The 60948-nt window shown below is 33.1% G+C and overlaps 2 protein-coding genes across 2 annotated transcripts; one reads left to right on the top strand and one right to left on the bottom strand.

Annotated features, from left to right (window-relative positions):
• Window positions 1–584: 584 nt before the first annotated feature.
• LOC124365832 (A-kinase anchor protein 17A) lies at window positions 585–32298 on the bottom strand. Its single transcript, XM_046821883.1, is given in 9 exon segments — window positions 585–1061; window positions 1064–1479; window positions 6042–6140; window positions 8916–9000; window positions 11988–12071; window positions 19822–20029; window positions 21063–21211; window positions 27613–28523; window positions 31966–32298. Coding segments are annotated over 8 exon segments (2157 nt in total). The 5' UTR covers window positions 28378–28523; window positions 31966–32298; the 3' UTR covers window positions 585–710.
• A 3220-nt stretch (window positions 32299–35518) lies between these two features.
• On the top strand, window positions 35519–56504 carry LOC124365831 (bystin). The gene is made up of 8 exons (XM_046821882.1): window positions 35519–35774; window positions 43445–43630; window positions 46454–46595; window positions 51234–51383; window positions 53571–53797; window positions 54436–54644; window positions 55935–56000; window positions 56305–56504. Exons 1-8 carry the CDS (start codon window positions 35640–35642, stop codon window positions 56459–56461), a joined length of 1272 nt encoding a protein of 423 aa, XP_046677838.1. The 5' UTR covers window positions 35519–35639; the 3' UTR covers window positions 56462–56504.
• The last annotated feature ends 4444 nt before the right edge of the window (window positions 56505–60948 follow it).

Below are 60948 nucleotides of genomic sequence, written 5' to 3'. Positions count from 1 at the left end.
AGTTTAAACCAGAACTCAGAACAAATAAGCCCCATTTTTAGCTTGTAGAACTAATCTCTTCATTACTAGTAATTCCCAAGCCTCCACCTCTGCAGTTTGTTTGAAGCACTGCTTAAATTGCTACAATTAAATCACTTGAACAACAAACAAATGCAGGTTCTAAAACTATTGGGATGGAATTGAGAACTATATTCATGTAAAAATGTTTATTGTTATAAATCAAATAAATATATTATTTCTATACAATCACATACTATGTCATTTTAATGGAAAGAGTTTTAGATCAAACAAAGAGAAACATTGGAATGATAAGTTTATTTCTTTGAAGATGATTGTAGTAATAACTGGTTTAACACATTTAACACATTTTATGGGTGTAATAAAGCCAAATTTCATATCTACCCCTAGTTTTTTTAAATAAAAAATCTATCCTAAAATACTATTTGTAGTGAAAATTTTTAAGTATGTCATTTTCCTATAATTATATACATAAAATATTAAGAACTAAAAGTGTACAAAATATAAAATTCTTAAAATTGTTGGTGACATAAAAAATGGTACTTGAATGAACGGTACCTCATTTATACTCTGTAAGAATTCCTATTTTAATATATTTGATGCCCAACCGAGCTATGTTTACAGTACAATAGATTACACAAAGGAGTATATTAACATTATACACCCATGAACAGTGACTAGAAAAATACAAATCATTCAACATCTTTCTTTTTCTTCTTCTTCCTCTCTTTTTTCTCCTTTTTCTTCTTCTCTTTCTTGTGTTTGTGGTGAGGTTTTGTGGATGAAGATGGCTCATCTTTCCGTTTCTCCCATGACAGAGACCTTGACCTGGAAGGAGATCGTGACCATGTGTGCACAGAAGGTGCTTTCTCCTCACCTTTATCTGCACCTGCTGTTTCCTCAATAACTCTTTCTTCTGCCTTATTTTCTTTTTTTTCACTCCTACTTGAATGTCTGGAAGAGCGAGATCTGTGTCCTCTCCGAGATCTACTTCTGCGCTGTGACCTCGACCTGCTCCTGGACTGTCGTTTACTTCGACTGCGCGCGAACGTGATCGACGATGTCTGGATCGGCTTCTTGACCTCGATTTTGTTCTGCTCCTCGTGTATGACCTCGAATACGATCTGGAATAAGATCTTGATCGGGATCGAGACCGGGAGGAGGACTTGTTATCACCCATTGTGATCTTGTGGAAGTATTTGTAGTACTGGTCATTTAAGGTGGATTCAAAGTAGTATGGATCGACAAAAGGTGGTGGAATGAAAGTGTGATCCATTCCTCCTCTACCTCTAGGTGTGAACTTTGACCAGCGAGAATAACCTCTATGCGCATAGAAGCCCCTGTTGAAAGGAAGTGGAGGAAATGAATGATGCCTGAATGGTCCATTGCCATTTCTCCTTCCTCTACGAGGAAACCAGCCTCTTCCACCCCTTTGACCTCCACGCTGCCAACCTCTGTTTTCTGAAATAAGGACAAATATAGAGGTTTATTGTCTTTAATTGATCACTATATTTAATCTAGACAACAGTGGCTCCTGAAGAATTGTAGTCCTTTATCACTAAACACTGCAACCCTACCATCTACTCGTGTCGAGTCATCATCAACTGGTAGCATGGCCTACAGAAATTACTTTTCTTCATTTTAATGTTTAATACAATATTTTTATGAAATATGGGTATAAGTGTGAAATGTTAAAGAAGGTGAATGCGATCTTAATACAGTCCTATACACTTGAAAGCTAGGTTTAATGCCCGAGAAGTAACCAATATACAGTTTTATTTTTACTGCAGTGTTTATGATATATCCCTTGTCTTAGGATATTTGAACTTAACAAGTTCACTGTGTTGTGTAAAATTTGATAATCTTACTTGATACTGAGTCTGCTGACATAAAGATGCATTATTTTAGTGCGATATGGTGCACTGGTCACATGTCGATGGCGGACTTTGGCATCTGATTAATGAAGGTCAGCGCTAGAGTGCTCTAGTTTAAATTGACAGAACTACCATATAGCTAATGTTCTGCTAGGGAGCGTCCACCATGTTTAGTGTGATTATTTTTTAACTGTCACTAGTCACATGGATCAGCTGCACACTATTTATATTCAACTAGACCAATATTAAATTATTGAACAAAGCTCCAAAATAAGACATTTACCAACTATACATTGGAAACTGATATAATAATGTAGGAAACAGGGAAAGCAGCTGAAATCAGCACAAGGAATACAACTACAACTGGGCATGTCCGAGTCACCGGTGACTCATGCCGCATACTAGAAATAACTGTGTAGGAAAAAATGTCATGTGTAGCATGACACATACGCTATAAAATACTCTTTATTGTAATAATTGAAGGGGTAAGTGGATAAAGGTGTTAAGTAACATTTTTACACTTCTGAGATAATTGAGCTTAAAGTTTTTTATCTGGAGGTTTTTTGCCTTTTGAGTTATGTTAACAATTTTTTTGTACTGAAACTAGTAGTTAACACAAATTTAAGCCATAAACATTAAATATCGGTCAAAGTTGTCATAATCTTATTATTTACCTTTTAATGCACTTAACTCTTTTAATCCATTAAAAATTAGGTTTTATGTAAATGGATAAAGGTAATAAGTGATTGAGAATATACACATTTAGTCTTATTTTTGGAAATGTAGAGTGGTTATAATGATAAAAGACATATTCCAAAAACAAGTGTTTATTAGTATTATACAGTAGTTAAAAGACAAAACTATTTCACACAAATAAAACCATATTGTTCCAGGTAAAAAAGGTAAATTAACCGTTATCAGTTTAAGGTAGCTTTCATTAGGGTACAGCTTTTCCCTATATCACTTAATTTTTTTCTTGTAGAAGGCTTTGTCTTCTTCCTTACGTTTTCTCCTTGCTGTATGAAAACTTGTTCATAGAACCATCGAAACTGTTCTTTGACAAACAACATTTGCTCTTGAAGATTATTTATTTTATTTTCTGTTAGGCTACCTCTTGGATTGACATAGCGAGGTACTGTTATATTATCAGGTTGTCATGCCTCAGCAAGTTAACTTTTCTGAAGGGCATTTTAGGATCGTAAGATTCTATAAAATAGTAACATCCAAACTCTTCGACTCTAATCTATTTTATTCCATCTCGTAAACGTACATTTTCCTTTAAGTAAATCTGTTTTCCTCTTGTAGAGTCCTAGACTATTTTCAAATTTTTCAAAATTTCGGAAATGTGCAGTCATATCAACAACAGTATTCTTTTTCCTAGCTCTGGCGATTATATCTCGGTATTGCTCAGGTAGATAGATATTTTCTTCTTTTCTCAACATTTTTTCTATTTTTCCAAAATTTCTGTCGGAGTCAAGATAACTGTGTCACACCTCAGGGAATTTATGGTCTATTGTCTTAAATACTCCTTTCAGTATTAGATACTAATACATCAAAACAATCAAGAAATTTTTATTTTGTCCAGCGCAGGAATCAGACCAAATAACAAAATGATTTTTGCTTTGGACAAGGAAATCAAGTTCAGTAAGAGACAACAGGCAGCTGCCTATTTCAGAGCTACCTCGTCCCGCAAGATATTCAGTCCATGTAAAAAAAGTCGCTTTTTCTGTACTGTCAGTGATTATATGGACACCTAGGTTATAAAACCACATTTGTCTAAGATAGAACGCTTTTGACGTAGTTAGTCTGGGGAGTGGCATTGTCTGCTGTAAGTCAAGTGTAATATAGCAAACATGTTTGTTTGCACGAGCTTCCTCTCTGTCCAACTTTTGCATTTCAAAAGAAAATTTGTAGTTTTCTTCATGTTCAATATTGCTATTACCTGCATCACATGTGCTACAAGTGTCACTTTTAGGATGTCCAAAGCTGAGATTAAATTCATTTTCAAAAATATTACAATAGTTACATAGCTTTACTTTAAAATATTGTGGTATTTCTTCAATATCACATTGCAATAAGTACAATTCGTACATTTTGGACAAACTTAATTGCGGAGACAAGTATTTTTTATGTGGATTTACATTGCGGGAATAGTGAGATGATTCAGCAGGGAAAGACTGGATGTGTTCCATTATTTTATTGTTCACTTCTAGTTTCAACTTGTGAGGCCTATTTCCATGATGGCCTCTTCTATCAAGAGGAGGTGAACTTGCTCCACTGTTGACTTTTTTAATCATTAAATCAACCTTTTTATTCCAACTCGGAACAAAGAGCATAAACCCTTTTCACTAACCCTAACAGACTTCCCATTGCATGTAATATAAAATTTGCAAGAGGAAGACCTATGTTTTGTAGCACTTGCCTTCACCCTGTGTACAGTAGAAGGTACAATGCTTTTAAAAAGTAAAACATTTTTAGAATTTTCATCAAGTTTGTAATAACTAGACATAATTTCTTCCCTTTGTACTAAAGAAAAGTTGGTATTAAATTTATACCTACAATTTTAATTACAAAGATTACCATCAGTTTTCCTCTGGACTCCATAGCTTTTACTTTTACAATGGTTACAACCTTTTCTTATGAAAAAGAACTTCCACAGAAAATAGTTTTAAATCTACATTGTAAACATTATGAACGCAGGTGACAGAATGGGAAATTTAACAGATATCCTATGGATAAAGGTGTTATGTGTTATAAAACTGTATCACTCCTGGTGGATAAAGGGGTTAAGTGCACTAACCACCTTCATCCATATAGAAATTTGTTTTTATTGTACTTACACCCTACTGAATGAAAAAAATCTCAGCTGTTACTCTACATAGAGGAATAAAAACCAGTGTGCCAGATAGAGCATCACTTATTACTTTTATCCTCTCAATAATCCCAAAATTTACAAAAATGTTACTTAACACCTTTATCCACTTACCCCTTCAATTATAAAATGTACTTCTAACCACTTCAGTCTTCAATTAAATCAGTATAAAATTGTTAAAAATATGTCTGGTAAATAGATGGGTAAATAAAGAAGGTTTGGTGATGTCCAGTACGATTCTAAAAAAAAATGTACTATGAGCAACTGATAGACCATGCTGCAGTTAATCACACCTTTAAATTATTTAAATTACCATTAGTGTATCTTAGCAAAGAAAGCTTTAGGAAACTATTGCTTAGTTAGTATGTGGTACATCTTCTAAAAATCATGTACACTGAACGATACAAAGGATAAACACAAAAACTAATTACACGAAATAACACCCATAAATACTTAATCCACAGATCAATTCCAAATTTCTGGCTCTGTTTCTTATAAAGGTTCACCATGTAATTTTATTTAACAGTTAATTCAATTTTGTTTTTAGTTCTTTATCAGAGTTTACAGCGGCTGAATAAACTTCCCAGTTAATCATTTTCCAAATGTAAAAATCTGGAGGAGAAAGGTCAGGAGACTGAGCCGGCCAAGGCATGGCTCCTGAACAATCTATCTACTATACATTGGATAGTTTTCCATTAATCAGTATGGCACATTATTGTTAATAAAATAATGAGAAGTACTTTCTTATCAGAAAATTATCTTGTTCCCTTTTATTATGGTCCATATCTATATGATGTGAAACAGTAGTAGTAGTAGTATTTTAAAATTGTGTTGAATATTAACACAATTATATTTTATACTGTATATATAATAATTGTGTGACACTACCCTGTACATTGTACATTATAATAAAAAATATTTTGATTGACTGATATCAAGTCCATCCAGAAGACAGCCTCCACTGGCAAACTATATTATGTAACATACCGAAAATTATGAAACCGATTTTAACCAAATTTGACGCATGGACATCTCTTGAGATTTTAGAAATATTGGCGTATTTTTTGAAGAGTAATCAATAATCCTATGTTAGCCATTAAGGTGTACAATGTTTCATATTATTAGCATTAAACATTGAAGCTGTTAAGTAGAATGGAGGTGTATCATTGGGTTACTTTTTGTGTGGTGGTCTTTAACTAAGGGTTTAAAATTTCTAGTAACTGATTTAGTGATAATTTTGGCCAAAGAAGGAAATCCAAGTGTAAGTAAGATTTTACCATCGTAGTTTTCATCAAAGGCTTGATGTTCGGAGTCTAAAGGTTGCTTCTCATGGTCAAGTTTGCGGTCCAACACACCTCGACTGCCCCTGGCTTGGTCTAAAACAATCAAAATATAAAAACTGTATTATTGTCACATAATGTCTGGTGAAAGGTGAAGAAAAAATATAATTCTTAATTACAACATATGTATTACTTTTAGCTGTAACAGTCTTGCTGGTAAGTCAGGTCAATTGATGCCTCACAGCAGCTGCAAACTGAGCAATGTCTTCTTAACCCATTCAAGACATTGGACGGGCAGTTTCCGTCCTTCACTTCGCGCGGCCCAAAGCCTAAGGACGGGCCGTGCCCGTCCGCTAGACACGACATCGACGTAGTTGAATATTTGGCCGATAGATCGCAGAGGCATTCACATTTGCTGCATATTTTGTTCTCAATATTGTAGTCTATGTTTTTCTTTTTCTTCGTTGCTGAAAATCATCTGATATTGCCTCAAATCATCTTGGCAAAACAGCTTTCTTTCGTTTGTAAACAGTCAAGATGGCATCTCGCAACCGGAATGATCTGTTCGTAAATTTGGAAGATTTTGCGGCTTACGTTGCTAATGTTTTAGATGAAAGTGGTGATGAGGAAAGTGACAGTAAACAAGATGACATGATACATGAAAATAATGAAATGTCTGATGGTACAAACGTTGACAGCAGTGATAATGAAAGTGACGATAACCCACCGGCTAGGCTTTGTGATTTTGCGTGAAGTGTTGGACCAAATACTGTTAGTACAACGCGTTTTAACCGGCAATCATGGAATAAATCCTATCATTTGGAGGCAGTTAAGAGAAAACTGCACTGAATCAGATGTGTTCAATCATTTCTGTGACGAAACCTGTTGGGCTCAGGTAACCCTTTGGTAGACCTCCCGCTTGTGAAGAATCACCACTGCGCCTTCAAGGAAAGTTTTTGGGGCATTTTATTGAAAAGATACCTCCAACCACCAAAGCCAGGCCCTCAAGAAAATGTCAAGTTTGTGCCTCACAGGGGAAAAGAAGTGAAACAGTGTACCAATGTAAAAAGTGTCATGTTCCACTTCATCTGGAAACATGTTTTGAGGTGTTTCACACCCAATCCAACTTGTAAAGAAGTATAATAAAATTTTGTAAATAGTGTAAATATATTTATATTTTAAAGAATTAACATTTTGTGTTCATACAATAACAAGGAATGACTAGAATAAATTTATAATATTCATAGCATGTTATACAGTAAGTGTTATGCAAAGTGCACCTGTTCTTACACGAAAGCATGGAAAATATCCAGTTCTGTAGTCCAAAAATTATAGTAATTTATTCAGTCACGAATGGGTTAAACTAAAACCACTTCACAGTAGCGCTGTTTAATTACTAGCACTCTAGTGACTAATTATGAAACTTCAACCAAACCACATGGTGAGTTTTCATAGTGTTATCAACACAGAATGCTCACCGTGTGTTTTAAGAGTTTCGATAACCGTGTTTTGTTTTCATTTATTATTTGGTGTGTAGAAATACTTCAATTTTGTTTCAAATTTGTTTGAATCCATCTAGATTCCCGATCTACCAACACAGAGAAGGTGGTAGGATTGCATTCAATCGTTATAACCAATCAGCTGATATTAAGTTAGTTAGTGGATTAAGAATAACAACCTAACAAAATTTAATTTTAGAACTTTGGAATCTTGTGGACAGAGCCCTATAATTGGGTGCATTTCAATTCCTCAAAAAGCGAATCCTGAGTGTAAGTGCTCTTGTTGAAAACAAATAAGAATATAAAATAAGTTTTGGGTCATTAAAATTGAAATTTCTTTAATATTTCTTAATTTTTAGATGATCATTAAATTAATAAAATGAGATAACACGCTTTTATATTCATATCCAAAACAAAAGCAACTAAGTTTTAGAAATTGAGATTCCTGCACTTTGAGCTGCTCTGGTGACAAATTGTATAACTTTGGAAAATTCCACACTTACTTACTTGTTGTAATTAATTTGGAATTGCACTTAAATGGTTAAAATAAGCATTATCACATTAAACAATAATAGTGTATATCAACTACCAAAAATGTGGACAATCCTCCAAGACCACATTTCCCCGAGTTGAACAATTGCTGTAGGTCACATTGAAAACCAAGTAGAAAATCTTGTACAACTTGCATTATGTGACCATTCTCTGTGTAGTAAAACCCTGTTATAATCTTTTCTCTCCACGAGTTGTAGCATTTATTCACAAACAGCTGATCAGCTGAACATAAATTACCAATAGCTAAAACATGTTATTGTCAAACTTTGTGTATAAAAGAAGCATAGACATAAAGCAAAACTAACGAATAATTATAGTTTTTAGTTTGGTAGTAAAAACTTGAATTTCGTATTTTCTATATTTATATTTGTATATTGCCACTTGTGTCTGTTGCTTTTATGTGCAAATTCAGTTGCCAGGTGGCGATCATACAATTTTATCATTGTTAATTTTGTTTCCCTAATTTAATGTAGTTGTATTAATTCCTCTATAAAATATACAAATATAAGTATGCTGCTACAGCAACCCTAGTATTCAATAAACCCAACAAAAAAACCGTGATTGGCTGAGACCAAAAATCATTATAAGCAATCCAAATGTACTGAAATACACACTGTACAAGTAGAAAACTTTAAATGTGGGACTTTTGCACTAAGCAGGCTATTTTTGATGAAACGAAAGCAGGAAAAATATACGTGAGGGACTTTATAGTGGGGTTTTACTGTATTACTAAACTAAAGAACATGATATCTTTGGAAATACATTATTGAACATAATCTACACTGATTGAGTAGGACATTTTACAACAATCTTTACTCACCATTTTGTTCGTTGCTCTTGAACTTCTTGACCAATTTTTCTCTCAGTTCTTTTTCTTTCACTTCTAATTTTTCTTTTAGTTTATCCTACAAAAGCAACAATAAATTAAGAATGCATTCTTAAAATAAAATAACTTGTAGTTTTGTAGTTGAATTCTGTAAGAAATATGTAATTAAATACGTTAAGAAAATTAAATTTGAAAGGGGCATAAACTTAATGAACATTACATAAAACATTACAAAATCGTTTAAATTGTACTATTTAATTAAAGAAATGTAAAACTTTAATTATTGGTTTTATTTATATATATATATATATATATATATATATATATATATATATATATATATATACTCTCTCCCCCTCCCTCCCCCTATCCATCTCTCTCCCTCCGTCTTCCCTCTCCGTCTGAACTGAATTTTGCAGTCAGCTGTGTCATTCAATGTTTATATATATATATAAATATATATATATATATATACAGGGTGTATATTATGTCTGGAAACACCCAAATATATCCTTTAATAAATTTAAATATAAATTTGAAACCTCTTACAATCGTGATAGAGGATTGGGCATCTACTTTTTTGGAACAATGTTTTGTTATTGTCACACCAACGGGGGACGTCCTGCCGAGGTATCGTGAATATTCTTAATGGAAGCCTATACCTTGTGATACATAATTTTAAAGGTAATAGCTTTACTGAATTGAATGCCACAAAAACCGCATCTCAAGGGAATTATTCTATCAGAAAATAGAGCATTTTTAGTAATGAAAATTTACTGGATGTTTCAACAATGTAATTTTAACATGGTTCTTGCCACAAAATGTGTTACACTAATTTTTTAGCATTTTTTTACATGTTCAATTAAATAATACAAAAATTTCATTTTAAGCTGGTTCTATTAGCACAAATTTGCCAGTTTTTATTACAGTACAATTATGGAAATACTTATGTTATTGATTTCTTATTACAAAATAAAAAATAATGTAATGCTGTTAGAAAAGTCACTTACAACAAACGTTTTTACCTGCATTTGGTGTCAAAGCAATTGTTCGAACTGTGTTCCTTCTACGGTTTTTGACAATGAGCCCAATCTTGTGTAAAATGATTCGACAGAGTTGCCTAACATTTCTTCAGTTATCAAAGCAATCTCCTCTATAATCCTGTTTTCTTAGGTCTTCTATCCAAATTATGAGGCTTTCTTCTATAAACATTGGATTTTAAATGACCCCATAGGAAATAATCGATTGGGTGACAAATCCGGAGATCTTGGAGGCCATTCGATTTCTCCTCTTCGCCAATCCATTTATGAGGAAACCTATAAATCCAAAATACTCTCTTACCTGTCCTCCCATAATGGGGTGGAGCACCATCCTGCTGAAACCATACATTATCAAAGTATTCTCCATGATGCAATTTGAATAGCTGGGATTATTTCATTTTGGAGCATATTGTAGTAAAAGTTCGGCATTTAAATTTCCATTGATGAAAAAGGGTCCAACAATTTTGTTACCTAAAATTCCACAAACCATACGTTCAGTTTATTGTGGTTGCTGTGAATGGGACTCAGTAATCCAATGTGGGTTTTCACTAGCCCCAGTAACCGCAATTGTGCCTGTTAAAACATTGCCATTTAGGAAAAAAAGTTTGCCTCATCAGGAAAATAGTATGTTGGTCAGAAAATCTCTATTGTCATCACATTTGCCGCATCACAAGTTCACAAAACTCAACTCTTCTGTCGTAATCCATCCTCACTTAACTGTTGGACTAAATGAACTTTAATGGTTTGTATTTATTAATTTCAAAATCTTACTCACAGACATAGGTGCATATCATGTTGCTGTGCAGCTTTTCTGAGCGATGTATGTGGGTCTTCAATAAATGTTTGCAAAACATCTAGTGCATGTTCCTTTTCTTCATCTGTTGCAGATTGTATCCTACCGTGGTCGACTTTGGCCGATTTACGTACACTCCCTGTCATTTCAAAAACGCTCAATAGTTTTTGATATTGTTGAAACACTTATGGGATTCCTTTCTGGGAAAGTGTCAATTAAACAAATTACAAACTTCCCGATAAGATCTTTGACGATCGCCATATCCTCGCATCATCAACAGAGTAATTCGTTCTCTTTCAGGACAATTCCATTAAAATGCCAAATAAAAACTGAACTACTGTAATTAGATAACTTGTTGACATGACAGCAATGCTTCAGAGACACTGATTAACTCGACAGGAATGATATGACCTTTGTCCCATTGTAATTCCCAAGCTTAGACCTGTCTAGTGAAAGCTCCATGCTCAACAAACTGAAACCTGTAGACCAATGATTAATAACACAAATAATGTTTCTCATAGGCTAGTGACCTTTGGTCTCTTTTAAACCTTCCTGCTGACTGGAAAACACCAAGTACAGATTCATAAGTAATCAGAGAAAGTGACTCATAAGTTTTATTCATTGTAATAAAAACTGGTAAATTTGTACTAAAGAAACCAGCTTAAAAATAAATTGTTTATTTTATTTTAATTGAACATTAATAAATGCTAAAAAAATTAGTGTAACACATTTTCTGTGGCATGAACCATGTTAAAATTACATTGTTGAACATCAGTAAATTTTCAATACTAAAAATGCACTATTTTCTGATTAGAATAAAATTCCTTTGAGATGCGGTTTTGTGGCATTCAATTCAGTAAGCTATTACCTTTAAAATTATGTATCACAAGGTATATTGGTTCTTCCATTAAGAATATTCTACGATACCCTCGGCCAGGACGTCCCCCGTTGGTGTGACATAACAAAACATTGTTCCAAAAAGTAGAAGCCCAATCTCTATCACGATCTGTAAGAGGTTTCAAATTTATATTAAATTATTAAAGGATATATTTGGGTGTTTCCCAGACATAATATACACCCTGTATATTAGTTACATATTTAATTATCATAGAAAATAGTTGGCAACAGGGTCATAAGAAGCCCAATTGCAATATAATTCAAATATACAGCTATTTTATATAAGAATTTCAAAACAAAACCAAATTCTTTAAACCTACTCTTTTATTAACTTACTGGTGCTTTATTCTTATGGCGATCTCGATAGTTCCTATAAGAGCTCTCATTCTTGTATTTATCTCGCTCTTTTTCTTTGCTAATCTGTAACAAACATTTAATTAAAAATCACACTTTGCACAATTACATAAGTATTAACATATAAGGGTAAGGGCTGATGATGCTTTAACCCATTGGGGAACTTGCCCGAGCAGTACTCGTACTCTTTCTAGACACTAAAGATTACATATTTGTTTGTTTTTCCAATAGATCACGGTTTTTTACTCTCCTGCATCCTTATGGGCAGTCATTCAGTTTCAATTTGTTATGTTTGCACACTAATAGCTTGTTTTGTTATTGTTTAAATTTTGCCATATGCTCAATTTTCGTCACTTGTCACTTCAATGTTCTGCTTACATTCTATGTATCGTGTTCTCAATGTTTAGTCGTTTATAGTTGTTGAATGAGTTTTTAGTTCTTCAGCTACCTCATTGAACAAGACAATTTGCATACTACAGAAGTAGACAGATACTTGGACAGTGATATTAAGATATCAAAGATACTCAAAGACTGTCACAAAAGTGAATTATAAAAAGCAAATAAATGATCATTGTATATAATTTAAATAGTTTGTTTTAATTATCATTTTAATAATAACAATTGAATGTAACAAACAGTTATATCTCATCTCACAGACAACTAATTCAGGAGCTTGTCATAAAATCATCAAAAAGTTAAAAAATGTAAGTGAGTTTTGATTGTTTTGTTATTATGCTTTATAATTAAGTAATCCCATAACAACTGGTTTTCCATGTAAAAAACATAGTGCTGTTTAGAATAAACAATTATTGAAACAGATAAACAAAAAAGTACAGTATTAGAACATTTACAGTTGCTTTTGATTTTTTTGTTTTTCTTACTAAAAAATTTTAAATGTATAATAAAAAAATTAAATAAAAATTATTTGAAGAAAGCAACAAACACTATTGTAAAGCAACCAAATAGACTAAAATGTCTTGCAAAATTGACTAATTTGTCTGTAATCAAACTCATTCTATTAATATTTTAGTACATGCATAAATTTTTTCCAAAATCAATTAAAAAATTCAGTCCTAGAGAGGCTAGGTTAATTCCTTCCTCAATGGGTTAAGTGCCATAAATGTGTATATGTAAAAAAATATTGTTTGCTTGTTTTTGTGATGGTACTTCTGAGTTAGTCCGTTAGAGTGTGTGGAAAGTATGTTTCAGTAGTTTAGAGATGTGCTGTGTACCATGTGACCTTTCTTTGATTATCAATAAATGATAAACCGGTTTTGTCTGACGGCAGCAGTTTGGTAGTATCGCTCAACGCCCCAAGAATAATTAATAAGCACTAATCCAAAGCAACCATATGGCATTTTAAGAAATAAAGAAAACTAATTTCTTGGTTTGTCATACTCTTCATATACAATTTTACAACAAATAAGTGTGCTGTATCTACAATTAATTTTTTACTGTCTGTAATAACCCTATTCTATTTTGAAAATAGTTAAAAGTTGTAAGTTTTGCTCATTTAAAAAAAAATTAAAAATTTGGATACTGTTAAGGAATACAAAGTTTTACATTAAGCCTTTCATCTTCATTAAAACTAACAGGTCTCCCTCTTTTTCTCGGATTTTTTGTTCTTACGAAAATATTTTTTTATAAATCTTTTTCTCTACTGCAGCTGGCGTACTCCTCTCATCCCAGGAGGCCTGTTGCTGTTGTATAATATAAAGGCATTGACAACACCCACTTCCAACAACCAAAAGAAAATGTTCAACTCTGTTTGTAACTGTTCGAGTCACTTAGAGACTACTCATCATAACAACTTCCCTTTTCTCTTTCCACTGTAAGATACTAATCCTATCATCTTTTCTGTAAGCAGTGGTGGCTTCTTTTACAATTTTATTCTCCTGTACTTCTACAGGTAAACCCTTCCTGTTCCTAACAATAGCTTCTGCTAGATGCCCCTTTTTGTTTAATTATCTCTGTGGCAAGTTCAACACTAGAATAACACCTATCACAAAACACGTGAAATCCTTCCACACAAATTTTTGAGGCTTTCTAACAATGTTAGAGTGACTGTTGTCATTATCAGCAAATCAGGCTTATTGACAAGAAGGTTAGTTGTAGATTCCCCCACTAAAGTTGAAGAGCGCAAATGTAACCATTTGCAGAATCAGTAAGGACCAACACTTTTGATTCCCTACTTTTGGGGCTTGTCCTTGTTATATACTTTAAAAATTATCTTTCCTTTAAGCCTACTTTGCTTCCATTGATACTAACTTTATATCCAGGACAGTAATACTCTCTATACTTGTTTAGCAAATATAAAAGATATATTTATTTAGATATATTTAAGATTACTCCTAGGAATGCTTTAAAACTCTGATATCTTTCCAAGACTGCTCACTGAATTTTTTGGAATAGGTCTTAATTTTTTATTTTGTCTTTTGAAAATCTTTGGTTACATTCAATGACAATTTGTTCTAAAAGATAATCTTAAAAATAATAAGCTAAAATAAGCCATTTCATAATATCCATCATAATCTTGTGGTGGACAAGTTCCACTTTTGTTTTCATAAGAAAACTCATCAAAACTTATGTCATTGCCTCTCCACTCACGCCGCTCATCTCTTCTAATGGGATGATCTGGCTGAGCTGTTTTTTGTGGATTTTCTTCACTCACTATTGTCAGAATCTTCTAAGCCTATGTTAAGTTCAGGTACCAAGGTATCATCTAAGCTAACATCACTTTCGTGGTTACTACGAAGAAGTGGCCAACGTTCATCTCTTGCTCTCCATTTTGCTCGGCATCACTATTGTCAGATTCGAGGGATTAAATAATTTGTCTTATTCCCTCAGAACATAGGTCACTACGATCAAAAGCCTGTGTTTAACAGTCTTCAGAACGAAACTAAAGTGAATTACTCATTTACATAATTGCAACATTTCTCAATAAAAAGCAGCAGTTTTCAAGCCTATAGGGCCAGGAATTTATATTCCTTCTCTTATATTCTTCACACAAATTGGATACATGATAGTTTTCTTCCCATTTTGTTTTTAAAACAAATAGCTTAGTGTAAATTTTAAGTAAAATTGTATGGTACTTCTAATGTTTTTTTTCCCAGTATTTTAGTTTTGCAATTTTTAAAATATTTTCTAGCAGTTATTCAACATAATGATGAGGTTTTTTCAAAGAAGACTAACAAGTAAAGTAAAATCACAAATAATAATAAAAGCAAGTGTCAGCGAATTGCCTTTTCATAACCTCTTGTACCCAGAAAGTGGATTTGACCTCTTGCATTTCAAACAACTGCCCTGACATTCTATAGAGAAGTATAATATAATAATAAGATCTACAAAAAAAATCCTTTTAGAAAGGGGAAAAACAAAAAATAAATATGCCATCATTGACCTATCTACTGGAGAACATCTAACAAACCAAGTAGCAAAAAAAGAGTATCAATTTGGCTTTGATGGAGCCCGATTGATTGAACTTAAAGTAGATGAAAATGGTAAATACACACTGGCCCCAAATAATATCACTATCAATTCCAACATACTTGTATCAGATGACACTCAACTGCTAAATGACTTGCGTCTCCTCAACAGTGTTAAAAACATAAAAATCGATAGCGTTGGCAAAATTAATCTAAACCTCGTCCAAGGTGTACCAGGGTGTGGAAAAACAACCTACATTCTTAACAATTACAAGCAAGGTGACCTCATTCTCTTTCCAACTAGAGACTCTGTTCAAGATTTTAGAAGAAGATTTAGAAACACATACTCAAACATCAACAACACTAAAATTAATGACACATTCCGAACGGTTCACTCATTTATAATAAACTTGACACAACATTTAAAACAGGGACAAAAATATGAAAGGCTTATAGTAGATGAAGCCCTAATGCTGCATGCAGGTGAAATAATATATGCAGCTGTGCTTGCAGGAGCAAAAGAAACTATGCTCGTTGGGGACTTAAATCAAATCCCGTATATCAATAGAACAGAATCCCTCGAAGTTAAGTTCCATAACATCGCTGAAATAGCAACAATATCTGACACACTGAGTACAACCCATAGATGCACATTAAGCACGGCAGCAGTACTTTCAAAATTTTATCCTCAAGGAATTAACACAACAAACAAAGTCTCAAACGAACTAACGCTGCAGTCTTTTGATGGACCAGAAAGTCTTGAAAAAAACCCAGCAAATCCTCCACATACCTACCTTGTCTTCAAACAATCAGAAAAACACTACCTCATCAGTATAGGCTACAAAAACACTTCCACCATTCATGAATTTCAAGGAAGACAAGCAGAAAACGTCATCGTGATTCGTACCTCAAACAAACAGGAAGACATCTACAACTCACAAGCGCACTGCATTGTTGCTATTTCAAGACACACCAAATCTTTTCTTTACATCACTGCATGTCAAAATGACACAATAAGCAAATGGATCAAGCATGCCAACATCCTGAGTAAAGAAGAGCTCCTCAAATACACAAAGAACTCATGCACTGAAAATGCACAGCAACAAACAACCTCAGCTGCAACCACGGACAAAGACAAAACACAAACAAACCTACATCCTGAGCCGCAAATACTGGAACACCATTTTTTAGTTCAAAGTCCTGGTCCCAAAGAGAGACACAAGCCGAAAATAAAACACAAAACCTGGACCCTCTGGAACTCGGCCCTCAGGAAAATCAAACACATAGCAACCATAACATCATAAAAATAATACATCAAAATATAAACTGGCTAAGTAATAAAGTAGATAGACTCGCCCATCTCTTAAACAGCGAAAAACCAGACTTGTTAATAGTAACTGAACACGGACTATCACAAGAAAACTCTGCTACAACCTGCCTTGAGGGCTACTCACTTGCTGGAGGTTTCGCAAGGAAAGATCACATTAAGGGAGGAGTAGCTGGATACGTGAAAAAAGGACAGGAGAAGGAAATAACGCTCATTGAAACAAGCGGACCTGAATCAGAACTTGTATGTGAAACTGAAATAAAGAAAAAAAAGATAAATATACAAGTACTAGGCGTCTACAGACCTCCAAGGGCAAAACTAGACAGTTCAATTGAAGTCCTAACCGAACAACTAAATAGAATCATGAGCTCAAGCAAACAAACGATACTCATGGGAGATATTAATGTGGACAATCTCACGGAAAATAATGACAACACAAAACTTCAAGAACTTCTTGCTACATATGACATTGTGAGAATGAATCTCCCTCCTACGCGAATCACAAGTGAAACTAAAAAATCAATAGACTGGATCTGCACTAACATAGACCCTGAGAGCATAAAAACATCCATCATCCTGACAGGCTTATCTGACCATACAGCACAAACATTTTCCCTTAAAACATCAAAAATAATCAAAAAAACCGTTAAGGAAAGAAAAAGACTATTTACCAATAGAGAACTAACACGGTTCAAGGAAAAACTACAAACACAAACCTGGGACCAGATCTTAATGGAAGAAGATGTCAACCATGCCTATAACTCCTTTCACAGTGCACTACAACTTATATTAAATGAAACCTGCCCTCTGAAATTAGTCAAAGGAAGACAAAATAAAAAAAGACAGGTCTGGGATGACGAATGCAACCAACTGAAAAATGCGTACATCAGTGCTTTAGAAATAGAACAGCGTACAGGCCTAGCAAAACATAAAGCACAAACAGTGGAGAGGAAAAGAGAATATGACTTGAGACTGAAACACCTAAGGCGAGAACAAACTACAGCACACATTAACCAAGCAGAAAATAAATCAAAAGCGCTGTGGCAGGCAATAAATAATGAAAGAAAAGCAACTACTAACACAAATTATGATCAGCTAAGTCTTCAGCTAAATGGAAAAATAACAAAGGACCCACACGAAATAGCAAACTCCCTTAATGTATATTTTGCAACAATAGCAGAAAACACACTCCAAACAAACAGTAGCAACATTAATCCTGCAAACCCTGACCCAGCTCCAGTCACAAATGAGAAATTACAGTTCTACTTAACAACAAGCGAAGAAGTAAAAAAAGCTATAGACTCCTTAAAGCCTAAAACATCGTCTGGTATTGATGAAATATCCGCAAAACTAGTTAAAAGATGTAAAGAAGAACTGATAATACCACTAACTAATATAATAAATAAATCCCTACAGCAAGGTATCTTCCCAACTGTTCTGAAGACCGCCAAAATATATCCAAAATATAAAAAAGGACCACGGAGTGAACCTGGCAGCTACAGGCCAATATCACTCATCCCGACATTCTCCAAAATAATTGAGAAAATTGTCCTTACCAGACTCCTAAAGCATCTCGAACAGCATAATCTACTAACAAACAAACAGCATGGATTCCTTAGGGGTAGGTCAACAACAACAGCCCTGGTACAGCTGACAGAACACATCATAGACCAACTAGAGGAAGGATGTTCAGTAACTAGTCTGTTCCTTGACTTTAGTAAAGCTTTCGACTGCCTCAATCACGATCAGCTACTACAAAAACTAAGAGCCCTAGGCGTAGGTGGTAAAGAAGCAGATTGGTTTAAATGCTACCTCAAGGGAAGAAAACAACTGGTAGAAATAAATTACACCCAAAATTAAACAAACTATAAAATTCAATCAGCAACAACTGAAGTGAGAAGAGGGGTGCCTCAAGGATCCGTGCTCGGGCCGGTGCTCTTCCTCCTCCTCACGAATGATATGCCAAACTGCCTGGATGATGCCTGTTCTACTATAATGTATGCAGATGACACTGTGCTTACCATCTCTAATAAAGTCAATGAAATGCTCGCAATAAACACGACTGCATGCTTCAACCAAACTAAACAATACTGCACAAATAATGACCTAGTATTAAATGAAAATAAAACCGTACAAATAGTTTTCAACACAAAAAACAAAATTACAAACCTAGCACCTCTCCTGGACCTGGAAGTAAGCAATGTGACCAAATATCTAGGCATCACAATTGACTCGAAATTGTCATGGAAGCCCCACATAGACCAACTAAGTAAGAAACTCTCCTCAAGTATCTATGTAATTCGCAGAATTAAACAAGTATGTAGCATGGAGGTAGCCAAAGTTGCCTACTTTGCTCTTTTCGAAACGCACCTAAAATACGGAATAGTATCATGGGGAGGAACAACAGCGTCCAACATGGGAAAGATTCTTACTCTACAAAAAAGAGCAATTAGATGCCTAGCAGGACTACATCACCAGGAAAGTTGCCGGGAATCTTTTAAACAACTAAAAATTCTCACAACAATCTCACTCTACATCCGGGAAACCATTCTGCATGCAGTCACTTCACAGCAGTTAAGACATCAGGAACTACACCCATATAACACCAGAAATGCCACAAACTTCACCCTGCCCTTACACCGCTTAAGCCTCTCTGAGAAGAAACCCTCATACCAAGGAGCGCTGTTTTTCAACCACCTGCCCGATCATCTAAGAAACCAGCCACCTCAGTGTTTCGCGAACCAACTAACAAAATGGCTGCAAGAAAGGCCCTACTATTCAGAGTCCGAATTCTTGAGCACCTGACTCAGTGCAGCGGAAGACAAGAGCTCCCTCTGGACATCAAACTTTGTATCAACTTTGCATTATATAACTATGACACAAAAAACTATTTCCATTGTATAAATTTTACTAACCACAACTTTTGTTTTATGACGCATGTACTATTCTCTATGAATATGTAAATAAAGAAATTGTCTATTGTCTATTGTCTAAAGAACTTTAAAATCACTAAACAAATAATCCCTTTGGTACAGCTTAATGCACTTCACCATGATTACTGTACCTTCAGTCTGGTGAAGAGTTCCCCCAGTAGTCGGAAGGACTCCAGTCTACGCTGCGCTACCAGCAGCAACCTCTCTTCAGTCGCTATCTTCTTGTTCATCTCGTCCGCCTCTTGCTTCTTCAGTCGTTCCAGTTGCTTGGCCTTGCGCCGCTCCTCACGTTGCCGCTGACGCTCTAGTTTTGCTGCCTTCTCCTCCTCCGCATGCTTTCTGTGTAGGTGCAAATCTGACTATTAAAATTGTTTTAATTTAAAACGATTGCAAATTATTATATAGGCAAGAGGGAAAAACCTTTTCAACCACTATTATCAAAGTGCCTTTAACTGAAAAATATTTGGACTAAATGTTTTTCTGTTTTAGATGTCAGTTTTGTATTAATCTTGTTGGTATTGTAAACAATTTTTTATTATTTATCTTACAATCAACTAAGCTCACATCCTTTTTTTGTATCTCTTCAGATGGACGTCAAATCCAGATCACCAATTCAAGTTTGTGAAAGTGTCAAATCTCAGAAGCTGCACTGAGAGGAAGGTGAAATGGAGTAAAACTTAACATTATATTGTACCAACCCTTCTCACCTTCGCTACGTATTAAGTATAGCGTACTGACTATCTGATTTTGAAAGCTTTTGCCAACTAACCAAAATAAGTTTCTTGTGCATTTTGACTTCTAAAAACAATGAATCAATGTTTACTGTTTATAGGAAATAAGATGTAAACACAATTATTTATACATTGATCACAGTTGAGGTTACTTATTTGCAATCGCAGGACAAATTGCACTGTGATATATATATTGTGTACTAATACACTAGTGCATGCGGTCTTCCCAGAAAAACATACACAAAAAGTTAAAAAAATTAAAAACTTTTTTGGGTTACATTACAAACCTAAAGGTTTTTAAACAGTCAAATATGAAAAATTTAAAGTAATTGCAGAATTTTTGTACAAATTATAAATATTTCTATATGTGTTAGAATTCTTAACTCGTACATCTATTGATGGATAAATATGTAACAATCCAAACAATATCTATCAATAGAGGTACACTATTTCATCCAAGATATGTATCAATAGAGGTACACTATTTCATCCAAGAAATTTTCCATTTCACTTTAGGAGTACAATTCAAAAATTTACGTCTGAGGTTAACTTGTAACAACTCTATACAACGAAACTTTGATGTTCATATTTTGTTATTATACAATAATTAGTGTATTAGTAAACTGAAAGCATATCCACACCTTTCAGCGGCCAATTTACGCTCCTCCTCTTCTCGAACCTGCCGCTCTTTATCCTCCCGTTCCCTCTCCTTCGCCATCAATCGCTCACGTTCCACCCGACGACGCCTGATACTGCTTTCACTTAAGTGTTTGGTTTTGTCAAAGTCCACCTAGATAATAACAAGCAAATTGAGGTAAACGCAAGTAATTTTTATAGATTTTTTAAAACTTCTTAAAAAATGTGTGTCAATTTATGTTAAATAAAAAATAACAAACCTTAATTTTTCAATACAAGTAATAATATTATATTTAATAATAAAGAATTTAATTAAACGCATTTTGAATTTAATTGATTATGATAGTTTGGTTATTTGGTTATATATATGGTTATAAAACAATAACATTGGTTATAATTTTTAAAATTAAAATTATGAGTTTTATATTTATTACTCGAACTGGTTTTTTTCACCATTTTATGATCATTGCACTGTACTGTATTCGTGAACATAAATTTAAAATATGTAAATAGATTTCAAATATTACCCAATTTGAAAAAAAAGAAACTTCTTAAAAATATACTGAATATAAATGAAATATTTAGAATATACTCTAAGGTTTACAATTGAGAATAAAATTTAAATTATGATTCTGAAAACCCAATTTTAAGTTGCGTTTCTAGCTTTTAGCCCAAAATTAACAAAACGAAAACATTAAGTTTAACACCTAAAGAGTTGTATTTCATAACTGCATGACTCGTAACTTGGCCTCAATTTCATGAATAGATTTCTTTTTTTTAATTCTTTATTGTACAAATTATACCCATTTTAAGTGAATACTTTTCACAAAGATTAAAGCAATCCGTTACCAATAGTACAAACCTTTTTGGCATACAGTAACATGTGGCATATTGTACTTCAAATAAACAATCTTTATTTATCTAAAAGTAACACGATGATTTCTTTACTTACTGCTCTTACTCTTGGCCATCAACTTTTCTTGCATTTCTAAATAATAAATTATGATAATTTCTACTTTGAGCATACTATATGAAATACATGTTATAACACAATGTTAAATGTCATGTCATTGTAGTAACTCTCATGCAAAAAGTGGTGTGCCATTTTAATGTAAAATATAGAGCTTTAAGAAAAATTTGTGCAGTACTGTTATTTTTTTAAACATATATCTTGTTTCAGTTTTCATTATGTTGTGAACAATAAACTGAGGTTTAAAAGAAATATAAAAATGTATATTAAAAGATATTGTATTGAAAAATCTAATAAAAAACAGAACAAAACAAACATTTTAACCTCTAGTTGAAATAAAGTACCTATATATTTTTGTATTTTATACCTGTATTGCTACCAGCAAAAAACAGAAACACTTCTAAACGTGATATCATGTTTTATTTACTTTTACTGCAAACTAAGGTTCATTTAAGAGAAAATACAAAAATGCTATATTTTGTTACTTGCCAATAAATGAAAACAGGAGTGTCAACTTTGCAAATTTTAATGGTGTTGCTTCTAAGCTACAAATATTTAAAATGTATGATGAAAAATATCAGAATGTGTATGCATAATTTACTACAGTATAGAAAACATTAACTTAAGTTACACTGTAGTTACAGGCAGCATTACAGCTTGTCACAATTATTTTGTCACCAAAAACGAAATAATTCATTCTGACCTTATTTACAGGTAGTTTTGTGAAAATTTTCAGCACAAACTAAGAACACAATATAGTTTACGAACAAATTTACCCATAGTTTAAAAACATTAGATTAACCCTGGAAGCGTCTATCAGAAATTCTAAAGTGTGCCCTAATTTTTGTAGTTTTTACAGGATCTCTTTATAAATTTTGTATAAAATCCTATATATAGTATATGTATAGAGTGTGATGTATAATTTTTCATATTAAGAATCAGAGAAAAAAGCTACATCATTTGGAAGTAAAAATAAAAATATATTGATTTCCACAGCATATATTATATTTAGTATTTGACATGTGAAAAAATATTAAACATTAATTTATTTGCATTATAATAAAATATAAGATTTTTCAACAGTCTGAAATAGCCAAATTGTATGAAATTTAGTTGTGAAAAACAAAAATATATAGTGATTTAGGATTCAAAAATAAAACGGAAATAATTTTTATGTTTATAGAGAAATGAACAGTGGCAAATTTTTACCCATTTTCAGTTGCTAAGCAACACAATGAAATAACGATAATAAAATTGACTCTCGTGCAAATTAATTTGTTTTTTTTACATTTTTATGAAGATAGTTGATGTATAACAGAGTATAAATGAGGGTTTTTATTAAAAAAAAGAAAACAAGATACAATACTTCTACTTCAGACTCATCAAAGTCAGTCATGTCATATTCCATTTTAATGTCATGAATATCACTCAATATACAAGGATAACCCATTCTGAAGTATTATATAATCAACACTGTATGATAAAACTTTGCTTAATTCAAATAAAAAATCTTTTGAACAAAGAACAAAATGATTTGTTTACAAACAATTTCAGAGGTTAACAACGAAATCACATCTGAAAAAACCATAGACTTTAATGGTTTTTAACTATAAATAAGATAAAATTAAATTAAAGACCTCTAAACATTAAAATAAACTCATAGGCTTTCGATTAACCTTAAATGAATTTAAACCTTTAATTTTATAACCTTTAAATTATACGTTAATCGAAAGCCTATGAGTTTATTTTAATGTTTAGAGGTCTTTAATTTAATTTTATCTTATTTCTAGTTAAAAGGTCTTTTAACGGGTACTAATGCCTTTAGCAGTAAAATAGAAATCGACTCTTTAGGGGTCGATCACACTTTGGAAGTTACGCGATCAACACCAAACGGGGCGGTCGACGCATCCAGGGTTAATTTTAGTTTATTTTCCAGAACCAGTAATTTTATAATTTTTTTCTTAATATCTCAAAAACTATACCTTACAACTATCAAATTTCAGTCAGCTGCTCAAAACAAGACGTGTGGTTACAATCTGATCTAGAATCATTGTTGTGAATAATAAAATAAATATTTTAAAATGAATTTCTAATTTTAAAATGTTATTTCTTTTAGGTACTAAAAAAGTTTTGTTAACCTATTTTTTTGTACTTGGATAAATCCAAAACGTTCTACTTGTCATTAAAAGCCGGAAAAAGATGTTTTTTCAGTTTATCTCAAAGAGTAAATAAGTTTTGAGAAAAATAGGATGTACTGCAATGTATTTTAATTTTCTTTAATTTTAAAAATCTGTTTAAGAGACTACAGGTTTATATTTGTGTGAACTATATAGAGTAGTCTAATAATTTAACCGCAAAAATTAAACAAATATATGTTACACTAAATTATTTTGTTTGTGGAAAAACAGTTATAATAAGGTGTAACAACTAACCCAGGCAAATTTCATAGAACTGCAATTGACAAAATTCAGCTTACACCTACAAAAAAGTGTAAAAAACCTAGACCGACACATCTGGATTATAACAGTACTTGCTAAAATGCTGAAAATCAATGAGGAAAGACGTAATTTAACACAATTTAAAAATTTACAGAAGACCAACATGCACAGATTTAGTTAAATTCCTTCCTCATTGAATCACCCACATCACCAAAAAATTGCAGCATTAAAATCAATGATTGACTGATTACACACAATTCCAATGAAAACTGAAGATTTTGATAAAGAATTAAATACCGGGTCATTGAAAAGGTGGCCTTAATTTTGATTCTTTATTTTAAAAGAAATAGTTAAGCATGAGTGCGAAACAAACGTCAATAATGCAGACAAATTGTTCGAGTTTAAATTCCGCCACTGGGCTGATCTTGAAGTGAGCTCTGCGCATGCGCAGGCTTGGCATGCATTGGCTGCTGCCATTTCAGTCAGTAGAGGCGTCGCAGTCATGGCGAATTTGCAGCAAAAAGCTCAGTGTGTTTTGAGGAATACTGAATTGAAGTCAGTGACTCAATTGTGCAACGTCGTTTTCGTCAAACTTATGGACAAAACCCACCTACTACTAAACCTATTCTTCGTTGGTATAGGCAGTTCAAAGACACAAAGGAAGTGTAGACATAAAAATATCGCACAGCCGGCCTAGAACATCTGAAGAAAGTTTGGAATGTTTGAGGCAGTCGTGCTTGCGTAGCCTTAAGAAATCCATAGCTCGACGCAGTTTAGAACTAGGTATACCAAAAACTACAATTCAAAATGTGATTCATAAACGTCTGAGACTTTATACACACAAAATCCAATTGCAGCATCAAATTAAGCCCGCAGACCAACCTAAACGTGTTGACTTTGCTGCTGAGATGCTAAATCGCATTGACGATGATCCAAATTATCTCAACGGGATTTGTTTTAGTGATGAGGCAACCTTCCACATTAATGGCAGTGTTAACCGACATAATTGTAGAATCTGGGGTTCTCAACAACCTAATGAAGTGTTTGAGTATGTCCGTGATTCACCCAAGGTAAATGTGGTGCGATCTCGGATTGTGTTGTTGGCCCGTTTTCTTTCGCTGAAAACACAATCCGTGGAACTAACTACTTGGACATTTTTTTTTGTTTGTTTTGTTCTCTTAGGACAAGAAGCTTATAAAATTGCACTTAGTCCTGTAAGAACCTATGCGCTGCTTCCGGAGTGATAGGATATTCAGGATGGGTAAGGTTAGGTAGTAGGGGCCGCCTCCTATCGAGATCCATGAGGAAGAATTAGGGCACTACATCTCAAAGTCATCCCGGAAGAAGGGGAGGCCAGCTCTGTACCAGCCTCTCCAGTCAAAGTAGGCAGGGGGTGGCACACCCTTGTTGAGGTTAACAAGAGCCTCTGAGGTAAGGGAACAAACCCCAACTCCAACAGTCATCTTCCACAGTAGACTAGACCAATTGAATTGCCCATGAACCCCAGAATCTCAACATTTGCGGTTAGTGATGTGCCGCTACTGGACATCCATAAGGTTGCCCAGATTGAAGTAGTACATCGGTTTTTGCTGTGCCCAGTGGTGGGTTCAACTGGTGGTTATAAACCAGCCAGAAGTGATCCCTCCTGGGTACTTGGACATGTTAGAACTCTATGTTTTTCACAAATTAATTGATGATGTTGAAAGGGTAAAAGGAAGAACTGTTAATTTCCAACAAGATGGGGCACCGCCTCACTACAGTCTTTTTGTGCGTGAAGCTCTCAACAGAAGATTCCCTAATCAGTGGATTGATAGAGGTGGTCCTCTTGCGAGGCCGCCAAGGAGCCCTGACTTAACTCCTTTAGATTTTTTCTTTTGGGGTTACATAAAAAACATTGTCTACGCTCAAAATATTCAGTGCCTGCAACATCTAAAGGACCGAATCACTGACGCAATAACAACTGCGACTCCTGACATGATAAAGCTTCGATTTGTAGTGCCACAAGTGGAGCTCACATCAAAGCATACTAAATATGTAAATAAAACTTTATGATTTTATTTCTGTCTTTTGGTCTAAAAATAATTAAATTATTTTTATTGCATTATTGAGTTATTAAAAATCAAAATTAAAGCCACCTTTTTCGATGACCCTGTATTATTAAATACATTGCCTAAAATAATGGATACAAGCCAAGCATGATTGATGTATTATCGAAGAACTACACAAAGAAAGAAAAATTAAATACATTCAGTCAGACTACCTTGGAAAACATTGCCACAAAATTAACAAATAATTTTATAAATAAGGATATCAATTGGTTTTCAAAACTTCTAACAAACTCAGCTTTGTAATCAAAAACAAAAGTACTTCAACAAACCAAAATCAAATTTAACAAGAATGGAGTATAAAAAATTAAATTCAATGATTGTCAAAACCACTATACATTGGACAAACCGGCCGATCCTTCAAAATTAGATTTAATGAACATATAATACACATTGAAGATATCATCATATTCAAAATATGCCGACCATTTAAATGACAATGGCTATACATACACAAACATCGAAAACAATCTTGAAATTTTACACACATGCAATAAAAGTCACCTATTGTCAACTTTAGAACATTTTGAAATTTACAAAAGCGCCAAAATTAATCCTAATGTATTATTAAATGATAAAAATGTTCTAACAAAACCTTTATTATTCGATAGACTTTTAAACGATATAAATTACATATAAAGTTTAGCCACCAAGGTAGTTAAAACATATGACAATATGGTTTAAATTACTTACTTCATTTACCTTAACCCACAAATACCTGAAGATGAATTCATTGAATTCGAAATGTACAATGTACGCAATAAAATCTATCAATAAGTGTTAAAAGGTGTATTATTGTATATCCAAACACTTTTCGAGGCTACATCTCTAATAAGGCTTTATATACTTCCTCCACTTTAAATTCTCTAAAGTAAAATTTGCAATTTGATGGGTGTTACCAATAATAGAGCGGATCACTTTAAATATGATTTTCACCAACTCAAGGGTTAAGGAAACAATAACAGCCCATGAATTTGTTTTTTTGATAGACTGAATAAAATTTCTTTAAAAAAATCAAAAATTCATTTATGTTTACACTCACCTTAATGCTTGCAGAAAAAGCTCTTCCTTCTGCATCTTTGTGAAGGAGTTTCATCCCTCTCAGAGTGTCCATTGCCTTGACAAAGCAGATATATTCCTTCATCTGAACATAAGCTTCAAATATCATGTTCTGATTGTTTGAAAACATTTTAATACCAGATATGTGAGACTTCATTTGACTTCTAAAAGGATCTATCATTGGAATGTCCACGCACCGAACCTCTCCGAACACTTCAAACACTTTTCGTAAAATGTATTCACTGGGCTTTGAGGCATCTGATTTAGCCGCAAACCACTTGCACGGCAAATTTGTTACATGAATGGTATCAGGTCGTTCTCCAGGTTTCATTTCATTCATGTTTTTGGCGTCTCGGAAATAAGAATCCCAAGAGTGTCTTGTCGGAAAATCAGGTTTCGCTTCTGCAGCTCTCACTTTAAGACTCTCATGAAATCCTGATAGTTTTATTGATCGCCCATCTAATCGGGCGAGCACGGCAGGAAGTTTGGAACGATTTTCTATTTCCCCTTCGAAACGTACAACTTCTAAAGTACTTTTTGAAACTTTGAGACTTGTAAACTCTTCCGGCACTGCATAGTACCGCAGCTTTTCCATCACTTCCCAATTGGAAATGCTTTTCCCAGGAGTTTTTAAGTTGGGGAGTTGAACAGAAATGTTCACTCTGGCCACAGGTTTGAGATAGAGGCCTTGCGACACGGAGAGAGGAGTGGCATCGCTTGTGTCGCTGCAGCTTTGGAACACATTCATCGCAGCGGTTCATTCGCTGTTGTAGACTGGTTACAATGACTAGGTGGTTACAACAACACATCTTGACAACTTTCCACCCAGTCCTTATAAAACAGCTATAAAGACTTGGAATAGGCACTGGAAACTAGAATTGTTATTAATGGCCCCTAATGACAATCATGTTACATATAATATAAATTTAAACACTCTACCACTCTCTATGTGATACCAAACTAGATAGCTTTTGGTCAAATATAATAGTTTTAAATGTTAAAACATTTCTTTTTACCTTGATATAACATAGGGGTAGAGTATTAACACATTCGTTGCGAGTGATGACAATTGTTGTCATGCAATACTACCGCACCATGTGGATGACAACAATAGCAAACATCATCGCTTGGCCGCCATTGCCTCAGTGTGAGCCTAGCAGTTGCCGTGGAACGTTGTGCCGTTTGCCGCGTGTTGTGCCTGTTTCATACGTTATTTATTCGCAAGTTGTTTGTGGCTCGCGATTTTCGTTTGCTGGCTGTGCTGTATTGTTTATTGTGTGTAGTGTATGGTGTAAGATGACTGTGTGCGTATTTATTATTGTATTTAGGCAAATTAGGACGACAATGAACTAGTGGAAGACTTTATGAGTGAACAGGACGATTCCGATTTAAGTTCAGAGAGTTCTGCCGATGTGAGTTCAGTCCATGTTTATAGACTGTTTAAAATTTTTTACACAAAACAATTTTTTTCACTATTGTGCAATTTACAATGTCTTCTGCGAGTGACAGTGCCATTCGGGAGTAATAGTGTCCTGCGGTACTAAGCAGGGACTGGCGCCAGGTGCGGCTGACAACAATTGTCACAGTTATGAAGTCACCAAATCTGGCAATGGGGTTACCTGGACAACCTTGTACAACCTTTTTGGCTGCTCTGACTTCATTTTGAGTACGTTAAAAAATATATATATATTTTCCCGCATTTACCACGACCGTTCAAATTTTTTTTGCAGCAGCGAATGTGTTAATATGCTGTTATTATTATTGAGTAACTTTATATTTGATCTTTGATTACCATTTAAATTTTCATCATGATTTCATCAATTATACTTTTAACAGAATAAAAGGCAATTTCTCAAAAATATACTTAGACTATACTTAAATTGTAAATTCTGACAAAAAGAAGAATATCATAAAAAACCTTAAATAATGAAAATGAAAAAAAAAAATCACACTAACTTTTACATCGAATGTGCAGCAAAACATCACTTACACTAGCACAAATATTTCTGTCAATAACGCAACAAACCAATTAGGAAAAGTAATGTTGAGATACTCAAAGAAGTTGCACAAATTACCAATGCATCTCCAATAATCCTCCAATGGATGCGTTAATGAACCACAGAAAGATTAAACATATACTACAAAAAATATTTACTGCTAATGTTGATTACACTGAGGTAGAAGTTTGTAAGGCAGCACTTTGTGCAGTTTATTTATTGTAATTGTAGGTGGGGAGATAACATAATTCGTCAATCATAGGAGCAATGTATCTTATCACCTCTGAGATTGTTATAATTTTAAAATAAACTGTACTTTTTTAATGTTCTGTTTTAAGTTTCAAAAGTTTGTTTTTAGTTTCTTTCATTTCCAAAATGAATTGTAGGCGCTAAAAAACCACATAAAACAAAAAGTTAAATTGTTTCAAATTTGGTTATTCTCAATTACTCTATCAATCTAGGAGACCAAGGGGAATCACTTTTCTGGGTAGAGAGAAAGATAACAAACTATATGGAGGAGTAAGTATAAGAGGAAGGAACAACAGGGTTACCAAAAACACATGAAAGAAGGCTAGGAAATTAAGCGAATAGAAACAATCAATAAACTGTGTTTGATAGCATATAAAGAGTTTTAATTCTTTCTCCTGTTCTTCAACATTTTGGTTACAGTTTCTACCTCAATGCTAAAGTTAATTTATTGTTTTCCCTCTATTATTTCAGTCTTGATTGCCATTGCACTACTTTGGGAAATTTAATGTTGATTTATCTTTGTTATTTCCTGTATTTACATTTTCTGTGTAGTTAATTTCAAGAATTCACAGGCAGATGTCATTCTTTCTCTTTTGAGGTAGGCTACTAATGTGAATTGTGTGAGTAATATTTTTCTGCACATTTAACTTAATATATAACTTTTATGTCATGAGTGTTTAAAGTTAACTATTATATTAATTCAAAAATGATTTATTTATTTACACATAAAACTCGTAATACTATTACTACTGTGTCAGAATGGACAGAAAAGATGTTGATTTCTAATAATATGTAATGGGAATTTAAATTCTTTGTGTACTTTAGGTGTACGTAAAATAATAGGTACGGTTAGGTAAACTTGTAATATTTTTAGCTCTCCTTCTGAACAAAACAATATAATGTTTTAGGGTATTAAAAAGACAAAAATGAGTTTTAGAACATTCAAAGTGGAACTACTTTTCTTGTAAGATAGTAGGAGGTTATGGTTAGGTGAATTTACAATGTGTGTTTTCTCAAGTTGCGTTTCCTATAAAGCAGTAATCGCCAGAAGCATTCGTGATCAGACCATTTAGAATTTTATTTTTTTCTGATATGTACTACTACCTCGAGGGATGTTTTTCATATGTTGCAATCAGAGGGAACGTAGCCCATGCTAATGGCTGGAGGCACTTGTGTCAGGCTGATACGGATTTTTATTCTTAGGTCTAAATTAAGAAAAACATCTTTTATTTTGGTCAAATTCCTCCGATTTCAACATTATTATTTTTTCAATTCAAATTAACTTTATTCAAGACTCATACAATGTACGCATATATAGTATAAATACAGAATAGCGTCAACCATTATATTACAATATCCACTTAGTAACTACATACTAAATCATTTTACGTATCCAAAGATGGTGTAACAGCTGACAACAGCCGCAAACAAAAGGAGGTTAACTTAACTTACGATCATAACAAGGCGACGTGGATGAAATATTACTCCACGCAAGAAAAGTAGTTCCACTTTAAGGTACTATCTCGAGGGATGTTTTTCTTTCCTTGACACCAAGGTGCTGCCGAAGCCTGCGCTGATGGCCGGAGGCACTCATCTTAATTCGATAACAACTACCTAATTAGTTTGTAGCTTGAAATTTAAGAAAAACATTGTTCATTTGGATCAAAATTCTGCTCATTTCAGTATTATTTTTCATTTACGTTTGCAAAGATAGCGCCGCATCCGATGACGTCATTCACGAGGTTGAATCATGGTCACAAAAGGTCACGTGATGCCCGATGTGGATGTAGAACATTGAAATATTGCTCCGCACTTGAAAAGTTGTTCCATTTTTAATGTTCTATAACTTAGTTATTTCTCATTTCCACCCCGTCAAACCTTATATTGTTTTGTTCTGTAGGACGACTCCAATTAGTTAATAACGTGAAACTCGTATTTCGCCGCTCCGGCCGTTTATGTGACAATTACCGCCTCTTATTATACTGCAGCTAGGTACCATATTTCCAAACCATAGATTTCATTATTTTATTAGAAGTTAACAGTGTTAATTTCTAAAACTTAGGCTAATTTAATATTTTCTCCATACTAACCTGCACAAATTAAAGGTTTTGTAAGAGAATTTCACCTACTTTTAGAGTTAATATTGCAATAATTGGCCAATAACCAATAAGAAAAATCAAAAGTAAAGAAAGATGGATGAATTTGAAACCGTTTCTCCTCTTTTCAACCTGAAAACCAATTCAACAATCACAACATTCACACTAATAAGAATATTCACTCCTAGAACGTTAAGCTCTAAAGCATCCTGTTATCGACTTTCTGAACTCCAAACTACGAACAGTAACAATTTACAAAGATTCAACACAGTACATGAACTGTGACCACTCCATTTTATCTTACGGTGTTTTAGTTTTGGTTTAGCCAATGCCCAATAGCGATCAAGAAGGATTCAGGTTGAATTATTTTTTACATTTACTCATATGGCAAGCTTAAAAAGTGTTATGTAGTTTCGATGTACACCACAAAGAAGAACTCCTTAATTCATTTTAAGCACATTACCAATTTGTCACTCTTAAAGGATCCTTCCCATCACGAATTAAAGTAGCCAAGGCCCTCCCATTGTACAAGTTAGGAAAGAAGAATGAAAAGATAAGCTAAAAATCTATGTCGCTGATTCACACATTCTCTAATATTTTAGAGAGGGTAGAGTTAGCAATATTCATACGACATCTTAACAAAAAAGGCCTTCTTCCTGAGTGCAAACATTTCTTTTTTAAAGAGGAGGTCGACTTTGACGGGAATGGTCGATTTAGTTGGGGAAATATTCGGCAACCTTAAGAATGTACAAGAATCTGGAATATCCATAAACACAAGCAAAACATTCGATTGCCTGGACCATGACCTGATTAACTCTCGCAAAGTGAAACTCGTTGGATGTTTGCAAAAGGCACGTCTGTGGTTTACCGGTTACCTTAAACACAGGTCTCAGATCTTTGAACTGACTCGCACTGTGAAGGGAGGTACATGTTTTATAAGATCCTCTGCACTCTACTATAAAAGGCGTGCCGTAAAATCTATCACAGGACCAGTGATCTTTATTTTATTCACCAACAACTTTCCTTCGCCATCAAGCTCTATGGAGATGTTTCATGTACTCTGATAACACCGTAATTTTATCATCAGTAAGATTTTGGAGAGCCTTTGATTCTAGTGAATTTGGAGCTTGACTACTGTAACAAAAACTATTAACAATACTTCTATTAATTCCTAGGTCAGCAGTCACCGCTTTCTCAAAATAGTCAGCAAATACGAGTACATTGCATTTCTGCATATAATTTTCAAGAATCAAACGGGTTTGTTTAATTGATAATATAAAAAAAACAGTAGCAGTCGTGGGACTGCCGATAGAAGTGAAAACGGAACTATTAAGTTGAAAGTAATATATTAACAATACGTTATAGTAGCTGTACATCTGTAATTGTAAATGTGACGCGTTTTTAATTTTCCAATTTTAAAATCCACGAAAAAATATTATCAAATAACTAGAAATCTATTTTACCACGCTAGTAAGATAAATCTTATACCGTAATAATACTCATTTCATGATGAAGAGGTTAAATATTAAAAACATAATTAAAATGAATAATGCTAAATTTTAATTACAAATATTAAAAATGTTTAAAAATATATTCGTTGTTTTCATTATTCATTTATAAGTGAGTAAACACCGAGTGAACAACAGTGAGTTGAACACTGTTGTAAATAATACAGTTATTGCTACGGATAAAGTATATAATTGCAATAACAATTAAACCCACAATATTTTTAAAACTAATAAATTAGTTAAATTAACTTGGTTCTTTCGTAAAGGTATTTTTATTGCACAATAAACTAATTTATTGAGTTAATACGGTATCAGTGAGCCAATGCGCCAACTACAGTTCCGGCAGAAACGTTCACTCATCACTTCATACGCTACTACAGGCTAAACCAAACTTCCAATAAAAAAATGATAAATTACAAAAAAAATATTCATCTATTTTCACACAACTTTCTCGCTGACAAATTTTGTCTGACCAAAAAATAAAAAAAATCCTCGTTTACTACTTTTTTCTTGTCATTGTAAACGCTATGTAAAATGTAAACAATAATCAAAATTATTTCGAAATTTTTTTAATATTTAAAAAAATAATGTAACCAATAGATTGCCAATATTAAGAGCTTTAATTTGACGCATCTTACAGAATTGTACGACATTGGCTTCACTTTTAAATCGCGAGAGGAAGCCGTAAAGGTCACTGATTTTCGCAGTCTGTTTCCATACTCCGCCGGGACAGTTTTAACACAGCGAGACTGACTTTTTCATGCAGGTTAGTAGTCCGCGGCCAAGTCTACGGTTAAAAAACACAGCGAGACTGACTTTTTCATGCAGGTTAGTATCATTAGCATGTCGGTGACGCGAACCGAGGATTTTACCCTCTACCAAAACGCTCAACGCGCCTAAAGAAGTTTTCACTTCAATAAATTGTTAAAAATAGCAAAAATCGTTTCGTTGTAAGCAAAATATTCGAACCATTAGTGTCAATATCGGATACATCTATGACAAAAGAAATCATGGAAGAGTACCTAATCACATTCTGTACAGCGATTGTATCAGTATTGAACTGAAACCTAAATAATAAAACGTTCTTACAAGAATGTTTATCTGAGTAAAAGACTGAACAATATCAATATTGTATCAAATATTAGGGCTATCTAAGTTCAGTGTTAATAAAGCGCGTGAGATAAAAATATATCACTCCAGCTGTTATAATTCTAACTGGATAGTAAATCCTATATGACCGACTTTGCTTCAAGCCCCATGTGGTTAAATCGATGTGGTCCATCTTCGTTACAGATGGTAGGGTAGTAAAACACATCCTTACTGGAATGTAACCTTACATCATTAATATATTTTAAGATTAGAATTAATGATAAAGACAATGAAAAATTTAAAATATAGTAAATACGTTCTTAAGAACAAACTGTCTCATGGAATTTATTTAATGTATAGGCCATTGCATGACTATTATCAAGGTTGTTTAAACTAAGTCGATAAATTGCATTGTTAAACATTTTGTAGATTGGAGATGGTCCTCCACAGCAAAGCCGAAACATTTCAAAATTGAACTTGAGTTTCCAGCTTTTCGAAGCGGATTGAACCAGAACATGTTTATCATTTAGTTGTTACATCTCTGTTTATGGTTAAATGAATTAATTATACGTTAATTATACCTAGATCTGATTTAGAGTCCAGTTGCATGTTTGGTTTGGCCCTTTTCTTTAAGTATGATTTAATCATCTATCATAAGTTAATAAATGTAAATTGGTTTTTGACCGTTGAAAGGAAATAAATAAATAAATGCGGCATCTATTCTCTAGTTGTTTTTTGTAGAGTTGTGTTATATTTTCGATCAAACATCTGAAAAGTATCCTTGATTTATTTTTAATAACCTAAAACTTACAAACACATGCGCCCTCCCCCACACACAGTAGCTAACTAGTAAGACAAGTAAAGTTGTTTTAGATGTTTCATATATAACACTCAGCATTGGGTAAATTTAGCTACTGCTTTGGCCAACCTGCATGCAGTGCAGAAGCATGCTCTCTTCCGGCAGTAACAAACTGATGTGCTTTACTTCTGCTCGTTTATGCAAACAAAGTTGTTATAGTGCCTCTTAATTTCTATGATTAGAAAAAAGTAGTAAGTGACAATTGATCTATCATGGGAAAAGTTAAAAAGATTAAAGGACCTAGGCCAGTAAAAAATATTGCTCTTGACAAGCAAATTGAAGACGATAAATTTGTTAAAAGCAAAAACCGTGTAAAGGAGAGATCAAGACAGGATGAGGACGACACAGTGAGTATAACCTAATAAGAATGAAATTATTTTTACTCTTTAATAGGGTTATCATTTGTATTAGTAAAACGACAAACGTTATGCAGACAGATAATATGTCTTAAATAGTTTTTAATCATTTTGCTTCTATTAAAAAAATTAAAACCAGTTTTGTTTGATCTTTACAGAATCTCATTGAGTGGGCCTAGTGTCACACACTTGGTTGACTTTCTGAGAGTGACACTGTATGTGTCTGAAATAGAGTGAGCACAAGCAAGATCTAATTGAATTATATGTTTGTGACACTGCAGGGCTGTATGAATTTAACAAATCTGCTGATGAGCCTTAAATCACACTCTTTTAGTTTGACAAATGTATTTGGAACAAAATCTGTACATATTATACCTAGCCTAACCATCATAGGCTTAACCTTATGACATATTTTATAACATATTAACCCTTTGAGCACTAAAATTCTGGCATTAATTTTAGACGGTACCTATTATTGTTTCCCCATGAAAAGGAAGGGTAGAGTACGATAAGTGGACCCAGTTTTTTATATCGAAATTGGCCAACGATATTACTTAATCATAACCATCGATATAATCAATCGATACTGATTAATTATTTTGAACTATTAACTTAATAATAATCTATATCAACAGCTGTAAACACTCTAAAATAATACACTTAGGATAATATTTCAATTCTACATAAGTAATTCTGATTATTAAAAATGGCAGTCAATTCTAGAAGGGTAGGGTACGATAAGCGGACCCGGTTTTTTTATATTGAAATTGGCAAACGATATTACTTAATCATAACCATCGATATAATCAATCGATACTGATTATACTAATTATTTTGAACTATTAACATAAGTAAATAGTCTATACAGCTGTAAACACTTTAAAATAATACATGTAGGGTAATATTTCAATTTTACATAAGTAATTTTGATTATTAAAAATGGCAGTCAATTTTAGAAAATTACACAACATTGCTTTGAAAGATGATAAGACATAAATAAAATATATTGTTTTTGTGACATGTTGGACTCGTACAGAAAACCCCATTATGTGAAATTTGTGGGAAAGTAACAACTATAACTGTGAGAGGAGAAAATATGGTCGTCTTCAGTTTTCCTAATTTTTGTTATAATAATTTGTTTGATCACTGTAAATATTAAATTCATAGGTATTTATTTACATTAGCGTGACCATGGAAAATGGACTTTTTTTCATGGGTTGGGCATTTATAGCCAAGTATTATTATCACAGGTGCATATGAACTGGGGGGAAAGTATATTATTGTATTATATTGATGCCTTTCGGACGTTATTGTGTTAAGGAGCAGGGGCATCACGTGATCTGGGATTCGACTTTTGTGAGCTCGAGTTAATTTGTTTTCTAAAAGAGCAAGCAGTGCGCAGCAGGCAGGCATCGTTGACTGATTAACGTATTAGTCAGACTCGTCTTTACGAATTGCTTCCACGTGAGATACCGTCGAACATCTAATACAAAGGTGTGCCATTACCACTACTGAACTAGGAGGTTAAGAATAGACGTGGAGGAACAACGGTAGTTCAAAATGGCGTCCCTTCTTTATTTGACCAAGTAATACCAAACTGTCAAATATGGATAGTGTTGCCAGAGGTACGATAATTATCGTAAAGGTATGATAATTTCATTGATTTTATGCGCTGGTAAGATACACGATGGGCAGTTATTATCGTACCATGAAAGATTTTTGACAAATTTATACAAGTAACAAACCAAAAGTTAATTATAACATAATTTATTATACGAACATAACATACTTTTTCATTAAATGTGTTTGGTACGATTATTTTATATGAAAGTATGATAATTTCTCGTTGTTGGTATGATAATCGGTTTTTAAAATCTGGGTATACTGAGTTTGAGCTGACGTGGAGTTATAGGAAACTGTCAAAAACGGAGTTTTCAGAGGATTTAAAAAAATCGTAGCTCCTTTGATTTTCGTTGCTGACAAATTTTTTCTTCAATATTGTTTTCAGGAAAAATTATAGTTTTCAGGAAAAAAAATGAACATACCTTTCCATGGTCACGTTAATGTAAATTGATACCAATTCATATTTGAATTTAAAACATGATTGTTATTGAGGACTATAGATATACTTTTATATCGATTGATAGGTCAAGGATTTGAGATGCGAATATTAGGTATCGATGACTACATTCTTCAATAAAAAAAAATCGGGTCCGCTTATCGTACCCTACCCTTCTAGAGTACTTTGGGATTATACCGACCACACCCACACCCAGACATGAATCGTTATTTGACATTTTGCTTCTACTGATTACTAGATTAGCGTAGAACAATATTTCGTCAATATAAAACAGGAATTGTCTTATCGCAAACCCCTCCCCATCCTCAGCAGAGGTCAAAGTCGAGCGGTCTAGTAGATAACGTGATTGCAGAGTCTCCTACATTTCTCTAAACACAAACATTCAACAAAAACAAACATTACCAAACAAAAACTAAACTCTTTATTGAAAAAACACACAAAACTTGTTTTTATTCTTGATCACACTCCGCCACCCAAAATGTGAGTGCCTCCGGCCATCAGCGCGGGCTTCGGCAGCACCTTTGGTGCTGATGTCAACGACAGAAAAACATCCCTCGAGATAGCACCTATCAGTAAAATATAAAATTCTAGAGGCGCTGATCAAAAATATAAATTGAATTGTAATGGAAAGGCAATTATGTACCGTGCAAAAAACTTAAATAATCATGTGATGCCGCGCGGCCTGCCGTAATCAGGATTCTCGATCCAATAGCTGGTAAATTGGACTGTACCTCCAACAATTCAATTTACCAGCTAACCTGTAGGTTTTGTCCCAAGGACTACATTGGGCAAACCTTAAATTCTTTGCGGGTAAGAATGACCGGTCACCGTTTTTCTATCAATCACAAAGACGACAAAAAACCAGTAGCCTTACACGCTATTCACCATAACAAAAGCTTTGAGGATTGTTACAAACTCAAAGCTATAAGCAAAATTACTCCTTGTGAAAACAGCTCTCGAAATGATTTAAATTTAAGGAATAATGAATTGGCACACCAACTTATATTAAAATCGAAACAACCATATTATGGACTTAACATTCGCTAAATTATTGTTTTTCACTTGAATAGTTAGATTGTGATATACAAATTTACCTAAATTCAAAATTATATTATATTATATTATGTTATTATTGCTAAATTAACAACTAATCAAAACTTGTTTAAATGTCAAACTTGTATTTACATTTAGAATGTTTATTATCAGGTGTTTCTTCTTTTGTTTGTTTATTTTATTCTGTGTATATTTTAAAGTGTACTTGAAAAAGTTGTTAATTACAACAAAATATTGTACGAAAAAATTGTGGTTTTCTTTTGAAACTGCTCTAAGAGACTATATATATATATATAGTCTATATAACATATTCTATAAAGTAATCAAGTTCTACATTGCTGAAACATAGTGTATAGAAGTTTAATTATTTTATATAGGTCTAATCTTAAATAAGTACATTTTTCTTCTACATATAACAATATAGCTTCATTATAGTACAACCTTAACAGCCTATGACGTAATTCAGTTCAACATTATTGTTCCCAACTAATTCAAAGTAAAATCATATGTTTGGTATATGAGTCATGACTGCAAGTACAATGGCAATGCACATGTGGTCTTTGTGTTACGAAGTGTCAAACATGATTATCCTTGAAAATAGTAAGAAGTAAATGAAATGTCACATTGTTTTGTTTGTAACTTGTTATAAATATGCATAGCCCAAATCGTTTTTTATTTATCATTAATATATTAATTGTTATTATATAAAACAAACAGAACTAGACTATATTGTTGTTTGAAATACCTATAACGTAATTTGTTTTGACATTTTGTTTTCAGTAGTTTTAGATAGTCATGAATGTCGATGATTCGATAATCATGAATATCATTGATTCGATTGTGATAGTGGTCGCTTGTTTAACTGCAGCCAAAGACTGTTTCAAAAGCAGAGCTATTAGTAAATAGTAATATTTTTCATAACATTTTTTAAAACATCAAATATCTAACATCGGTAGAAAACTATGTTATTCTATTTAGGCCATATATAATCTTATAGTAAATAAAAGTACAAAGTTTGGTACTTTAGGATTATACCAACCACACCCAGACATGAATCGTTATTTGAAATTTTGCTTCTACTGATTACTAGATTAGCGTAGAACAATATTTCGTCAATATAAAACAGGAATTGTCTTATCGCAAACTCCTCCCCATCCTGAGACAGAGGTCAAAGTCGAGCGGTCTAGTTGATAACGTGATTGCAGAGTCTCGCCGCCCGTTCAGCTGGTGCGTCGCTTTGTTGTACTTCCGTGTTTTACCCTTACATTTCTCCAAACACAAAAATTCAACAAAAACAAACATTACCAAAAAAAAAAAAAACACTAAAAACTTGTTTTTATTCTTGATTACACTCCGCCACCCAAAATGCGAGTGCCTTCGGCCATCAGCCTTCGGTGCTGCCCCGCGCTGATGTCATTGAAAAGAAAAACATCCCTCAAGATAGTACCTATCAGTAAAATATCAAATTCTAGAGGGGCTGATCAGAAATATAAATTGAATTGTAATGGAAAGGCAATTATGTACCGTGCAAAAAACTTAAATAATCATGTGATGCCGCGCGGCCTGCCGTAATTGGGATTCTTGAGAAAGATAAGATAACAGCGACAACAATACCGATCACAATACCTGGAAATGCTTGTAATTTTGTAATTAAAGAGTTGTTTTTTCGTTCTATCATGTTTGTTTCTATAAATTTATATTTTTGTGTTCTTCATACTGGTGTGGTCGGTATAATCCCAAAGTACCCACCAAAGTTTTATCGAATTATAGGTTAAAACTAAGATGCTTATTATGTAAGTAGTGTGTTTGGCTTTGAGCTAATATCTTAGAGATCGGAGCAAGACTGAATTGTTACTGTCAGAAAAATCATAATCTGGAGTAATTGCTCATTTCCTGGGTACGTTACTTCCTTTAGAAAATCTCTTTTTAAATATTAATGGGTCAAAAGACCATTTCTAGTATCATCATAATATAAATCATTGGAATATTTATCAATAAAATATAGATAGATATAAATCACTATCAATGTTTAGCTCTCTATCCACCTGAGCTATTAATCCACTATTTTCTATATCAATCATATTATATAAAATACATTACAGCTCACTGTTAGTTCTTAATGTTCACACATTAGAAATCTCAAGCAACAACAAAGACATTGGCAATGAGAAACAGCTAAAGTGTTTGCAAGTTTTTATCAATAGCTGTTATCAGCTGAATGGCAGGGTGGTAGTATATAGGAACGTTTGTATTTTAATTAAATACGGAAGTCTTGGAAGTTATAGTAATTTATATTGCATTGAATTAAGTTGGGTTTAATACAACATAAAGACATAGACTTTTATTAAAGAAAAATTGTATAAATTCAAGGTCCAAATTACAGACACCAAAATGGGCAGATTCTTGACCTTAATGACATACAAACATTGAGGCCGACTGGTTGGTCCAGAAGAGTAAATTCCTAAAGCTAACGGATTGGCCCATAGTCCTCAAGTATTAAATTCGTAAAGAAATATGAATAATCTTTTTCACTATCATGCAGTCTAGGAGAAGGAGCTGTCTCTTTATCAACCACAATAAACTAAAAAAAGTTGGTAAATCTATTAAAGTGGGTGATCCCAACTAATTTATGTATCTGGTTACAAATGGTTTCAATAAATACAGTGTGGTGGTAACACAATACAAAAAGATTTTTACAAAAAAAGATTAGTAGAAGTTATGTTTACTATAATTGAAGCATGGTAATAAAGATTTTATGTTTCCTCCACTAATTTATACAGCACTTACCAAGTAAAACCTGGAATAAATTCCAATCAAAATCTAGAATAAATGGTTAGAGGTTTTAAAACCTGCTGGTAGAACAAAGCAGGCTGCAATATAAAATAGATTGAGTGGTATCGCTTAATCGTCAGGTGACTCATTGCTCGAGGCACAATTATGCGTATAACCAGAAAATGATTAAAAATCTGTTACTCCTAAAATTGATCTATTGCTGCTTACTGAATTTGCTCATCTCCTACTCTGTAGTGCCATGGAGGGCAACAGAATCAGAATATTCATCTGGCATAAAATGTTATCAAGACTATGTACAGTCTGCTCCCTTGGTTACAATGTTATAAAGAATTTTTGTAAGTTTGAGAATTTTAACAATATTGTCATTATGTCTTTGAGATTTCAGTCTTCATCAAATTGTACACACGATTCTCCACTCTGTAGTTCACACAATCACACACTAGATTCAAACATAGATTTGCAGAACAATCACATAGATTAGCAAATTTTACAAAATCGTAGGGTAAATATAAAATTTACTGCAGTAGTGGAAAATTATTTTGACGTTTATTTATGATCTTATTGCATTTGTTGTCTTAAACAAAAGCGATAAGGTCTAAGAAATGAAGATAACAAATAACAAAAGTGTAGAAAGATTATTTTAACTCAAAGCAATATTTGTTGTTCATCTATGTGTGCCACGTGGTCTTGCTGTGGCTGTAAGTTAACCTCATATTGGTATTTGGTGATGTAAGCCGTCATACCATCTTTTGACATGTAAACTAAAGATAATGCAAGGTTGGGGATTTTGTCTCAAATAAATCATGGTTTTGATTATTTAAACCCCTTGAGAATAATTCGTATCAGGCTGACACGAATAATGCCTTATGCCATCACTACATGCTAGGAGAAACTGTTTGAGAGAGAGCAAAGAAATATTGTAAATTCACCTAAACATATCTTGCTACCACCTTGCAACGTTTAAAGATGTAATAAAGAATCAAAGCAAACATTTTCATTGAAACCAATTTTATTGTATTGGATTAAAAAAAAGACAAGTTGGAAGAGAATCAACAATTTTTGTTTTATTTAATCTTTCTACATATATACATTTTAGCTTTTATAAAATATAATAAGTACGATAAACTTTGTTTTTATTTAACTTATCTATACATATAATGAGGATTTTAGTATATATGACATTGATAGACTCAAAAAATATTTGACCGATCTTTAAAAAATTTGTATGTATATGTATTTTTCAATGGAGAAGGCTTATATGCTATGATATTGATGTAACTTGCCAACTGGCGGCTCGGCAAAACATAAAAGGGTCTGCAAATTATAAACAGCAATTACGGGACACTTACGTAAATGAAATAGCCAAACACTATTTGAAGGCGCTATCATGATGTATATTTGTCTTTAAAATAAATTTCTGTTTGAAGTTAATACTTGAGTGTTAGACCGCTTTTTAATAAAATACATGTACATGTAACATGTTTTTTTATAATTTTTTTGTGGTTCGCAAGACATCTAAGACAGTCTTATACGTATAAGAACTTCGATTTTGAAAATTGCTTGTGAAGCCGCGGGTAATAGCTAGTAATCAATTATAATTAAAATACTCAATAATATACTGAATTCTTTTAGTTTCAGTGTGATCACTAAATCCTAAATACAAGTTTTGTCACTATGGCATTAGTATATTCCAAAAAAAGATTTTTACTCACCATATTTGTATTTGTTTTGTTAGTTTGTAGATTCAAAGTTAACTCAACGAATCCTAATCCAAGCCAGAAGACAACAGCAAGAGCTTGAGGATGAAGTGGGTACAGGAGATGCAGGTGCGGAGCATCGGCGACATGTTAGTCTTGGAGATGATCAGGAACATTCAGAGGCTTCTGACGTTGAAGAGGACACAAATGATTATGGAAATCCTGTAAGTAAAAATATATTCACTTAAACTTAATGATAATTAATATGCCCACCATGAATTTTCAATTTATTAGATATTATCTTATATGTTATTTATATAACTTTATTATATTAAAAGTTATGTAGTAGTATTTGTTCCAAGATTAGTTATTTTTAACTATGGTCAAATTGAATTTGTGACCGTTTTATTTACTATGTCATCATCAAGTGTGTATGAACACGGAAGTACTTACCAAACAAACCATAAATCCCCCCACAATATTTCCCTAAAATGATTGATATTCTATTGATAATATAACACTAAAACTAGTATATAATTTTTAAGTCCCTGTGATATGACAAAACATTAAGTCATGAAACATAACATATAAGTAAGTTACTTTTAATGTTCTTATAGATTAAAATCACTTGTAACACTTACTTCAACCAAAACATTTTAAAAGTCTTTAATGCTAAAATAAAGCACGTACTTTATATAATAAATCTCTAAACCCCATCATTCCTATCCTACCATGGAGTTCTGCAAGTCATATTAGGAATTCCATTTTGATTTTCGTGTTTTAAATGACATTTTCTTGCAGATATGGTTTGTGCCAGTTACAATCTTATAAGTTATAAATATAATTGAAAATTGAATAAACATTTGTATTCTTTACAAGAAGTTTTTAATGTAAAACGATTGTTTTTTAAAGATATTCATACATTTGATTTATATATTAAATTTCATCTGTTAATTCTTAATAATTATGGTTTCAATTAAATGTTCTCAAAATAAAACTGAATCTATTATTATTTGAAGAACGTTTTAAGTGATATACGAGGGTTATCCAAAAAGTAAGTTTCCATTAATTATGAAAAAGTTAAAAAGACTCAAAAAATAACTGAAACACATTTATTCAACTTTTTACATCATACCTTATTTTTCTACATAGTTACCATCCCTTTCTAAGCACTCTTGGTATCTAGGAAGTAGTTTTTTTATTCCAGCATCACAAAATTCACCCGCCAAATTTTTAAGCCAAGTATCCACCTCATTTTGAAGGTCATCGCTGTTGGCAAATCGCCGACCGCCAAGGTGTCTTTTCAGCTCCGGAAACAGATGAAAATCGCTAGGCGCAAGATCTGGTGAGTATGGAGGATGACCAAAAACATCCCACTTAAATTTCCTCAAAAGTTCCATTGTTGCACGAGCAGCGTGTGGTCGGGCGTTATCTTGAATAAGCAGAACCGTGCGCGACAAAAGTCCGCGCCGTTTATTCTGTATTGCCCGCCGAAGTCTGGTGAGAACTTCACAATACCTTTCTGCATTTATGGTTTCGCCACGAGGAAGATAGTCAATCAATAACACTCCACGGCAGTCCCAAAAAACTGTAGCCATTATCTTTCCTGCCGACTCAAAAACTTTGGCTTTTTGAGGAGTTGCCTCTCCTTTTTTTTGCCACACCATACTCTGGCGTTTGGTCTCTGGAGTTGAGTGGTGAATCCATGTTTCATCACCAGTGACTATTCTACTGAAAAGGTTTTCATCTTCATCGTCAAACAATCGCAAGAAAGACTGGGCAGCAGCCATTCGTTGTTGTTTATGGGCATTGCTCAATAAGCGAGGCACCCATCTTGCACACACTTTTGCAAGCTGAAGATCTTCTGTCATGATATTGTGCACAGATGACCGGCTAACTTCAACACTTGACGGCAGTTTATCCATAATTTCATCGAGAGTCACTCGCTTATCATTGTCAATAACTGCTCGTACAGCATTAATGACGTCAGGTTGCCGAGAATTGGCCGGTCGGCCACTACGCTCATCGTCATGAACATTTTCTCTTCCTTCCAAAAACATTGCACGCCAACGAGGGACCATCTGAACGGACATAACATGTTTACCATACACTTGACACAACTGACGATGAATTTCAACGGCAGTTTCGTTTATGGCGGTCAAGAAACGAATAACACTACGGACTTCGCAACTGGCGGCAGAACGCAGTGGAGTCTCCATGATGTTTGGGCAGCAACTGACTGAGAAGCGTGACAATGGGCCAGTGACCGGCGCACCTGTTGCCAACCGAACCGCGCTACATATCCCCGCCCACAGCTGCACGCTGTGTTACGTACGCGTCTTTTTACAGAACAGAGAAACTTACTTTTTGGATACCCCTCGTAGCATGTCATTTTGTTGAGTATCTTGTGTTAATTAATATGAATCTAACCGTAATTATAAAACATTTGATTTTTAAAATGGCAGTCAACAAAATTTTTAGATGAAAAATCCAAAAGATCTTACAATTTGTAAATATAAAATCTTGTAGACTTTCTGTTTATTTATTACCTATACCTTCATTTTTATTATGGTCAGTTAACGCTTAAATACACAATGCAATAAAGTTACTTTTTCTAAAAACTATTAGATTGGTTCAATGGTTCTAAAATTAATAATACTATTGAAAACCATTTGATTTTTTGCCGTAACAACCATTTTTCTACAGCCTAATATGGTTGAGTTATATTAGCAAGTAATCTATTGATAATTCATTGATGAATGTCAACGTTACTTTATGTGTGCAATAATTAAGTGTTAAAAGAATCTAATTATTTTAACTTGAGAGTACTCATAAATGAAGTATATTTAACAGTCAGCAATTCAAATATTCAAGACTCACCTCACAAGCTGTAGACTCTCATCATTTACATTTCTATAGTCTTTTTTAGGGAACTACAGAAGAGAATGTTGATGACATTGACTAAATTGAGTAGGATCATGTGATATGGCAGGTTTTGAAAACAATATGTATATGTTTAACATTAACTAAGTTGATTTATTCAATAGAAAATCAGTGAAGAGGATGAGCGAGAGTTGGAGATGTTCATGAGCCGTAACCCCAAGCCTCAGCTTACTCTTGCTGACATATTACGGGAAAAGATCACAGAGAAACAAACGGAGATCCAGACACAGTTCTCTGATAATGGAAGTAAGTTCATTCTTTAAACTTGTTTAAACGATTAATACATCACCAACACAACAACTATATACATTTTGTTAACCCTTTGTGGCCAGCAGGCTAAATTGTCTGCACAATGGTGTACAAGAAGATCAATCGAGCAACCTAACACCTGTTTTCCTAGTACTTCATAATTTCCTGTAATTTGACAGATATACGGTTTTTTACTCGTAAAATATAATTATTTATTGTCCAATGTTACTCCTTGAAAGTAATTTCTTGTGGAATATAACTTGTATTGACTCTATGCCAAGATATTGGAACAGCTGTTTATCTTCTCTTGTTTTTGTTCACTTGTCTCCCTAATTGATATGACGTTCAGTTTGCCATTCTTAGTTAACAAACACTGTAATTCTTATTGTACCATACTTTGCTATAAAGTGTTATAATGTAATGTTACTTTGTTCACAGTTTTAAGTTATGTTTCATGAGAGGAAACATGACAGTGAGATACACTGTAACCTATTTTAAATATTTTGTTAATGGTTCATTCAGTTCTTGTTATTTTTTATTTAAATTGTAACAGCTGATATATGTGAAAGTTGAGATTAGCTCCAGTTCACTTTCCTCTTAGTACAGCATCTGAAATCTGGTGCTGTCACAGACTTGACTGGTCTTGAGAGATAAAACAAAATAGTGAGCAACAAAAGAAACTAAAAAATGAACTATTTACATCGTTTCAACATCAGATTACACTCGACTACAAAAAATAGTACACAGTTGAGGTGTGTTACAATGTTTTAGACACGATCCCAACGTATGGTGGAGCAACTGAGTTGTTTAAACGTAACGTAGCCTTGGTAGGAAGGGTTGATTCAAAGAGAATGTAGAGTTTAGTGTAGTGTATCAAATTGTATAAATTTACATATTGTTTAATCTAAATAGTGTATTGTCTAAAATAGTATTACATCCTTAATAAAATGCTAACAAAATATTTTAAATATCTCAATAAACAGTGTGTTCTAAATTTTGTGCTCACTGAAGGGATCGTGGAAACTATAAGAGATGCAGCAAAGATTAAACGGTCAAAGTTCTGTGTAATAACAAAACCAACAAATCAATGTGGGTAAGTTAAATTATTAGTTGAATCAATGTGGGTAAGTTAAATTATTAGTTGTGTCGTTCACCCATTGCACTCATACACTGTTTTTTATAAAAATTTTCAAACTGTCCAGCTCACAGTATAATAAAAAGTTTTTACATGACATCTGCATGAATTTTTTCTAGTTTTACAATGAAACATTGTTCAAGACCAGCAAGCAAGAGGTGTAGGGTTTGAGCTATTGTTTGCAAATGCAACAACCCATTTTTTTACTTAATCAGAAGAAAGTACATTTTTTACTGATTAAAAAAATACCATATATATTATACTTTCCTTGTGGTTTTCACCAAATAATTCATAAAAACCTCTTTTATGCATAGTTTTTTTGAAGGGAAGTTTTATAGTGCAGTCATTGAAGCGAAAAATACGGTCTTACCTCCGAATTTTTTTACTGTGAAACCGATTTGCATGAAAATTTTGGAATTAGGCTCATCTTACCCTTAACTTCAAAAGTGAAAATGATCTGAACTCCGCCTATTAGCTATTTTTAAGGGTGTAAACAACCCCTTAATGGAAAAAATCGACATTGAGCCATTTTATCGCATCGCTAGAAAACATGTTTAATAATAAGTGGTGAAATTTTAAAAGTGTTTTTCTAACACAATTACCTCATATTAAAATCATTTTCAACCCCTTGAACATCTTACAAACCCTTGCAAACAACCCCTAAATTGAAAAAATCACAAAAAAATACTTTGGTATGATATAAAAAGATGTAAGTATAGAGTTAGTAATATTTTATATTTTCTATAATAATTATCAAATTTTTAACCCCCTTTCAACCCTTGAAAACTACCCTTTGATAAAAAAATTGTTAAAAATCTTTTTTGATAAAATGAAAAGGAATTAAATATTAATTCCACACTCATCGAAAATGATTATCAAATTCTTAAACTTTTCTATCCTTAAAACTACCCCTAAATTAAAACAGTAAATATATATGATTACATATTATTTAAAAATAATTTAATTTAGAGTAAAAAATTGCCATTTATTGGATAAAATATTTACAAATATATACAAAATTCACTCAAATGTGTTATATATACATATAAGAAAGTTGGTATGTATTCATGCCTACGTTTCCAAAATATATGAGCCATATTATGTATATATACACACATTAACAATAGTTTTGGGCCTCTATTATACTGCGTACTTTCACATTGCTCCAAATATTCACAGTCCGAAATTTTCAGTTACTAAGTAGAAAAAAAATGTGATAAGTTTTTTTGACCATAACTCCTTCAATTTTCATGCTATCACTATTATATAAAAAAACTATTGTAAAGGTAATTAAGAGAGCTACAACATCCTTCTTTGCAATATAAAGTAAAAACCCTTTTCTCAAACGGTGAAGGGTTAAAGGGCTTAAGAGAGGCTGTGATTGCGCTGCCACACGCTCTTTAAACAATCATAATTTCCGTCAATTTTTTGTTTTAAAGAAAAATAAAAAAATCCAAATTGTTTGTCAAAAATATACCTACATTTTTCATATCTACACTTTTATTCGTATATGTCGTCATTTTTTGAGATATTATGAAAAAAGTTGGTTTTTTAAAAAATTTGAATTTTTTTAATCGTGACTTTTTTGAAAAAATATGTGTCCTGAAGGAGCCAAACTGATACAATCTATTAAACTCTTCATAATAAAGTTGATTCTAGGCGGAACACGATTAATTTTAATTTGGTGGAAGTGGCATTTATGAAACACATTGATTTAAAAGAAAAAACATTAGATGCTCCTCTTATTTGCAATACAGCTCACTTATTTTACGTGCAAAAGACTTTTAATAGTGCTCATTTTTAAAGCTTATTTCCAAGCACTATAAAACTTTTTTATTAGAATGCCTAAAATGCATCTGCTCGCCGCTAGATGGCATTGACCACATCGATTAAATTTCAGACAAAATAAAAAAACGGCTTTGATTTTTAATATCTAGCTTAATATTGCACTTATAATACTTTATAAAAAATAAAATTGTTCATTGTTTTACCTGCTACAATTGTGTTCTTTATAAAATTTTCGATAAAACATATATTTTTGGAGATATTTGCAAAAAACCGATGAAAAACGTGAAACAATTGCGAATTTTCAATTGCCAATAACTTGAAAAGTATTGGATTTTTCGAAAAACGTTATAGATGAGTTTTTGCTTAAAATTAGGCCTTCTATCGATATCCGAGGTTATTTTGAAAAAAATAAATTCACTCCCGAGAAGGGGTGGCAACCACCCCCAGGGTGGTTGCGGAGTTTCAAATCATTTTCACTTTTGAAGTTAAGGGTAAGATGAACCTAATTCCAAAATTGTATGCAATTCGGTTCACAGTAAAAAAATTCGGACCAACAATGCTTCAATGACTGCACTATTATTATATACTATTCGGATGGTTGGTAAACATGAAATATTTCACTGCACATAGTGTTGGAACCAGCTGTTGGTAAAAAACAAAAATTATATAACAAAGTTAGATTAAAAATTGCTTACTGATATTTTTGTGACTGATTGGCACAATAGCATGATGTTAGTCAAATTTTATCATATTTTATACTCTCATAAAAAGTAAAAAAAATCATCGTATAATAATTAAACTACCTAATTAATTGTTAACACATCTTATTTTACTCTAACTAATATTGTCCACTGGTTCAATGTTTTCAAAACAATGCCATTAGAATTTTGTTGAGGAAAAAATGGTAACAAAATTTATACTTGAAAAGCAACACATCCTATTAAAATATCGTCGGATATGTGAGACATAGAGGAGGGGCCGGCCATATTGAAAACATTTTTAAAATTAAAAGATACTTAAAAACTACATTTACATTCCTGTTACATAAAATGATTAAGTTATTTATTAATTAGAGTAAACAAAGTGACATTGAAAATTTAATTAGTTTGTCTAACTATTTTATATGATGATTTTATGTTTATTTTTTAAAGACTATATAAAATATTATACATATTGAAATTAACATGCTATTGTGCTTATCAGTCACAAAAATATCAGTAACAATAATTTTTAGTCTGACTTTATCATATTTACCAACCATCCGAATGGTATAAAAAATTTCATGTAGAGTCATGTAAAAACGTTCTATTACACAGAACTGTGACAGTTGGAAATTTTGGACCAAAAACAGTGTTATGTGTGCAGCGAATGAACGACACATCAATAATATTATCTTAACCACATTGATTTGTTAGTTTTGTTATACGCAAAACTTGTCCATTTAATCTTTACTGTACCTCTTATAGTTTCCAAGATCCCATCAGTGTGTATACAATTTTGAACACATTGTATACATGAATCAACAGAAATACTACAAAATATGCATAATAGGTATTTCTTGCAAACCATTTTGCTTATCACTGGTTTAAAAATTCACAACTTATCACATGTTAATCCTAAAAAGGTTAGCATTTATTATTATAGATTAATTATTTTCAATGCATCAATGAAAAAGATAGTAACTTTTCAAACAAGATATTGTATATTTCCAGGTCTCCAGTTAGAGGATGTAGACCCGAGAGTACGCAAGATGTACGAAGGTGTGCGAGATGTGTTGGCAAAATACCGCAGTGGAAAACTACCCAAGGCTTTCAAATTGTTGCCTAAAGTGCGCAACTGGGAACAGCTTCTGTATATTACAGGTAAACTATATTTTTAATTTAATGATGTTACTTAGTTATGTATGATTTATTGGAGTTAATTGTCTTATTTAAAAGTTTATTTTACTGTAATGTAATCAGTATGTCTTTTTTTTAATTTCTCAAGCCTTTGTTGAGTAATGACATATTACTACATCACCAGCAGCACTACATACAGGAGTAAGCTCCAATATAAATTAAATTACAGCTTAGAGTAAACAGCTTTTTTTTGCAAAGTTGTCTAAATCAGTTTTATTAAGCTTAAGTTTTATCAAGGCTTCTATCACAAAAATGTGTTATTATTGGGGTTATTATAGTGAGAAAATAATTTAATGTATTCTCTGTGTATTACTCGTATTATTATACAGAGACAAACTTTTCAACCCCAAGTGTTGCCCACCAATACTGTCAAGTATATTTGGTGCTCTGCAAGCACATGCTTACCAGTTACATGCCGGGATTAGGCTTTTTACTAAGCATGCTATTAAGTTTAGCAGTCAACAATAAACCATTGCTAACCTCGTTCGTGTTCAATAAGAATAGGATAACAGCTGATTCAAATTATTTTTGAAAACATACAAATACGTCACTACCCCTTTTCTGCTAACATCCATATTCTTCAAAAGGGTTAGTAAAATTGATTACAATTTTAATAGAATCTGAGTCATATTATAAATATTCTTCAGTACAAGAAAATTATTTAGCTTTTTAGTATGTTTTAAAAATGTGAAGCAAATTTGTCATTAATTTACTTATTAAAATATTAGGCTGTGAAGTTTATATTTCAGTTATATATTTTTTTTTTCAAGGAACATAATGAAAGAAAATTAAAACATAATCACACCAGATTAGTAACAAAATTTAGGTGTTGACAGACTGTCTATAAGTAAATCATCGTTAAATGCACTTGCCTTACCATGGAACAACACTACGAGTATCAGTGAAAAAAATATTTTAATAATATGTTTATCCTTAGTGTTGTTGTTCTTTAATACTAGCATTTCACTAAAGTCGATGCAGAATCCTGAATCTTGAGTCCACTGATCTCAGATCTGCAGTGTCATTAATTATCGGCTGATTGGCAGTACACAAATTACTGATTGCTTAGACATGTTATTGCTGTACTTTGAATTTTCAAAACTGTACATACGTAACTAAATTAAAGAATTATCGTCGTTTTGTAAATAATATTTTGCTTGCAGTTAGTATGTTTTATATTTATGTTCGTCTAGAGTTTTGAGTCTGCTATGTTTATTTGTAGACGCCAGCTGACCTGCAGTAAGCAAATCATCGATCGCTGAAACATGTTTTTATCGTACTTTATGGTTGAAAACTTGTAAATAGATGCTTAAATTAACAATTTAGATGGATAGTATGCAAACTATAGATTGCTAAAACATGTTTTTGTTGTATTTTGTTTATGAAAAACCGTAGATAGGTAGCTGAATGGACAATTAACTTGCAGTTTCCATTTTTGTTTGTGCAATGCCACACCACTTGTCTACTTGCCTGTGTGCACGGATGTCACTATTTAACTTTTGTTCACTTCAAATTTTTTATAGTCAAATAAATATTTCTTCTAGATGACTATTTTATGGTTCAGTATGTATCACAATTCTGGTAGACACTTTAGTAATGACATCAAAAGCATGTGTTCAAAGCCAGTTGTATATATATATATATTTATTATTGTTCGCTGGAATCAGATCTTTTGATAACAATAACATTCTAATAATTAATTCTTAACATCAATATATCAAAGAAGGAATGAATATGTATTTGTACCAGATATAAGCTTCAATAAAATACTCTTCAGTTACTGTAACAACTGCGGTTTTTTTATATAGAACTGTATTTACCCCCTTTATAGAGATTAAGCTATTTTAATATTGTTTTGCTAATCTTGTTTGTTTCATGGCTTAAAATTGATGTGATTATATTATGCCTGATAAATTTAATTGTATGTAATTCATTATCTCCTGTAATTAAAAATATAAAGTACCTTTTGTAAACAAAACCAATTTTTTTTATTGTAACCATTGAGTTGTGCAAGTGAATTTTGCTGTATCCCATTATATGTTTAAATTTAACCCCATTAGTACAGAACACGCTGTCATCAATATATTAACATATTGGATGGTTAAGTGATATATATCAAAAGATCATATGTATTTATGACTTATGGTCCAGACCCACAGAGGTGGAGTGCTGCCTCCATGTACATGGCCACGCGGATATTTGCATCAAACCTGAAGGAAAAGATGGCCCAGCGCTTCTACAACTTGGTGCTGCTTCCACGGGTGAGGGACGATATTGTCGAGTACAAGAAACTCAACTACCACCTCTACCAGGCCCTGCGCAAGGCTCTCTTCAAGCCTGGGGCGTTCATGAAAGGCATTGTCCTACCGCTGTGTGAGGTCAGAAACTATTACTCTGTGGTGAATAGCACTGTTTCAATTCAAATTTAGACATGGGTAATTTAACTTGTTCACAGCAAAATGTACCCCATCGGGTACACATGATCTTTCACACCTCCAGTTGTGTACCCGATCAAGGATATACCAAGCTTTCGTAAAGCATTTCATGCGCAAGATGGGGTACATATTGCTATGCATGTCCTTATTTCGTTTCTATTGTTTGCCTCTCTTGTTGGTTTTTTAAATTCAATCCTGTGCTTAAATAAATACCTCAGACTATCATGAATCCCATTGGACGCACAATTGCTTAATTTTTAAGGCAAATTAGTTTTTTAGGTCCCTCTGAGATACACAGAGAAACTTTGAAAAACATATTGAAATCAACTTTTTGGTGCAGAATTGCGAATCCTACATAAATTTCTCATTATACGTTAAAAAAAGATTACGGTCTTTTGTAATTATTATTGGAAAATTCAACAGAAAATTTAAAATGTCCAGAAATGAGCCGTTGTGAAAGTGTTAAAGATAATTTAAAGCATAGTGAGTTAAATTCATAAAATTATTTAAAACCCCTTTCAGGGGGTTTTATGTTTTAGACATAAGTATAACTTTTTAAAGGACTTAATCTGTTGACACAGAGCGGAGGTTGTACACTGAGAGAGGCCATAATTGTTGGGTCAGTGGTTGCCCGCAACTCTATTCCCATGCTACACTCTGCTGCCACGCTCTACAGGCTTGCTGAAATGGACTACTCAGGCGCTAACTCCATCTTCCTGCGCATCCTGTTAGACAAGAAGTACGCTCTGCCCTACAGAGTCGTTGATGCCGTTGTCTTCCACTTCCTTAAGTAAGTTTGTTACTTTACCAATTATGAAGTGATTATAAATTTAATGAGTGTTTTAATAAACCAGTGAGTTGTGAAACAAAAAGTTCAAATGTTTCGTGTTTTCATGAGTGGTTATAATATATTTCTTAAGCAGTTGATAACCCATTGGGGAACTTCCCTCAGCATCACTCGTTGCGGTCGAACGTGATTGAATGATCTTGACCGAGTGACACTCGTGCTTTTTCTAAACGCTAACAATCACATATTAGTTTATTTTTCCGTTAGATCGCAGTTTTGAGCCTTATGAGCAATCATTCCATTTCGATTCGTTATGTTGGCAAACTGGAACTACAACTAATAGCTTTTTTTGTTGTCATCGTTTATATTTTGCCATATGCTCAATTTTCACTTCAATGTTCTGCTTACATTCTATGTATCGTGTTCTCAATGTTTAGTGTTCAACTGTTTATAGTTGTTAAATGAGTTTTTAGTTCTTCCGCTACCTCATGGAACAAGACAATTTACGCACTAGACAGATACTTGGACAGTGATATTGAGGTATCAAAGATACTTAAAGACTGGCACAAAATGAATTATAAACAGTAAATGAATGGTCATTGTATGTATTGTAAATAGTTTATTGTACTATTGTAGAGCAACTAAGTAGACTAAAATGTCCTGAAAAATTGACTAATTTATATGAAAAATTGACTAATTTATATGTATCCAAACTTATTGTATTAATATTTTTGTACACACATGCATTTTTGCTAAAATCAATTCAAACATTCAATTCTAGAGAGGCTAGGTTAATTGCTTCCTCAATGGCTAAATTACAACATGGACAGAATTGACTACTTGACTGTTTGGTGGCAACTTTGGAGCAAGAAACATTTTCTGTACTTTGTTATATTTCCAGTTATAACAATAGCACATGCAACTAAAAAAATCTATTGAATATTATTATAGGGACTTTCTCTTTTCAATTGTTACTAAAAACATTGCAATGTCTACTCTCTTAAACAAGTAAATCGTGTGTCTGAAAGATATATTTGGGTGTAGTGAAATTAGATCCAGTATCGTTATAACACCCTTAAGAGAAAGTATAGTTTTAAACAGGTTTAGGGTTAATTTATTCTTAACTGATATTGATGTGAAATAAATATATGTTTGCAAGAGAACAGAAGTTTTTGCAACTAACTTAAAGTTTAATTGACGTAAATACTTGACAAGTTAGGGTCTTGCATTAAAAACTATACTTTTATACTAGGTACTTCATAAATATTAAAACTAGAATATGTTGATTTGCAGGTTTGAAAAAGACAAGAGAGAGTTGCCTGTCCTATGGCACCAGTCGCTGCTAACTTTTGCTCAAAGGTAAGATTTCTCCTGTAGTTTATTGCTATTGCTTTTGTGTGATATATTTGTTGGTCTTAATTTAAAATTATGTTTAGAACATATTTGGGCTTGTTTCTTTGAGGAAAAAGTATTTGTATTCAATGTCTTTCCTTCTTTGGTAAAAGAGAGACAGGGTATTTTCTTCTGAATTGTCTGCAGAAGAAAACTTCGCCAACTTTAGCATGCTCTGTATTACAGAAATAGACTTCTATGGTAAAATGTAATTGCAATTTGACTTGAAAGTGCTATTAAATTATTCTCTACAACATTCGTTCTGTGGCAGGTACAAAAACAATATCAGCTCCGAGCAGAAGGAAGCCCTACTAGCACTTCTACGCAGCAAGTCGCACGCCACCATTACACCGGAGATACGGAGGGAACTCCAAAGTGCACAATGTCGAGATACTGTTGTTACTGAGCCTGAGCTTATGGAGAAATAGTTTTGTTTTTATCTGTAAATAAAGTTTTATTATGATTTTGTTATGTCATCTTAATATTTTTTATTACCTGAACAAACAATGAAACAAATACTAAGTACTTTTTGTTGAGCTGTCATTTACTTTCATTTAAATGATTAGGAGAAAACCAACATTTTATTTCTATATGCTTTTCTTTTGATAGGCTATGTAGTGAAAGTTTCCTGGGTGCCCAATACTGAACATTTTGTTATTATTGTCTTAAGTATGTGGAGTAAAAAAATAATCATTGTACATGTTTAATAAGCAGGTTAATATATTGGTATCCTTCCAGTGCTGACAGGCACTTAGTGTGCATGGATAAGTTAGTGTTGCATATATGCACAAATTTTCGAAAAAGCTATTTTATTATAGTATTATATTTTCATATACATCTGTATGTACAAAGATAGAGCAGGTAGTGAATTCAATCAAAATTTAACAATAGTCACATGATAAACATAAATATTAAAACATCAAAGTGCCGTCACCAAAAAATAGTTAGTAACACAATTTACCAAATAGATGTCATTTTTAGACCAGAAGAAGCGTAATCATAAGATATTATGTCCTATTCTCTTCTGATTTTCAGAGAAAAAATGACCACAAAACATAAAGTGACTGTAAAATTATAGGAAGACCTGGAAAATGTTAAGGACTACACCATTTCCAAGATTGAAACCTTTATTATTTACCTGTACTCTGCAAGTAATACATCAGGTGCCACTTCTATGCTGACAAGACACTAAGCTCATTTCTGCAACATTTTACACCAGTACATTGAATTAGGTCATGGAGACCCTGGTTGGAACTCATAGGTTCTATTAGGGTTGATTGTGTTAACATAATCATGGGCGGTGCCAGAGATTTTTGTAGAGTGGCTAAGCACTACCAATGTGTGGATATGGGAACCCAGAGAAAAATAAACAGAAGAGGTTGAGAGAGCTTAAACTTCTTTCGTACATGGCATTATATGCCTTTCCTCTGATGAGTAACAAACGATGACCACAGAAATGCTGTAGCACTGTAAATGGTACTACCACAGAAAAATGTCCACTTTCTTTTTGCATTGTGTTTTCTGTCTCCTCTCTAGTGCATCCAATTCAGTGGTATAATTAAGTAACCCTCACGAACCCTTCAAGACTCGAACAGACGTCTGAATGGCAGTTTTATTTCTCAGTTACAGTTTACTTTAAGTGAGTTTTGTTTGATAATGCAATTTGCTACTGTTATGGTGTAGAGGATTTGAAAAATCGAACTTTTCCTATCCAACGGTAAGTTTTTAATAACGCTGAATGCTACCTGGCAGTTTTGTTTCAATAGTCCTAAGTTTTTATTTAGTTTCTGAAAGGCCTCCACTCTTCTTAAGTGAAGTGGAAACATCACTGTTGATTTGACCCACCTTTTGACTACCCTTTGACAACCTGGTCACTACACCAGGGACATATAGGTTCATGCTAAAATTGATAGGTCTAGTTTATTACTCAAAAAAGTTCAATGTATCTCTTCCACCATGAAACAACATAAGTATTACATACTATTTTTTTCTATTGTATAAGGATTGAAAAACAAAATGGAAGTCTTAGACAGTTTTATCAATGACAGTAAAAGATGTTAATAATTAAATTTCTATTACTTGCCTATCTGAACATTGGCTAAATTAAGGTACACCTAATATAGCATGCCCAAAAAATTCTATCTTGCTTCCGATTTCTGTAACAAAAATAACATTCTAGGTGGAACCTTTGTTCTCCTTGACCAAAAATGTACTACAAAAGATTGGTTTTTGTTCTGAACTAAACTTTGAAGCAGCTGCGGCTTTAAAGTAATAAATATCAGCTTTAATGTAACACACCTGCAGGTGCTCATACGTATTATTGTAAACCCAAAGAGTTTTTAAATTTTATGTCCTGTACCGTAAAGGTCCGGATAACACATTTTAACGCCCTAGGCTAAACTTGAATTACGCCCCCTTTAATCCAACCTCTACTGCAATCCCTCCCCCCACATCAATCAGACCCACACAAAAAATAAAACCTTATCTTCTCCTTTGAGCTTGAAACGCATTGCTGATGATTGTTTGCATTGAGAGAAACAAATAATTAGTAAGTAGTCTTGGATATTAGGTTATTGTTAACCCTTACAGTACCAACATTCGGCCTCAAGACTGGCTAGGGAGTGTTACAGTAGTGTACTAAATACCAGCACTGAAAGCGTTAAATAAATACGCGAATAACGAAGGTTGTAATAGCGATACCATTCACAGTTAAACATAAATGTTACTAATCACAGTAAATAATATGTATCACATTAATTACACTTTTAAATAATACAAACTCAAACCACTTGTGTGGATGGAGTTTTAAAATTTCTTCTTCCGTGCTTTGGCCCACGCAAATAAGTCAATAGTTTGGCTGAAGTGAGCAGCTTTTTTACACCAGCTTCAATAAATTCACATGGGAGCAAGATAATTAGATTGCACCTGTTGAATCATTGATCTCTTCAAACAGAAAATGTTTCAACTTAGCGTGCTATGATCATTTTATGACACGGAAATTAACATAACTAAAATGTAATGTTACGGAATGTATTATTATACTAATGCAAATGCGATAGTTAATAATTATCATAAATAGTGATGATAATGATTATCATATCATACAACTTACCTCAAATACACTTAAGTAACCCAATACATCTCAGATTATCAGTAATATCCAAATGAATCAACAACAAGCTAGCAGAAAATGTCAACAGCTCACTGACACAAACAATAACAGTAACACTTCTTGGTAGAAATGATCTGCGAGGCAAGAGGAGCTGATGACTCATCTAGTTGTGTGTATTTCCGGTGAGTCATCATCTGATGCATGCCCCATCTAGCTACCCTCCCTCTACCTTCTCTACAGGTTACGACATTCATGTAAACTGCATAATTCTGCTTTGCAGACAGAGAGTACTCCATTCACACTTAAAACTTCCTTCCTCATCTCTATTCTATGCACATTGCGTTTTTACTTGTTTCAACTTTTTTTGTCCGTGATCTGCGCCCCTAGGCCATGCATGGCCTAGGTAGGTCTTATGGGTAATACGAGCATGGTATCGTGACTACTCAGTTGTAATCGGGGGTGACACGAATGCCAGCTTTCACATTTTCCATGCAAAAAACAACTATGGGATTTTTAAGTAACTTATTATTATTTTTTCATCAATGACAAACCACACTGGGAAAACCATTGCTAGACAACATTTTATAACTGGTCGCATCAAGTCATCTCATGTAACATTTTTCTACACACCTTAAAACTTAATTTAATGAAGACAAAGAATGAACAATGCCTTTTGTGATCAGTTTTCTTGAGTCATCACTTGAAGATCTGTTTAATAGTTTACTATCCTACAATTGGAGTACCCTACAGTAAAGATTCTTTCTTTTCTTTCTACTTAAAAATAAAAAGGATACTGTGCCCAAAATTTGTTCAAGCATTTTTTCTGTTATTTATAAATTGGCATATTTTCCATAAAAAAGCAAGTGTCATAGCTAAAGTAATCAAAAGGAACAATGAATTTAATTTTATTAATTTATATATTTTTATTCAATATCGTACGTCTTGAAAAATATTCCATGTCTTGTTTTTAATAGTAACATACATAGCTTTAATACTAGATATAGAAATAACATTGCAGGCTTAGCAAAACACAACACGGTCAAATTAATTGGAATAGTCAACTGGTAAATGGGTCTCTTAAGGGGAGTCAGATGGGCCTATCCCCGCAATGTTAATTTGATGAATTTTAGGTACCATTATCTTAACAAATATAAATGGTAGCCAGTTAATTTTTTTTTATTCTGCTCCTTGTACTTTTCTTAAAATTTTGAATACAGGGTTATAAAAAATCTTTTCAGATAAACGTGTGACAATTTTTTTCTTTTTATGCAAAAAATATCATAAAAAATTACAATTTACTCTGATGTATAAAATTAAGTACTGAACATAAGGCAATAATATGTATTCAAAATGTAGATTATTACTTAGGGAACAAATTAAAAAAAGAATCAAGAGGCTAGCTATAATAGTTCTTGAGAAAAGTGTACCTATCGAACAAAAAACATAGTTTTACAGAAAACGCATTTGAAGTTCATTGTAACCAACTCTATAAAAATACAAAAATAAACTACAGTTAATAGTGTCCAGGGGCATATGCTGGATTATCTGGATCCTCTTCTTCCTCAAGCAACTCTTCTAGTCTTAATTTGGTTAATTTTGCCCTCTGCCGGCAATTCTTTTCTAATTCCTCGATGGCATTTTCTGCTTGTCGGATTCGGATCTCATCTTTCTGTTTCATTTGTCTGATCAAATTGTTGCCAGGCTTGTAGCCTAATTGTTAAAGCTAAACATCTCACAATATTACCTTGATTGAAGCAAGCAACAGCCTCATATACACCTAGTTCAAGGGTTGACCTTAGCATA

The sequence above is a fragment of the Homalodisca vitripennis genome, chromosome 7, assembly GCF_021130785.1.
Source record: "Homalodisca vitripennis isolate AUS2020 chromosome 7, UT_GWSS_2.1, whole genome shotgun sequence".
NCBI classification, from domain to species: domain Eukaryota; kingdom Metazoa; phylum Arthropoda; class Insecta; order Hemiptera; family Cicadellidae; genus Homalodisca; species Homalodisca vitripennis.
Note: the sequence above shows the minus strand (reverse complement) of the source record. Positions and strands in the feature narration are given on the sequence as shown.

Excerpts from the sequence above, each read along its gene's own strand:
- LOC124365831 (XM_046821882.1), top strand. The coding sequence starts at position 35,640 with ATGGGAAAAGTTAAAAAGATTAAAGGACCTAGGCCAGTAAAAAATATT. Across the intron at positions 53,798-54,435 it reads TTGTCCTACCGCTGTGTGAG|AGCGGAGGTTGTACACTGAG; the intron begins GTCAGAAACTAT and ends CTGTTGACACAG. Across the intron at positions 56,001-56,304 it reads CTGCTAACTTTTGCTCAAAG|GTACAAAAACAATATCAGCT; the intron begins GTAAGATTTCTC and ends GTTCTGTGGCAG.